The following is a 72,089-nucleotide window of genomic DNA, read 5'->3' as shown; positions in this document are numbered from 1 at the left end:
TAAGCTTATATAGAATGGTACTATCCAATCTCCTTATAATTAAAAACATTGTAGTCATCTAGTTGGAAAATTTGGCCCATCTGTATAGGAAAAATCTAAATTTGCCAACTAGTTGACTTATAGCTTCACCCTAGCAAAAACTATTTTTTTCAACTAGTTGACTAACAACTTTCCCCAGCAACACTTAAACTTTCCAACTAGTTGACAATAAATGTTGCCCCAGAAAAACTTTTGGTAAAGTTCTACCAAATCATATTATTGAGTTAGGAATAAAGTGAATACACCATTTGATGCCTTTTTTTATGCTGATTATGAGTATAATAATCATTTCTATCAGAAATGAATTTCAGCCCCCCCCCCCATATATATGCCAATTCAGGGTATATATTTCTACATTAGGGGTGGGGGGTGGGGGTAAAGTTTAAACTTACCTCTCATTTACATCAGAAACAAAATTTGCCCCCCCTAATGTAGAAATATATGAAGTGCTGCTTAAATGAAGTGCAGCAAAATTGATGGTAAATTTTTTACCAAATCATACTATTGACTTACAATTAAAGTAAATATACCACTTTTTATGCCTTTTTTTTATGCTCTTTCCAAATATAATAATCATTTTTGTTGGAAATGAATTTTACCCACACCCCTATATACAAATTCAGGGCATATATTTGCACATATGGGTGGTGAGGGTAAAGTTTAAACTTTCTTAAATTAAAAAAAAACTAAAAAAACATTGATATGGATTAAAAGGTAAAATTCTACTTTAGCTATTTTTAGCTATCTTGGAAAGGGGTTAAGTTAGGAAAATGAAACTTTCAGGGATGGGTCTTCAGGCTAAAGTATGTCCTTATGGTCTAAGCCTAGGGTTTAAGCTCTACATAATTAAACAAGTTAACAAAACAATTCTTACTTCATAATATTAAGAATAATAAGAGTTAAAATTTTTTTTGCAGGGGTAGGAGATTTATTTTTATTATTTCACTTGTATTTCCATTTTTAATATTAAGTTTAAAAATATTTGTGTCTATTCTCTAAGTCTTGATAATTGTTTATAAAAAAACAACAAATAACTAATGTAACTTAAAATAGTATGTCAGTATTTGTCTATTAATATGTTTTTGTGAGAAATTATCAGATGGCACTGATGGTGTTTAATTGCCTTAAATCGCACTTGCTAGCGATATGGACGAGTCCAGTGTACGCCAGTTAGTGATGATAGGGCCGCGGGACATCAGCTTCATCCCATTGCGTGAGCCATAGTTTGGTTTCCCATTCCTTATCGAGATTGGCTTTGAAACTGTCAACGGATGGTGAACTCACTGTCGTATCGCTCAGATCGTTCCAGAGGCTTAGGATGTGGTTGGAGAAGAAATGGTTCCTCTTCCTTGTATTAGCACACTTCCGAAAAAGCTTTGCTGAATGACCCCTGGTTCTTGACAGCTGGGCAGGCTAAAAGAGGTCCTTGTCATCAGACTTGAGCAGTTTGTAGGTCATTATCATATCACCTCTTCGCCGATAGTATGTCAGAGTTGGTAGCTTGAGGCTCTGCAGTCGGCATTCATACTCTTTGTCTCTGAGCCCCTTTATTCATTTTGACACCCGTCTTTGGACAGACTCGAGAGCCATCTGGTCTGTTTTATTAATTGGTGTGGCGACACACATTCCAAATTCTAATCTTGGTCTCACCAGGCTCTTGTAAAGTTTTGTGATTATTGCAAGGGATCTACTTGCCATTGTACATTTGATGAGACCAAGAGTTTGGTTTGCCTTTGCTACTGCAGCTCGGGTGTGGCAGTTGAAATTAAGGTCTTCGTCTACAACGACCCCCAGATCTCTTTCAGAGGGGCTCTCAGAGAGTGGCTGTCTCACAGCAGCATTTGCTGACATCGAGTATTGCCATTGTGGGTTATTTCTTCCAAAATGGAGAACCTTGCACTTTTCAACATTAAACTCGAGCCTCCATGTCTTGGCCCATTCGCCAAAGCTGTCAAGATCTGACTGTATTGAGGTCACACCTTGCTGAGTTCCGACAGGACCAATGAGCTTCGAGTCGTCGGGGTACAGGCTAAGCTTGCTTGTAACGGTTCTTGGAGCGTCATTAATATATACATTGAAGAGTGTAGGTCCCAAAACTGTTCCTTGAGGAACCCCGCTTAAGACCTCAGCTATTTTGGAGTAGTAAGCTCTGCCACCTTCACCAAAAACTCTGACCTGCTGCTTTCTTCCCTTTAGGAAAGACGTGATCCAGTCCACCACTCCCTCTTGAATTCCAATTGCCTTCAGTTTCAAATGAAGCCTTCAATGGCAGACTTTATCGAAGGCTTTAGCAAAGTCTAGCAAGATCATATCCACTGGGAGACCTTGGTCGAGGAGCTCAATTATGTAATTATACGAGTCAATCAGATTGGTTTCGACTGATCTGCCTGGTCGGAAACCATGTTGTTGTTTCGATAGAAGGTTATTTGTGATCAAATGTCTAAGAACGGCAGTGTTGACAATACCTTCTAGGATTTTCCCAACAGCAGATGTAATACTGATTGGCCGATAACTGCAAGCTTTGCTCTTGTCTCCTCCTTTATGTATTGGCGAGATATGGGCTACTTTCCAGTCCATTGGTATGACTTTAGTGTCAATAGATTGCTGGAAGAGTCTTGAGAGGGGTATTGCTAGTTGGGAATGAGCTTCCTTTAAGAGTCGTGGATGTATGCCATCAGGCCCAACAGACTTATTTGGATTAAGCTTTTTAAGCCGAGATTCGAGCTCAGCCTGATCCACTCTTATTGGTGACATTTGAGTGGTGATTTCGTAGCATGGTGGGGTTGGCAGGGGGCTTTGTCTGCGGGTGTGAAGACTGATGTAAACTGGTGGTTCAAGGCATCAGCAATTTCTTGGGGGTCGTTTGACTGGGCTCCATTACAAACCAACTCCGAAACCGTGTGTCTACCAGGCTTATGTGCTGAGGCATAATTACAGAACTTATTGGGATTGGTTTTTGAGGTTGCTGCAATGGCCTCCTCATATTTATCTATCAGTTCTCTGGACAGGGCTCGAACTTTGTTCCTTGCGGCTTTGAACTTTACCAGGTAGTCCGTTCTGTGGGGGTCCTGATTTATGAGCTTCGACAGTTTCTTCTTCTTGTTCCTTGCACTTTTCATTTCTCTGGTCATAAAGGGAAGAGTTTTCGGTTTTCGTCTCCACGTGGTAGTTGTATTTCTACTGACGGTGTCTAACAACATATTGTTCATTTTCTCCCACGTGTCCTCTACCTCCATCGTTTCGACAAATGACCAATCGTACTGACAGAGTTCACGCCTGATTTGACTGTAGTTTTTATACACATGTCTGGTTAGATTCGATGTCTGTGGGTACAATCGAAATCGGCATTTTATAGCTCTGTGATCACGATTTTCAAATCGGGGTTGCAATTCTATATCAATGATTGACTCAGGATCATTTACCAAAACGAGATCAAGGAGTGAAGGATTCTGTCCCTCTTGATATCTGGTCGGGAATGTCACCGCCTGGAACAGCGAGTGCGCTTCTAAGCAGTCAAGAAAAGACTGCGTAACTGCGTTACTCGTATGGCCGTACCCCTCAGTCCACTCAATCATAGGTAAGTTAAAGTCGCCGACTATGACTAGATTCTTACACTTTCGAGCAGCACCATCAATAGACCGGCATATAGCCGAGAGTGAGTTCTCCAGACTCGTTGAGGTGGGACTTCTGTAAAAACAACCAAGTATAATGGGACCCCCAGGTAGGTTAATAGATATCAAAATTTGTTCTACACATGGCTCATATTCTGACTTAATATCAATAGTGCCTACCTGAATCGTTTCTTGTACATATATGGCTATTCCTCTGCCACCATCCGTTAATAAGTTTGTCATCAGTCTGTATCCGGAAATCTGTATCTGGGATTCTATCAGGGGTAGGGAGGTTCGCTTTGGTTTAATCTCACAGAACGGATAAATATCAGCCTCATTTGCGGAGAGGACACATCTGACTTCCTGAAATTTCGAGGTTAGGCAATCAACATTGCTAAACACCACACTAAGTCCAGTAATTTTCTTGCAATGACTGTTGCTTGCATCTGTACTAAGTCCATAAGAAGTCATAGAAGTCTCTGGGTTTTCATCACTATAATTATCACTTGTATACACTGTACTTCGAAAATCACTACCATCTAACTGACTATTTACATAAGTTACTTCACTTGGTATATCTTCTAGAGTTCCTGTGCAGCCGGCGGGACTGCACGAGTCGGCACGTTTTTTGGCACTATAGCGTTGCCTCGGATAACCAAATTGGTTTTACCTTGTGCTCGTTTAGCCCACAACTCCTCGTATAATTTTGCTCTTTTCTCGCGGTCAGTCTTTGAGACATCATTACGGAACTGGATCGTATCTGACCCTTTTCTTTCATAAGACTTTTGAAGGATTTGTTTCTTAGTCTTAAAATCAGGGACCAAGAACATTATAGGAACAGGCTTGTTTCCGGTGCTGGTGGTTGCAGCTTGTCCTTGGGTTTGCAGATTACTCAGACAACGGACATTTGAGATGCTCACATTTGGCAGCCCATAATCACTCGTAAGGTATCTCTTGATGTACAGTTCATCACTTGTCTGAGGGGGGACACCAAAGACGACAATATTAAGCTTTCGGCGCTGCCGGTCCCTGTCGTCTGCAATCATGTGTCTAACTTTAGTTTCAAGCTGCACCTCAAGATCATTTTTCAATGTCCGAATCTCCGACTCGACCAATCTCTGAACTGCTGCCTGGTCGAATGAGGTGCACTGTTCGATAGTAGCCAACCAGCTTTCAACACCACTAAAGCGGTTATCGATATCAGTGGTTAGCTGGTCTCTTAGTTCGTCAAATACTTCTTTCACTGCATCCTTAACTTTAGTGTCCAGTTCCTTTACAGCACTAAGAGCAGACAGGAATGGTTCAAGATTCTTATCCATAATCTTCTGAATATCGTTCAAAGATGCCCCACTCGCCACTTGAGGGTTACATGCATAGATTATTTGACAATGGAAAAATGCAGTCAAATCCATGTTTTTTTTTCAGATTTTTGTTTAAAAAAAATTGTACAACTGTGAAAGAAGTGATGATAAATGTTCTCCCCCTACAAAATGTTTTAACTAGGATTATTTTGCATATTATGAAGTAAGAATTATTTTCTTAATATGTTTCATTATGTATGGCTGGAACCCTGGGCTTATAACTAAAGTTCTATTGAGGAACTTCTTGCTAGGCTATCTTGTAAAGAAGTAAAGTTAGGTGAATAAAACTTACTTAATTCTTCTTCTGACTTGGTGCCAGTGTTTAGAGAGCAGACACATCCTTCTCCAGTAAACCCAGTCTTGAGCTATCATGAGTGCATGTTCAGGTCTTACATTGGTTAAGAAATGATGCAGAATGTTGGATCTTGTTCTTGGGTCACCACATGGTCATTTCCATCCAGCAGCCACAGGGTTGAAATCATATACAATGTGACAAGGGGTTTCTTCTGACATTTGAAGGAGATAGCCTTCTCAGATGCATTAACTATCTGCATATTTGTAAGACAGCTGACAAAGAGGGTTGCAGCAAATGTTATAGAGTCTCCCTAGGATAGAAGTGGCCTTAGGAATTCTTGCATTGATTTTGCTCTTGACTGATTAATCACTTGACAAGAGAATCCAGGGCCAAATGTTAACCAGGAAAGATACTGCCAAGCTACAATGTCTACCCTTTTCTTGTTTCTAGGGCTTAAAAGATTACATGTATTACAGGTCTGTTCCTGTCTGAATTCTGATAGAAAATGCTTTACCTCATTTTTGAGTTTCTAATCCCTTTTTATTGGCTTCAGTTTTTAAAAATATAGTTCCTTTCATTTTCAGTAGAATGTTATGCCATATCAAGGGTTTTTCTAATTTTCAGAAAATAGATATATAGATCTTTTAAATCTTATACTTTGGGATTGAGCAAAGGCATAAGGCTCAAAACACTTTTCTTTTTCCTCAATTGAGTAAAAGACCTGTCCATATATGTAATCTTCTAAGCACTAGAATTTTGAAAAGGATTGACATTGTAGCTTGATAGTATCTTGCCTGAGTAAATTACTGGATTCATTCCTGAAGATTTTATTCACCTAATTTAACTACTTTCTATGATACCAAGAAGCCCCTAAACTAGGATTTTACCAGGATTATATTGTCAAAAACTAATGCCAATGAAAAAGTAGTAACTTTTAATTTCATTTCCTTATTAGAAGATTGCTTGTTGACAGGTCTGAATTTTGACATAACATCTGGTACCTTATTTTTTGGTTTTCTGTCTCTTCGTATTGTTTGATATTTTTCATGTTCCTAGGGACAGGTTGATAACACTACTTAATGCTTTTTTTATGCTCTTTTCAAATATATTAATTGCTTCACTCACAAATTCAATTCAAAAATCTTTAACATACTCTAAATCGAAACCTAATGCCATATTTGCACCATAATAGGCTATGGATGTGGTTGAAAATTTTATTATCATTAAATCTTATCCAAATCATATATTCAACATTCAGTGATTTTTTACCTTCAAATCTGATAATCTTAATTATAAATAAGTTACTAAAGACTATGAATATGATTTTTGAAAAAGGGGAAGTACCAAATGATTTTAGGAAAACATTAATTAAGCCACTTGATAAGAAAGGTGATAAAAGTGAGTGTGGTAATTATCAAGGCTTTAGTCTGGTCTTTGTAGGTAGCATACTTAGTAATATGATACTTTTTAGACTGAGAGATGCTGTAGACAAAGTTTTAAGAGAAGAACAGTGTGGTTTTAGAAAAGGTAGAGGATGTGTTGACTTTTCACTCTTATGTTAATAATTGAGAAGTGCCTGAGTTATCAAACACCTTTGGTCCTTAGTTTTATAAATTATGAGCAAGCGTTTGATTCTGTTGATAGAAGAGCTTTGGCGAAGGTCTTATCCTTATATGGTATACCAGACAAATACAATAAAGTGATTAGTGCTATATATGAGAATAACACTGCTGCAGTTAAGGTAGGAAATGAGGTTAGCAGCTGGTTTTGTATTAAATCAGGAGTTAAGTAGGGTTGTGTTCTATCCCCCTTGTTATGGATTATTTTGATGGACTTTGTATTATGAAGCACAGGAAAGGCAATGGGACACCACAGAATCAAATGGGGAGGAAAATGTCTCCTGGACTTAGATTATGCTGATGATTTAAGCATCTTAGAGGAAAGTGTGAGCAAAATGAATGAACTTTTAGAGGTTTTGCAAGTTAAGGGTGCTAGAATAGGTTTGAAAATTAATGTTAAGAAGGCCAAGTCACTAAGGCTAGGAATAAGTAAAGATGAAAAGATGACATTGAGTAAGGAAAGGATTGATCAAGTGAGCAGCTTCACTTACCTTGGTAGTATTATTAGTAAAGATGGTGGGGGCAGGGAAGATGTTAAAAGTAGAATAGCCAAGGCTCAGAGTGTTTTTTCACAATCCCTCATCAGCACATTGTGCAGATGAAGGATGACAGATTGCAGAAGATTGTTCTTTTTGACCAACCATCTAGGGCTAAATGGAAAGCAGGTTGTCCTTGTCTGGGGTGGGAGGAAGTCATAAAGAAAGATTCAAAGGAAATGGGAACTTTGTGGGAGAGTGTAAAAATGAAGGCTTTGAATAGATTAGGATGGAGGAGGAGCGTGCATAGCTGGGTTGGGCTCAGGCAGCATGGTGCTGTGGTGAGTTATTAGTAGTAGTATTGATCAATCTTTTTGAACTGCCTCTTAAATTATTTTCTTTATAATAAATAATGTGTTTTTTGAGAAGTAAACTTTGCTACTGGACTTGTCATTACAATCAAACTGAAGAAGTGAGCAAAAGTTGAAATAGCTAAGTGTCTGTGTATTTTTCTTGGAAGACTATTGTTTAAACTTGTGGAACAAGAATTTTTCCCTCCCATGTTCAGAGGTGTAAAATGGCTGATTATATATTTTCATGTACTATGTGTGTGGTTTTTCAAACCAACTGATTTTATTTTGTAAAGCAACAACTTTTTTTTAATGTCAAAAGAAAATAATTTTTTTGTGATGCATATATTTTTCATAAGAATTGTTTAAAGTTTTATTATTTAAATGTTTTACTTTTTTTCCTATCTCTTTCTACTTTGATGTTTTTTGTTTCTTATATACAACTTTTAATTTGATTTCAAGTTTCTAATTCATATTTTTTCAAGGAAAGATAGTTTTTTTATAATAATTTTGTATGTTCATTCATCTTTAAAAATATTTTATTGTTTTTGTCATGTCTTTTTTTTCCTAGTCATAGTTTTGTCTGTGAATGCCTTTGATTACTTTTTTAGTGCAATTTTACATTCAGAATTTGAATAATGCAGTCAGAATTTCACCATCGCTGATAGTGAATGAATGAATGGTTTTATTTCCCATCATAAATAACACAAGTTTTATGACAGAGTATGAAAAAAAAAAAAGAATTGTCAAAAAGAAAGAAACAAACACTTGACAATTCTATTTACAATGATACTTAACTTGTATTCAGGCTAACCTACAATAGCCCACTATAGGTCATGATGAGGATTGAGCAAAGGCTGGAACCAGACAATATGCTTAGTGACTGCATTAGTTGGGTCAACAATTTTATATTTTTGGGAAATTCTAGTGTTTCTCTCCCACAGCAGAATGCTTAGGAGATATTTTGCATGCTTGTAGTACACTGGGTGGACTGAATGCTTATCAGTTTCAGTGAAAAGAGTCCAAAACGGCAAAAGTGACATAACATGTGGTATAACAAACACAGAATAAAGGCATCTGAGTTTACAATGGTTATAAAGACATATAAGGTAAAAGTACTCTGCATGCTTTTTGTGCCTTTTCAGAAAAATGCTCATCCAGTGATTTGTGAGTAGATTTCAGATCAGAAGTAATTGACAGTCCAAGGTAAGTATGAAAAGGCTTTGAGCTGATCATAGTGTCACCTAGGAGCCACTAATTGGGGCTGAATTTTTCATGTTTTGACAAAAACAACTACCTCACTTTTTGCAGCATTAAAAGCTAACCCAATCTTAGCATATTCATCACTTAATACATGGTTGTTATCCTCAACCCTAGAAACAGTCCTACTTGCATTAAGTATATCATCAGTATCAGCAATTGATGGCCAACATATCTAGACCAAGATATATGCAACATGTTCTAGCAGACTCTTGTGGCACAATAATGCTGTTGTTGTATAGAGGAGGCAAAGTAATGGAGCCTTGCCAGATACCCTTATGGACAGGTATAACTACAGTGGAAACCACCATACTGTGATGAGTGGGGGCTTTAATCTTCACTCTCAGTCTGCTATACATACTCCTCCACACAACAACATTCAAATGGTCAACTCTGCATTTATAAGCAGAAGTAAGTATCTGTGCATGAATACCAGAGTCAAAAGCTCTACAAATATCATTTCCTGCTAGGACAAGCATATCATTATTATCATGAGCATTGAGCAGAAATCAATGAATTTGCAATCAATGAATGAACATGCTCATGACTAGTACCACCCTTAAACCCAAATTGCAAATCAGGATTATAACATGCTTTCAGTTTGAATGACCCGGTTTTGCCTATTTGGAAAGTTTCAACACATTTAGAGACTAGACTGTGTAAATCCTTGTCTGGAATGCTTGACAGGACATGGCAAATTATCCCAAAGAAAGAGGGGCTTTTCACTCCTGCAACAACAGAGTTATTGTTACAGTAATAGCCAGTGCTATGGAATTGGCAATTGCTTTGTCTTTCACTAGAACACTCCAGGCACTCTTACAAGGCCTCAGTTCAAAAATGTCACTGCTTGCCTGCAAATTCTGTTTGAATAGTCTTTCTGCAATTCGGGATCAGTCAGTCCTTGGGGCCAATTCATGAGAACTATGGCATAAGTCTGTTTAGGCTTTTCCTTATTCTTGGGTAACTGATTAGAGGTGCATAACTGGTACTTGGACTCAACAAAACTGTCAAACTTTTGGCATAGCTCTCCCACTTTTCTCATTAAAGTAGCACTTATTTCACTGAGAATAATTGGGACATCATCTGGTTGGTATATTAGCCTCCATTCAACCTGATCCCTGCAGTTTAAGGGAGACTCTCCCAGCAGGTACAATGGCACTTACCACAGGTTTACTGGCCCTCTTCTGCTTGTCAATTAGGGTTATGCAAAAAAATGGCTTGGGACACTATATACACCCTAATAGTTGCACCACCTTGCAGATTTGAATCATGCTGACCATAGAATAGCAAGATATTTCAAATGCAGTTGTCTGTGAATGCTATTCCTTAACATTTTTTAGTGCAGCTTTCTGTTCAGAATTTGAAATCTGTCAGAATTTTCCTAAAACTGATAGTTGCAGCATCTTGCAGATTTTAAAAAATACTGACTCTAGGATAACAATTACTTCAAATACAGTTGTCTCTTAATGCCTTTCATTTTTTTAGTACATATTTCTATTCAGAATTTGAAAACTGTCAGAATTTTCCCATAACTGATAGTTACAGCATATTGCAGATTTTGAAAAAAACTGACCCTAGAAAGACTTTATTTGACTTAATTACTTGACTTAACGCTCTTGCTATATACTACATACAGGGTTACCAGCATAGAATGAACTAGTTGATAGTGCCATCAGTCTTCTTCAGGTAGTCCTGTCCTGGGTTAGTGATGGGGCCTAATTTGGGTTGATATTGCAGCTGAGGAGTTATTATTCTATTATATCAGCCCACCTGGTGTGCAGTCTCCCTCTAGGACATTGCCAGCAATTTATGAAGGTTTGATATCCATGATGATCCTTTGTGGGGTACTTGGCAGGAGGTGGAGTAGGGGGCCATACCGCCTCAGGGAATATGCTTCTCCTTGAGTTGAGAGATTTGCCACCTGGAAGATTGTCAGAATCTCAGTGCTGCAGATCTTGTCATACCATTTGAAGGTGTCTATTCAATGCAGGTGTCTAGTTTGAAAAGCATTGATTTTTGTAGCTGTGTCTGAGTTAATGATCACATCTGAGAAGAGTATAGTATGATGCTTGAGACTGTGGCATTGTAAATTTGAGCTTTGGTTTGGCAACTAATTTGTGGTTGGAGGAAGACTGCTCTCTGGATTTGTCCAAGTACAGAGTTTGCCTTGGCTGATCTGGCAGAGATTTTGGTGTCAAGTATGCCATTTGAGGCTATAATTTATCTGAGATATGTGAACTGCCTTACCAAGTTGACAGCTTGCTGTTAATCTCAACAGTTAAGTGGGATTTTTAAGCTTTCTTATGTATGTGTATTATCTTTGTTTTTTTTTTCAATTAATTTGCAGCCCCACTATAGGTTGTGGCGGGCAGTGTCTAAATTACAGACTTAGGTTGGTCAAGAATATCACTAATGACAGTAACATAGTCTGAAAAGTCAAGATCAGAGAGGCCCCTCCCAGCATAATGATGCCAAAAGGGTGGACACAGTATGTCTTGTTCAGAATGTGGTTAGTGATGCAGTTAAACAGGCCGGGTTCAGCAGCGCATCCTTGCCATACTCTGTTGTTTATGGGGCAGGAAGAAGAAAGCTTCGCATTTACCAGAACAGCACTTTCTGTGTTGCTCTAAAGTTCTTTAAAGAGGCTATCATTCTTCGTTGTTAGGCCTGCAGCTTCCAGGATTAGCCAAAGATATTATCTGTTTACATTATCAAAGGCAGAACACAAGTTAATGAAAACTATAACTGCTTTTTTGTCAGTCTTCTCATTGATTTGTCTGATTGTATGTATGTGTTCTATTGGCGATCTACCTGTCATGACTCCAGCTTGTAGAGGGTATGGCAAAGTACGTAGCAAACTTGGTGCAGGTTTCAGCAGCAGCATTGCAAACAACTTTCCAGGAACAGACAGAAGGGTGATACCATGGTAGTTGCTGCAGTCTGTCTTGTTTGTGCTTGAACACTTGCACAAGAATTTCTTTCTTCCAATCTGATGGTATTACTTCAGTGTGCCAGTTAATGTTGAATATCAACTGTAGCCAAAGTATCATCCTAGGGTCCCCTGAAAAATGCCTGAATTTTACTATCAGTGATATTTGCAGCATCTTGCAGGTTTTAAAACATACTGATTCTAGATAAACACTTACTTCAATTTTAACTGTCTGTGAATGCCTTTCATAACTCTTTTAGTGCAACTTTCTGTTCAGAATTTGAATACTGCTGTCAGAATTTCCCTATCACTGATAGTTGCAATACCTTGCAGATTTGAATCATGCTGACCCTAGAATAGCAAGATGTTTCAAATTCAATTACCTGTGAATGCCTTTCATTATTTTTTTTTTGTTTTTTGGTCCAATTTTCTATTCAGAAAGTTCCTATCTCTGATATTTTTAGCACAAAATAAGTACTTACTGACTCTAGAATAACAATTACTTCAAATACAGTTGTCTCTTAATGCCTTTAATATCTTTTTTTAGGACAACTTTCTATTCAGAATCTGAAATCTGCCATAGTTTTCCCATCACTAATAGTTGCAGCACCTTGTGGATATTAAAACATACTGACCCCAAAACAACAATTACTTCAAATCCAATTCCATATATGAACATTATTTGAGTATCACATTGATCAATTTTCACAACTGTTTGCCAAACAGTGTTGGAAACTGATAATATAGGACACAAGTACTTCGCCTTGCATTACTACTGCTAGAACTAGGATAGAACTACTGCTACAACTAAAAATAAAGCTTTACCATAAAAGAGCTAGATTATAAACTGCAGTAATTTAAATTGAACATAATTTCACTTATTAAAATTGAGATTTGAATCTAAGGTCTATGTTTCTTTGAACTAGCTGGGATTTTCCTGAAAGTAGGTAGATTATTCTCAGCCATTTTTTTTATTGCAAAATAGTCAGAGAAAGATATAGGTTAGTATACAAAAATCAATATAGTTGAAAAAAAGTAGGTAATTGTTTGTTGTAGCAAAATTAGTTATTATTTTTTGGTAAAATTTAAAATAAATATTAAAAGGGTAAAAATAAATACAGTATAACAGTGACATCAATTGAGGGGGGGGGGGCAAAATTGCATTTTTAAAGTTCAAGGGGAGTTTTTTTTTTATTTCATTAAGTTTATAGTCCAAAAAAAAAGTATTTCCAATGAAAAAAGCTCAAAAAGTGTTTTTCAAAATATTGGGAAGATGAGAATTATCCCTAAATGTAGTATTTTTCATCAAGTTTTATATCAATTTTATAAGTTTGCTGGGTAATGGTGTTGGTTGTGTTTATCAGAATATAGTCAAACATACGATTTCGTATATGAATTTCAATATATATCCTGGGATTAAAAGTAATAAATTAGTAAAAAACAGAATTTCACAAGGATCTTGCACATCTACATAGAAGGGATGGGAGACCCCCTGCCCCCTGCCATGATGGGTCCCAGTGATCCCCTAGTAAAATAGAAAGATTGGTTGCTTAATAATGCATATCTTGTGTCTTAACCACTCTTCCTCTCCTCCTCAATAACAGCTGGGGTTTCATCCAGCCATGCTTACTTGACACTTCATCTATAGAGCCAAATCTCTATTCTTTTAAAATTTGATTTCTACCCAAACCTACATCTAAAAATTTAGCATATATTTGATGAAAAATATAGATATCATATAAAATGTGGGCCTAAAACGCGTATTTTGATCTAAATCATATAACAGATTTATGCAAACTAGAAACATAATTGGAATTGGTATAACTCATAACAGATGCAAAGTGAGTGATTTCCATCAAGGATATAAAATCAACAATAATTTAAAATTTTTCACCTAAGATTATTTAGATGTGTCAGTGTTGAAATTGCTTTCAAGCTGGCAATATTTGGAAAGCCAATAAAAGTTGAAACAGATATTGTTTACATTGTTTCAGGGGAAAAATAGTAGCCCAGTATCACTACCAACAATGAATGATAAGATTGCTGAAAATGTAAAAAGAAAGGAAAAATAAAATTATTTAATTTTTTTTAGGGAAAAAAATGAATATCTCAGCATTCATGACTGTTGAGTATTCAATGGCTGCTGAGTGGCAGTATCACTGCTACTGATGAATAATATCTGATGATTGTTGAACATATAAAAAAAAAAATATAAAAAGAACATTAATAACGGATGATTGTTGAACATATAGAAAAAAAATAATATAAAAAAAAACATTCTTTACATTGTTTTAGGCCAAAAAATGAATAGCCAAGTATTGATTACTGCTGAGTGGCAGTATTGCTGCCACTAATGAGTAATATGATTGTTGGACATGTAAAAACGAAGTAAAAGAAAATAATATTGTTTACACTGTTTTAGGCTAGAAAAAAGTGAATGGCTGAGTATTCTTGACTACAAAGTGGCAGTATCACTAACAAGATTATTGAATATGTAAAAAGAAAGTAAATTGAAATAGTATCTACATTCTTTTAGAAAAAAAATGAATAGCCAAGCACTAATGACTACCAAATATTCAATGACTGCCAAGTGGAAATATTACTTCTAAAAAGAATGTTAAGAAGTATTGTTTACATTGTTTTAGGGAAAAAAAATGAATAGCCAAGTATCACTGCCACTGATGAGTAATAAGATTGTTGAACACGTGGTGGGGTCAGTCTTGGAAGATGAAAGAGGTCATCAAAACTTGTCATTGCCCATTAATGCAACCAATGGCAGATGTCCATCATGGAGTAAATTCGAGAATGTTTCACGGGATAGCTGTTGGGGATATGAGGTACATTTCTCTTTTTTCCATTTAATGTGCTATTGAATGCAGTATAATTAAAGTAGTATAAGAAACAAGATGAAATGAAGAAATGAGAATGAAATTATCACTATTGGGATTGCAGCCTCTGAAATTTTTTATGTAGGTTCGATTTCATGTAACATTGAGTTGAAGTCCTTTAAGCACTTTGTATAAGTGTTTAAAGGCAATTTGATTAGTATGGATCCTAAATTACAATTCAACTATTGTGCATTATTGCGTATGACAAACAAGAAAAAATAATTAAATAACCAAGAAAATAAGGGTAATATCAGCCAGGGAACAGAAAAGAAGCAGAAAAAGACAAAAGCAGATATTTCAACTAGTAGTCCAGGAAGTGTGTGAAAAAAAAGGGCCTAACCCGGAACAAATTGCAATAGAAATGATTCTTTGACCACCCGACTCATTCCGAATATGCAAAGTTTGCTCATCTAGCTGTTTCACAAATACGTTTTTTTGGGGTTGAGGTAAATAACGAGGAGGAGAAATATGTCTTTTGCAGAAATGCGTAAAACCACGAAAAACACTATGCATCTAGGAGTAATAAAGTATGCTGAATCTAAAAATGATCTTCAACTGCAAGGATAAACAAAGGTTATCAACATTTAAAGAGAAAGTATGCGGGAGGAGGGTGAATTTTCTCATCTAGTGTTAAACCACGCTGAATCTGAAAGAAACCAGTCTTAAAATGTAGAATGACAACTATCACCCATTTTGATGGTTTAATTAACGATTAAAGCATTCTCGACTTTTTCAGTTATATAATATACAAATGTGACAAAAAAACGAAATATTAATATTCATAGATCTTTGTTATCTTTGAGATCATCAACTCCAAGAAACTCAGTTGTAACACAGTTCGCACAACTTGTTCCCTTGCAAGCTCCACAGGCCCTGGTGCATTTCATGTCATTTCTTTTGCAAGTGCATCGTATATTTGAGCAGTCGGTTTTGTAGTTACAGCGAAAAACTGCAAGGAGAGAGTTGGGGGCTGCGGGGAGTTCACCAAAAATAGGGCGATATAATCCATTCTGAATTACCCAACCGAACTGGCCAGGGTCGAGATTACATCCCAGGGTGTTCCATGATTCAAGTTGCAAATAAACTCGAAATGAGTGGAAGCTGCAAGCATCACTGGTGGAGGGAGAACTTTAGACTAAACATACGAAGCAGTTACTGTAACTTTCTCCATGAATTTGAGATGACGTAACTGATTGAGGGTTGAAATTGAGCCTGGGCACTTTAAAAAAAGCATCATTGCTTTCTCCCCAGCTGATGAAATGTCGTGCTTGGTGGATAGTGGGTCCATAAAAATTTTAGCGGATTCGTAAAACGTTGTTTTTTATCAGAAGCTTTAGTCCCGCTGACTTCTCAATGCCATAGACACGAGAAGCTGAATCACACCCTATGAAGGTGCTGACATACTCAATTGTGCTACATATATGAGGTCCAAGTTTGTGTTTTAATTCATTTGTATCCCTAGATCTATTCTTTGAGATTCCACCTCAAGGTTCAGAGTAAAAGTTATTTCGCTGGATTACCTTTCTGTGCGTGATAACAGAGGATTATAAGCAGATATGTGTTGTGTCCAACCAGGACAGTAGACATAAAAGAAGCAGATTGAACTACAGTTAAAACAATGAGAAGATCAACATCACCTTCTGCCTGATATACCTGAGACCCAGCTTTGGTCAGGAACTCCTTGGTCATGGCTATGATTGCCTGCTTATTCTTTAAATTGCTTAGGAATCATTCTTTCTTCGTAGAACAGATCATATTCCTGTTAAAATTGATCTGCGGGCACGATCGTTTCCCTTTCCGTCTCAAATGGTTTATGTCTTTAATTGAAGGTGTTTGGTTGTGTCCGTCGAAGACCACAGACTTTCTTTGCGACCCGTATTTCCGTGCAGCGTAGTGAAAGTATTTCTGACAGATATTATCATAAGTTGAGTTTTTTTCCCATGAGATTTACTGCAGCAGTGTTCCACCATCGAAAACTATATGCTTGTCACTGAAATCTTTGACGAAGTCTTCAGCTTTTGGCTGCTGCTCTGTAACTAGACGCCACATCGCATTGGCGAGGGCAGGCTTATCGGCTGTTCGTGGAAGTCCGTTTGCTTCAAAAAGTGACAGAGGTGGTGAATACAATTCATACTTAAAGTATGACTCCAAATCATCTTCGCTATTTCCAGCCACTGAAACATGAATGCTGAATCAACGGCAACTGACTGTCCGTCAATAACTGGTGCACCTTTATTAGCAAGCATTACGGTCACAGCCTTTTTCTTGAATGTGTACGGGTTCACGTTTTCCCCTGTCATGGTATCCATGATTTCTTGTCCGACGGATCTAGCTGTGTCGACGCTGACTTTTTCGTTATCCGTAACTCCAGAGGTAATGTTTCACAAGCTCGGATCTTCTGCGAAAAGGGTATTCTCAGCATGAAAGTAAAGGAGCTTGCTAGTATCATGGTTGTTGTTTTCAATCCTTGACTCTCTAACTTCTTTGTGCTGTTCGCTCGTCTCGTATTGGACCTTAGCAAAAGTTTGTATCGACGAAGAATACATCACAGCGGGCATCCAAAGGACTTTATCATATTTTTTTCTAGACCAAAATGTTTTATTACAAATCAGCAAAAACTCTTGTAGTTTTTACCCTGACCTTACTATGCTGTAATCTGCTATCATAAATAAAAAACTCGATTCCTTACCTTTTTTGGAAAAAATGAAACAGCAGAACTTCACCATCAGCTAAACAACTCTCACTGACTGAACGCAACTTTGACCTGTTATCTATTAATCGACTGGCCAGATAAGGCAAAACACGATGGAACAGGTTTTATCACTGTAATGATAGATTTAGAATCGCCCGAAGGATTTTTACATTCTGGGATTGTTAGGTCTCGTCAGTCACAAAAGGGTTATGAAACTGATGGAATATTTAGATGAAAGTTCTAATTTTACATTCAAATAAAGGGGATTTTAATAATCACGATGATCTAGTACCCTGTTTTAGACATTGATTTCGTTGCTGTACGCCTTTATATGAAAACATGAATTTTACATCCTCAAAATCAACATCAACCTCAAAAACATAATTTTTAGTAGTTTGCTATATATTCATCGTTCAACCTAAAAAGATAAATGAAAGTTTTAATTATACGTTCAAATAAAGTTGATAATGGAGTTGACTTTTCTACAGCAAAAAAAGGCCAATTTTGTTTAAGAAATAGGGTTAAACAAGTTCTATTTATAGGTTAAAAGTGACTTCAGATCTGGTTTTCTAAAGTTGATAATAAAGCAACTGGCAATGAAACAATTGGTACAGTTATCCTAGAATCGGTACATCACATACTGACATTAAAGTCTAATACAAACACATAGTAAAAGGACTCAAATCAGATTTTACTGACGGGTGAAAGGAATTTCACCCGATTCAGGATTTTAATTAAGAAAACGGTAAATATATTGATTCAAGACATAAATTGGAGCAAACCTGAAAAAAAACAGGTGAATTGGGTAAAAGTGCTAAAATGCTAAAATTCAGTGGAGAGGGATTGGCTAGAATAGCCAAAACTGTACCAACTTTAGAATGAACCAGTGGCGCCAATTAAAAAAAATGCAAGGAGAGATCAAAATGCATTTTTTAAAATCTAGGGCTGGTCATTGTGCTGTTTTTTCAATGCCTTTTCAATGAAATCACCAAAAAAGGTATTTTTTCAACGAAAATACCAAAACAGGTGTTTTTAAAATGCTTGTTGGGAGGCTGGGAAAAACTAGTCACGAGTTTGTTTCTTATTAGAATTTCCTTCTAACATTACACTTGTCCATAAAAAGAAAATAGGATGGTTTTGGTTAAAAATCTATAGATTACTTTAAAAAAAAAATTGTTGTACCATCTTTGTGAAAAAATTCAGCTTTTTTTAAATTATTTCTTCTGCAACAAAAATTCTGCAACATAATTTTATGCTGACAAGCTCCGTTGTTTCTCTGTGCTAGTGTCTGTGGTGTTTTGCAAAAAGGGCCTAAGTCCACTTTTTTTCGAAAATGAGTTAAGCATATGGTTTGAAAGAACTCAAAGAGATCTATCCATTGGTCTATTCAAAATGGGCTTATCTTTAATTCTGACTTAGTTAAAAATGTTCTAAAAGGACGTAAAACAGAGTTTAAGTCCCTTTTCATCTAAGTAATGAACAATTTAGCAATTTGTACATTTCCAGTGAATTCCAATTGAAAAGTTAACTAAGAATCAATCTTTAAAGCTTCAAGTTTCTTAAATTCTGATTTATGAGAAGAAAAAAAATTCTTGTGCCTTTTTATTTTCATGTTGATCTCCTGTAAAATTAGGAAAGGTGGACTTGACCCTTTTTGCAAAACGCCACAGAATATGTACTATCACTAAATCAACTGAATTGGAAGTTGCAGTGTTGGTGCTGAAATTCTTTTAGAGAGAAATATATGGTCTTATGATCTTCATCGCAAAGTTCTCATTATAGATGTAAGCTATAAAAATACTATTTTCAGTAATAATACCAGTCAGCAATGTTTTTACGATTTGCACATTTATGATTATTCCTTGTATAGATTCTCGTTATAGATGTAACGTTCTCATTATAGATGCAACGTTCTCATTATAGATGTAAGCTATAAAAATACTATTTTCAGTAATAATACCAGTCAGCAATGTTTTTACGATTTGCACATTTATGATTATTCTTTGTATAGATTCTCGTTATAGATGTAACGTTCTCATTATAGATGCAACGTTCTCATTATAGATGTAAGCTATAAAAATACTATTTTCAGTAATAATACCAGTCAGCAATGTTTTTACGATTTGCACATTTATGGTTATTCCTTGTATATATTTTTCCGCTGACTTCTCATGTGTTGTTAGATCTTACGCCTCCCCCTTTCATGTGTAAAAATAGCAAATTTGTGTGCTAAGTTAAAAAAAATTTATCGAGTTCCAAGAATTAGATTTTGTCTATAAATAAGTCTCTTGTATATTTCTCTGTTAGCTTTGTTAACATACCCGAACAAAAGGTTTGTATATTTTGTTTGTTTTTTTTCCGACAAAAAAGAAAAAAAGTTATTTAACAAATCTATCCTGTAAAAGAAAAAAAAGTTGTGATAACCCTAGCCAGTCCCTAAAAGAAGTACATATTCGATACCAAAAGGTGAGGGCTGCCAAAAGAATAGCTTTGCATGGGAATAAAATTTTTTGATCCCCCCCCCCCCTATGACTATTATTGATATTGTATAAAAGAAGCGGAAAAATTCAGTACCAAAATTTCACTGCTTGAAAGAGAAAAACAAGTATAAAGTTCTTCTTTTTTTCGTTAAGCCCTATTTAGACGTGTGCTTGGCTAGACTTCAATTTATAGCCATCATCACTTTGGACCAATCAAGGCTTAGTAGAAAAGAGGAAGCAAATTATGATTGGTCGAAAATTATTATGCCTAGGCATGTCTTGCTAAGCAAGCATGTGAATTAAACTTCAGCCAATCCAGTGCTGTCAGAGTAGACCCAGTGGATTAAAGAAATAATTAAACAAACCCAAGTGTAATACTGTGTCGCTTGCCTTTCCTTAGGCTTTAGTTCCTCCAGAGCCATTGCTGGTGCAAGGGGCGTCGACGAAGCCTGTCCATCCATCCTGAATCAGTGCAGTAGTGGTGATGACTTTTCGATCCAGTATCAACGAGGTCTAAACCATCCTTAGATTTCGGTCATAGGTTCACCGCAAGGTGATTTTGGACGCCCTAGTCTATGGCCATCTGATATCTAATCGTAGGCTGTCTGAAGGAGGCTGTTGCGTCTGAAGGAGGCTGTTTGAAGGAGGCTGTTGGAGAACGTGTCCCAAATAAGCCCTCCTCTTCTTCCTTAAAAGAGCAGTAATAATAGGCTGGCCCGTTACACTACGAATTTGAGAATTAATGAGCCTTTGTTGCCAGCTTATGTTTAGAATTCTCCTCGGAAACACATTTTAGAATGAGAAGATCCTCTTTTTGAGCTGGTTCCTTTCCCAGCCCTCATTAGCATGAGTATTCTTATTGGACTTAGAGGGGTTATGTTCCGTTAAGAGGTTTACTGTAGTCTCTGATGATTTCATACTTAAAATTACGAAATTAGTAGACATTTAGCTGTTAGCAACAACTGACAGGAATTAGTACAATCTTAGATCGGCTAAATAATCGCTTTTCGGACGAAACTGCATTTTAGGTACGAGTATTACGTCGTACTACGACTAACATTAGTTCTATAGAGGTGATGATAAATGACGACTGCCTTTATGACGACAATTGAATCGAATTTTAAACAAAGAATAATGAGAATTTGCCAAGTCTTAAGTTTAATAGAGGTAATGATAAATGACGCAAGTGCATGTCCCACAACAACTGAATCGAGTTTTAGGCAAAGAATCGTGAGATCTAGCCAAGGCCTGAATCAGTTCTATAGGGTAATGATTAATATCGCTGCTGATTGTCCCACAAAAGCTCAATCGAGTTTTATGCAAAGAACAGCGTGATCTGGTTAAGACCTGAATCAGTTCTATTGAGGTAAGGATAAATGACGCGATTTTATTTTGGAAACCAACTAAATCGAGTTTTAGACAAAGTAAAGTGAGATCTAGCAAAGACCTGAATCAGTTCTATAGGAATAATGATAAATGACGCTACTGAATTTCGTACAACAACTGAATCGAGTTTTAGACAAAGAATAATAAGATCTAGCCAAGACATGGAAAGAAACCTCTAAATATGCAAATATATTATTTACCGAACATAGAGGGTTAACGACGAAAAGTAATCTCAGCTTCTTGATTATAATTTCGTACCTCTTGAGAAGTGTCACTGAGGGACAATAGAACGTTAGTGAAAATTATAGCTTTCTTCTTCTTTAGAAGTTACACAGCAATTCTGTAAGGGGCAGGGTTTGTTCAGCGGGAAGAAAATACCCGTCAGGGATTTTAGTACCTGGGATTTTGCACGCAGAAAAATTAATATGTTGCAATAATAGCAGGGTTGTATCCAGGGGAGGGGGTCCCTGGTTTGAACCTCCCCCCCCCCCGAAAGGTTTGTCTGAATCGTAAAAACGTAATGAAAATGGATATAAACAAATTTCGTATGCGTTTTTTGAGGTTTTTTGTGTAACCCCCCCCCCCGATTTTTTATTTTTAGTAAAACCCCCTCCGAAAAAAATCCTGGGTACGGCCCTGGGTACGGCTCTGTTGTCCAGAGTAGTCGATAAATTATTTGTCAGGTATTGTTAAATTAATTCTTTAATTTACTGATGGTACTGGAGCCGAAAATTGTGTCATCATAGGCGATAGTACTATAGTACTAGCTTGCTTTAGAAGTTTGACTGAATATTACAGAAAGTATATCCAAGAAGCAATTATTTACCTTAATTTCTAATAAATATCCTGTTTCGACGTTTTAGAATTTTAAACAAAAAAAGAAACTAAACACCTGTTATCCTTTTTGTTGTTAGAAAATCACGTGCAATCGGAGTAGACCCAGTTCACGACAGTGTAATGAGAAGACTCTCTACAACTCACAAGACTATCCTTCGAGCTATTATCCCTATCCTACAAACTTTCCTACAACTGTTAAGAATGCAGATGACCCATGGAAACCAAAGAATGTAAAGAATGTGGTAAGATTTTACCGAGTGTTCTACATAATTATTTTCAGCATGTCAACCGTTGGTTTAAAATTGAATAAATTAACTTTTCATAAAATTTATCGATGATAAGTTTAATATACCATGGTTGTTCGCATAGCTTGGGCTCGAGTTTGAGACTTCAGTACATAGTCTTTATTTTCTATTTGGTGCTGGAGGGGGGGACTGGGGACTTAGTATGTTTGGGGACGGTGGGAAGAGATCTGGTCTCTAATCTTTAAAACACAGGATATGATCATGTGTCACCGGTATAGTGCCTCCCTCTCCCTCCCTCTCCCTCCCTCTCCCTCCCTCTCTTGCTTTCTCTCCCATCAGGTTCTTTTGCTAGTATTTCGCTCTTCGGTTAGTATTTGGCTCTTTAGCTTGTATAGGCTAATATTTGGCTCTTTGGCTAATATTTGCCTCTTTAGATTATTTTGGCTAATATTTAGCTCTTCGGTTTCTATTAAAACATTCTGTGGCTAACATCCTATTAACTGTATGCAATGCATGATGTTTAAAAACATATCTATTCTGGCATAAATAAGTAATTCGTGATTTAATTAAATTAAGTAGTGTATAACTAATTGTGCTCAGGATTGTCGTAAACATTATTGTGTTTTTAATAAACAAAATAATACAATAAGAGAAGGGAAATGCAATAATTCCCCGTACTAAAAAGAAAGTCAAAATAGTAAGCAAAATCAGTCAATAACGAGAAAAAAAATGTTTTGGTTTGTATACCCTATGAACGTAAACATAGTTAAGTGGAATATAAAGAAACACATACTTATTGATATGTTTAAAGTAGAAAACATATTATTGATAATCTATGTATAACCAATTGTTGCCAACGCATCTTGATAATAAAATCAAGTACAGCTTTTAATTATATATTCTGTTTAGTCTTTTTAAATAAAGTATAGGCAATGTATTTTGACTAATGAGCACAAAATTTTAGATCCAAGGAAAAGCGACTTCTCGCACAATTTCCTGAAACTGTTGTAGAATTTGTCTGTTTGTTTTTGTTTATTTTCTTTAGACTTTTTCTTTTAATGGGACAGATTCTATCTTTGTTTCTGCCGAATGTTTCCTTAAATTTTTATAAACTCGACACTATATTCCAGAATGTAAGGTAAGAGTATGACTAAATTGTGATTTGTAAATTCTATTCAAATTAAGATATACATCTATATGATTATTATACTTCTATCTAGCCGAATGGTTATTTGGTTTGAAACGAGGGTCAATGGCGTGACTCTATAAGCTCAGCCAGATTCTACCCACCTCTAAATGGGTACCAGGAGAAGTCTGGGGAAGGTAAACAGGGAGGGTATGCGAAAGCACAGGATGGCTTGCCCCTAGCCCCCATCGCACTTACTGGTTGAAGGGGCATTAAGCGGAGATCAGCACCACCTTTTGGGACTGTAAAGTCCTTTGTGCAGTTTGGGACTGTAAAGTCCAAAGTCCAATTAGCTATATGAACACACTCGTAAATCTTCTGTTGATAATGATGTGAAGTTATATCGTGGTTCCGAGTTTTTGACTCGGCTATTGCCACGTCATTTGCTCCTTTTTATTTACTCCCTCATAAGGTCTCCGATTTAATTTTTTATTATCGTAGTCAGTGAGCAAGTTAAAAGTCATTATTAAAACAAGTAAGTATACAGGTATATAGTTCAAATTATTTAGATAATGGTTTGAGAAAAAATCCTCATAGATAAGCTTAAAGGTTTTATGCAAGTATTCAGGGAGCTAGTTAAAACTAATAAACACATTCATAAGGAACTCCTCCTTGATGGGATGCGGGAGAAACCTTCATGACAATGTCGTTAATTAGGGAGAGGGAGATGCAGGGGAGTGAATATGCTACCTACAATATATTTTAGAAAATATTCTTTTTGTTTTGTTCTTTCATTGAAAAAATGTCTGTTTCAGTATTTTCATTTAAAGAAACGGAAAATTTTCTACTCCCATCTTTTGCCCCCTTCTAATTTGAAAATGAATTTTGACCCCTTCAAAATTTTCGTGAATTAACGCCACTCTTAATGATCTCCATTTGTAACACTCATTTACTCTGATCCACCGCATGTTTCTTCCACGTACCTCGGTTTTCTGCAACTTAATTTGTAACCTTTAAACACCTTGCAACCATCTTGTTTGATATAATCTTCCAACTTCAATAATTCATTGTTTTTTTTTTTTAGAAAACATTCATTATTTTTTTTATTAAGACCAATATTCACAAAAAAATCATATCAAACAGACCTACCACGTGAAAATCTATACAGATTTGTTTGTGGCAGGACTCACTATTTTACTCACTTACTACATATATATTGAAAAAAAAGAAAAAAGAAAAAAAACAAAAAAACAAAATGTAATCATATAAGTAAATAAGAAATAAACCTCATGGGAACCGTGAACCAATACTTACACAAGATAGAAGATAGAATACAGCCCCCTCCCCTCACCCATCCTTATTCATTAAGAAATTCTTGAACCTATTTCTAAAAGAGGACACACTCTCAGCCATCCTAGTGCTTTCCGGAAGACTGTTCCATACCGAAACACCCACATACCTAAATACAAAACTAGACCTAGCAGTGTGTCGTCTCTCATGTACCAACTAGGTCCGCGGAATTCCTAGTATCATAAGAATGGTACGTAGAATTCGATGACAATACATGACAAAAATAATTAGGTGCTAATTTATTTAAGCACTGATACACCAAAATACCGGTCTGATAATCCCTCAACTGCCCAACATTTAAAATATTAGAATGGCGATAACAATCCATTTTACGTTCACAATTTTCAAAATCACCGAGCAGGCAAAGCGCTTTATTCTGCACATTTTTTACCTGTTTGTAATTTAAAACCAAATTACTAGTACATGCAGAACAACCATAAACAATCTGAGGATGAATAAGACAAACATATAAAATTTTTAAAACTAAAACAGGAAAAACATGTTTAAATCTACGAATCAGCCCTAAGCCCCGCGCAACTTTCACCGATACAATTTCACTATATTTTTTCCAATTTAAATTACAATCAATCTGAAAACCAAGATACCTTGTATCAAATATTTGCTTAATCTCCGTACCAATAAAATTAACCAAACCGAAAATATTATCAATAACTCCAGTACGACTAAAAATCATGTAATTAGTTTTACTCGCATTCACTGCTAAGCAACTAAGATTAATAAAAATATGCAGGTTAAGTAGCACTATATTTGCTTTTGAAACAAGTTCACTCAAAGCTTTTCCAGCAATCGTTATAGCTGTGTCATCCGCAAAGGATGTTATGGCGGCATCAGGGATGTAGAACTGTAATGTGTCAACATAAATTAAATATAAAAGCGGACCTAACACAGAACCTTGCGGTTCTCCACATAGTACAGGACGAGGTGGACTGACAATGTCCCCCACTACTACATGTATTGATCTACCATACAAATATGAACGAAACCAAAGAATCCAATGTAATTTTATACTTAAATGGGAAATCTTTTATAACAACACCCCAAAATTAACAGTATCGAAAGCTCTTTTAAAATCAATAAAAATAATTAATAAAGTAGAGCCGCTCTCAAATACATTTTTTAAAACATCAAGATAATAATGCACGGCATGACTATTAGAATGAGATTTCCGGAATCCAAATTGCATGTCACATAAAAATCCAAGAGAATTAAGATAGGAATATAGTTTCTTATGAAGAACCTTTTCAAATATTTTTGAGAACAGTGGTAGAATCAATATAGGTCTCCAGTTTGACATTTCTCTTTTGTCACCACCTTTATGTAAAGGTATAATTTTTGCTTGTTTTAAAGCATCTGGGAACTGACCTCTTTCCATAGATAGGTTCACCAAGCATAGAAGACAAGGCAAAAGGTAAGCGGCGACAGCCTTAAATGCTTTAAGGCTAAGACCGTCAATTCCTGCTGAATTCGATTTTATTGTTTCCAGTGCGTCGTCGAGATCAGACTGAGTGCACTTTACGAATTTCATGGAACTACCTTCCCCATGGTCATCAATAAACAGCTCATTTTTATACCCATGGTCAGCAACATCATTTTTAACGTCAATTCCAACATTTGAAAAATATTTACAAAACTCATCACTAACGTCTTTCTTACCTTTAACTTGTTTTTCACCGACTACAAGTTCATCCACTGGGTCTATAGAGTTATTACCAAGTAGTGCCTCATTTATCACTTGCCAAGTTCCCTTAACATCACCGTTTTTATCACGAAACTTCTCTGAATAATAATGTTTCATTGATGACCTTCTGAGGGACTTCACATTGTTCCGAATTTTCCTAAATTCTTCAAGGTTTTGTTGCATTGGAGAATCAAGGTACAACCGATAAGGTCTGTTCCGTTCACTAATTTTTTCAAAAATTTTATTCGTCACCCACGGTTTCCTTGGGGCATTTTTCTTCTTAGGAACAACCTTCACAGGGCAACACTTATCATAAGTAGGTGACAATATTTTTTAAAAAGTGTCAAACGCCACCGATGCGTTTTCTTTTTCATTCATAACTTCCTCCCAAGAAACTATGCTTATCTCTTCTTGAAATTGTTTAAGATTTTCTGGCTTAAGATACCTAGCTGTTGTCTTCCCCATTTCAAAAACCTTTTTTCCAGTGTCCCGAATTACGCATGCCTAAGGAAGATGGTCAGAACCTGGACATATGATCACGTTGCAATAACTTTTCGGTATAAAATTCGCCGATAAATAAATAATATCAACAAGGGTAGCCGACTGACTAGCAATCCGTGTCCGTATTTATGCTACCGGAAAAAAATTGTGCGACAACATAAGATTTAAAAAAATCAAGGATAGAACTACTTAAATTAAGAAGATTAAAATTAAAATCACCAATAAAAACCCCATCATCCAATTTAGTCGCCGCTGTATCGGAAATAAACTTATCAAAATCGTAAAGAAGATCCTCCGGATTAGCACTAGGTGGCCGGTATACTAAACAAACTAACAACTTTTTCTTCTCCGAAACTTCAATCTCAATAGAAAAAGTTTCGATCTTACCTACAATCCAACAATTTAAATCCTTCATTACTGTGTATCTTATTTGATCCTTTAATTGTAAGTAATTCATTGTAAGTATTGTAAGTAATATATTGTAAGTAATTCAGTAGTAATTGTAATTCAATGTAAGTAATTACGTTCTGAGACCACAAGTAATTACATATAAGTAATTACGTTCTGAGATCGATAAATAATTATTCAGAAAATAACAAAACCAAACAAAAATAAATTTTAGACAGTGAATAAAACGGATAAAGCAAAACAATGGTCATTGCCGAAAGATCTACTTGATATCGTTTTATTTACCGACTGGTTTTGTTTAATTTTGTCCTTTTTTAGTATTTTTTTAGCTCTTCATTGATTGTCGTAATTGCGGGAAGATTTTCGACTTATGGTATAATTTAGCATAAATTATGTTTAATTTGTTGGTTGGTTATGACCTCACAGAATGGTAAGGACCGTTTTATTATTTTTAAACCCAAATTTATAATGTTTTGTATGTAGATCTTTATTTTCAAAAAATTACTATTCAACATACTTAGAGACTTGTTTTAACTTCTAACTTTACTTTTTTATTTAATTAAACATGACAGAACTGTAATTTTGTATCAGGCGCAATAGTTCACTGTTATTAAGTGGTTGCTATACTCCCTTTAGTAGTGGTTCAAACGATATATTTGTTTATTTAATTGAAATAATGGTGTTGTAAACCCAGGGCTTTTCGTAAATTATCTGATATGTATGTTACCGGGAATGTCTGTAATTGGTGAATGTCGACATTCACCGATGAATGTCCGAAAGACCTTTTTTCTCCTTGGATGTAGTCACCGTTGTCAGTCAACTTTATCAGTTTTATGCAAGGTTTGATGGTGACAGGTTAGGTTAGGTTGGGTTAGGTTTTCAACCCATTTCTGATATTTATAACCTAAGCCAACCTAACTTTTACCATCAAAGCTTGCCTAAGACCGAAAAAGCTGATTCGCAAAGCTAATTGAATCAAAGCAGAGAAAAAGGAATTTCGGATATTTCCGGGTAAATGTCGACATTATCCAGATTTTGGAGATTCACAGTAACATGCATTCAAAATAATAAGCAATTCAGATTCTTTAAATATTTTTTTTCTGCAATTAGTTTTCTTATTTAAGGATCGAGGTGACAACACATTCCGAATTGCTATGGCCCTCTTGAAACTCCAAGATTCCAGTTCTTTTCCGTCTACTCCTTCTCCAAGCTCTACGGACAGTGGACGATTTAGCTTTACTCCACCCCCACGTGATTTAGATTTTTACAGATGTGTACCTCCCCCACAAGCTGGATCAGGACGGGCTACACCATACCTTGCTAGTCCAGTTGATCCAAATTTTCCATATCCAGCTCGGACTGACGTACATCAAAGTGGAACGCAGTCTCAGGAATTTGAAAAGTCAAAAGAGTCTTTCATACGCAGTGAGTTTGCTTTTTCAAAACTGTCCAATATTTATGTTGTCTATTGTGGTAGATACCAAGGCCGTATTCAGGGGAGGGGTTAGAGGGGCTTGAACACCCCTCCAAATGCAAATGTTTGTCTGCCTCGTAAAAACTTTATAAAAATTCATAAAAACATGTTTTCGATGCGTTTATTAAGCCTTTTTTTATGTAAATCAACCCCTCCCCAAAACAAAAATATTGGGGACGACCTGGATACTAGGTACGGAAGCTGTTTCTAACCATTGCATCCACTATCCTGGAATTTTGGGCCTTTCTTCGAATTTCTCTTAAAGAAAATCGAGTTGTCGGGCACTTTTACGACATTTTGTGCTTATATTAACTTCGTGTATTTACAAACCATAATTTTGGGGGAGGTTTTGGAGAACCCAACTTTTCTTTTAGGTAAAGAGGAGAAACTCCTAAAAATTTGCGAATAGTGGAAGCACCTCGACATCAGTATGCCTGGACGATGGAAGTCTAATAGTGCTACTTTCACCTGGCAACAATGTCTGTGTGCATACACCACATAGTACCAATCCCAGGCCCTTTTAGGGTTAATCTTACCTTTGATGAGGATAAATATAAGGTCTCAAAATAAACAATATTATTACTTGCTCGTGGATCCCCGAGGCAATATTTACAGATTGCTTTCTACCATTCCTCCTTAAACAATCCGTACTTCACCTAAATTCAACGTGTTTTTTTCTTTTTTGCTCGCATAAATTACTTTGTGATTAGACTTTCGCTCGTACGCATACTCGTTTAACTAAGTTTATTTAAATAAACTAAAAAAATTATCTTTTGTTAAAAAAAAGACTTATGAAGCTTCCTTCCTTGTGAAACCTTACTTTCTCGTTTACTTTTGTCTCAGCGTACTTGCAAAAATGTATTTTCTTTTCACTTTTTGAATACCTCTGACTATGTCCACTAGGTAATGTTTTTAGGTTGGCAAAAAATCTGAACATTTGCTCTAAAATTTTGGAATGCTTTGCTAAAATATCAAGAGTGTAATTTTTTATTATTTTTAGCTATTACTTATGAATTGCTAGTCTTGCTTCGTTGGGTTTGGTTTGTTTTTGTTATCATATTTTTTTTCCTTTTTTTCTTTACAAAAATTGAAATTAAATTCTCAATGTGAAACGCAGTTTCATAATTTGGAAAAGTCAAATCCGTTCATCAGTAGGCAAATATGTTTTTTTTATATGCTTATTTAGTTTTATTTCTATTTAATTTTAGTTATTTATTATATTTTTGTTTTAATGCTTACCATATTTAATATTTTTTTTTTTTTGCGATCACCAATTATTTCAATGTATTATATGCTGGCGTAAAACAATCTGTTTAAATACCAAACACAAACTGTTGTTGATGAATTATTAAGTCGTATTTTTAATAGATCACAAATTCTACAAATTTATCCGATAAAAGCACAAAAAAGGGCGCGTCGAGAAAAAAATCTCATATTGTGCGCCAGTTTTGTTTTATTTACCAAACAAAGTTGGAACCCAGGGAGGTTGAAATTTCAAGTTGACAGGTCTCCCGAGGGGGCCCTGAAGATAGTTGCATGACTTCCTGCTTGGTCTTTTTGACCAAGAACGTTGATTTGATATGGAGGGGATAAAAATCCTCCAGAGCCATTGATGACATAATGGATGTCCACAATTGTCGGTGTTTCATAGATAATTTTGGAGACCACACTGCCTTTCCGTGACGATAAATAAAAGTTCAAATAGGGATAAAATCCTTTTAATAGACAGGATTTCACAAACAGTGATATGACTTGACAAGAAATGCCAGATATTTCTGTCACAAATGCCCTCAACGGTCCCAGTAGTAAACTAAACTGAAACAATTTAAAACAATAGTTTATATACGAAATAAAATAAAACTACATATCCTTTAATTCTCTAATTTTTTTCAAAATTAGGCGGAAACTAGTCGCGGTTGATTATTTTATTTCTATTTCTAGAAATAGAAATATTTTCTATTTCCGAAGTAGATTCTATTTCTTCGGCTTTAAAGCAAGATTCTAAGTCTGGGGATTATACTTCAGCCTTTTCAGAACATATTTTCAATTTTCCTAGGGAACTCTATTCCCTAGAAATCTAGATTTCTAGTGAACGGAGTTTAAAGCAGAATTTTCGTGAAACTCTTGAAATAAAGAAAATCTTATTCAAGAATATTGCTTTCAATCGTGACACAGGTAAATTTGGGCTGAACTCAATCTGCGATAATTGATTAAAATCTGACAGAGTAAAGTTCAATTCACACAATGTATTTGACCTCTGTCCAAGTGTTATATCATTGACTGCTAATAAACCAAATCCAAGAAGGTCAAAGAGGCTAGCTTCCGCCTTTGCTTTGAAAAGAATTAGAGAATTAAAGGATATGTAGTTCTATTTTATTTCGTATATAAACTATTGTTTTAAATTGTTTTAGTTTAGTTTTACTACTGATAACGGTCACTGCATATGTGACCGAAATATCTGGTATTTTTGTGAATTTCTATCACTGTTTGTGAAACACTGCATATTAAGAGGATTTTATCCCTATTTGAACTTTCATTTATTGTCGGTGTTTCAGTTGCTGGGTCTTTTTCGGGTTACAGCGGTAGCTTACAACCTAGTAAGAGACAATCCAGTCCCATACTAAGAAATATAATAACCCATAAACTCTAAAAATAGTGTCAGAGCGAAACACAAAGTACACTATTACAACCGCCTTGTCCAAAATTCATGTATAGGAACTTATAGTCTCTAGGAATTTTTACAAGGACATATAGCAAGCTTGTCACCAACCAGGGTGGAACGTTTCAGTTACCACCCGGTGCCGGCTTGCACAACCTCTAGACCGCTAAGTGACCCCCCCCCCCACACAGAGCGGTTCGACTAGAGGGTTATGGTTCTGGTATTGAATATTTCATATGTGTGACAGAATTATTTTGTTGTGATTTAGTCCTGTGGTGGCGACCAGTGCGTGATAATACAAGGACCGGACTTCTAACTCAGCTACATTAGCCCGTCGCAGGACCTGGAATTTAATTCTGTTGATGAAATTATGCAAACGTGTCTCCGTAAGAATCCAAAGAAGAAGAAGAATAGTATGATTGATGACTTCTTTGCATCAGTACAGATGATGATTCTAATAATGCTAATTCATTGACATTATGCGAAGTGCGAGTCGAAACAGTCTTACTGTTGTTGTAACATGTTTAGAAATGATCATGTTTATTCAATGTAATTTGCGAAAACCCCCTTCTCCTGAAAACCGCAATTAAGTGGGGTGCCACTATGTTATCCACCAAATGATACCACAATGATAGATTTTTTTCTCATCGGAGATCCACAAATTTTTACTTTTATTTTCCTTTCTTTCAGTTTACTTTTCACTAGATTTTAAAATACTTCTGCTTGAAGATCAAACTTCGTGTGGTAGCTACTTTTTCTTCCAGGGTTTTCAATTCTATTGTGTAGTATTTAGTAAGTTTTAGATTTTTTAAATTAATTTTTAAATTTTTTTGTCAATTATTCAAGTGTTTTCTTTTAAAGTAAATAAAATAGAAAAATAAATAAGAAAAGATTCCATTATAGTAACATATTTTTGTTCTTGGAACGAAAAAGTTTTATTTCAGTAGGGAAAATCTGAGCTATTGACTGATAGAGCCTCCCATGAAAACCCTAGCCTTTTCCTTGTTCTCTACCCAGGAAAAATCAGTTGATTTTATTTAAATATTTCTTGCAGAGTGCAAGTCTTTCATTAGGTAGCAAAATACTTTTTTCGTGTAAACTATTTAATTTTTTTTTTGAAAATTTGTTGAATTTATTTGCTTGCAGTAAAAATCTCTTTAAAAAACTTTCTTTAAATGTTTCAGTTATGTTTGCTGTTTTTTTCAGTGATTTTGATTTTGTTAGACTCCAGACAGAGAATTTGAGAGAAACTTTCCAGGAACAGTTGATACTAAACTCAAGAGTTTAAAATTTGACAACGTGGAAGATGGCTCGAATAATTTAAGAAAAACAATTTGTAAAAGTTGCTTATGGTGTCTTAGGGAAGAAAGTTAGGACTGCAGGTAGGAATATTAGTGAACGAGCTTTTTGTTTAATAGAGAGTCGAAGGGGCTTTTACAAGAATTATCTGAGTGTTAGATCATATGAAAACAAAAAGAATGTAAAGAAAGTGGAGAAAGCATCAAAATGTGAACTAAGGGGGTGTGAAGTGGAGGCCATGGATAAAATTGCCGAGGATCTGGAAAATGCAGCTAGACGGCATAATACGAAAATATTGTATTGACATGTTAATAAATTGAGAGGAAGCAGAAAATCCGGACTTGTCCCAGTTAAAGATAGTAACGGGGCACAATTAGTGATAAGGAACAAGTTCAAGAGATATGGGCAGAACATTTCGAGAATGTGCTAAACCAAGATAGAGTTGCAGGAAAAGATATAGAGGAAAATGAAAAAGTTTGTGATACCTTGGATGTGAAGGAAGATTTTTTTTGTGAGGAAGAATTAGTGACAGTACTAAAGAGATTAAAAAATAATAAGGCTGCAGGTGCTGATAAGGTGGTGAATGAGTTTCTTAAATATGATGGCTCTGAGGTTAGAAATAAGTTACTGAAGATAATGAATATGATTTTTGAAAATGGGGAAGTACCTAACGAATTTAGGAAAACCTTAATTAAACCGCTGTATAAGAAAGGTGATACGAGTGAGTATGGTAATTATCGAGGCAGTATTCTGGTCTCTGTAGGTTGCAAATTACTTAGTAACATGATACTTTTTAGACTTAGAGATGCTGTAAACAAAGTTTTAAGAGAAGAACAGTGCGATTTTGGGAAGGGTAGGGGATATGTCGACCAAATTTTCACCCTTAGTTTAATAACTGAGAAGTGCCTGAGTTGTCAAACACCTTTGGTCCTCAGTTTTATAGATTATGAGCAAGCGTTGGATACTGTTGATTGAAGGGCTTTAGCAAAGGTTTTATCCTTGTATGTAAATACCGACGAATACCACACTGCCTTTCCATTACAAACGTTAGAAACAAGAATAACAATAGGGAATTCTTCTCGTAAGACAGTGGAATATTTCGGCCCTGTGTCCAAGGGCCGTCCTCAGCAAAATATTAATATATAAAAGCAGAAAAACTTACAACAACATACGACCAATCAAAACTAAAGTGATTTTTTTTAAATAGCCCCAGCATCCTTACTTCAGCGAAGTTCAACCAGGACTGATAGATAAAGTGAGATGAAACAAGAATATTCATTGAAATGAAAGAAGAATAATTAAAAACACGTTCTTATTGTTAATCTTGCCTTTTTGATAGCTAACCTCAAAGGTCTATTTGTGACTGGTTCTGTGTTAATGTCTACTGTTTTTTTAATATTTATTCACTGCTTTATCAAAATTAAAACCCGTTTTTCTTGCTTAATTTTTCGTAAATGGAAAAGCAGTATGGTCTAAGAGATTATTTAATATTTTGTAAGATCGTTTTTAATTAAATTTGTGTATAGAGCATTTAGTGAATATTCTCCCAAGTCCCTATTTAAGTAAATAATATGATCAATCTTAAGTCTGATTTCAATTGCTTCTCGAACTATCTGCTTTATACCTAGGTCATTGCTAATAAGGGCTGATTCTTCAAAAGTTTTTTGTGGCTAGGATTTTCAAATACATGGCTGCTTAAAGCAGAATAAAAAGAAACAATAGCAGTATTAGAATTTAGAGCTTTGGTGATATCATCTTTATGCTGTTGTAGGCGTTTCTCTACGAGAATAACACTGCTGCGGTTAAGGTAGGAACTGAGTTTAGCAGCTGGTTTTGTATTAAATCAGGAGTTAAGCAGGGTTGTGTTCTATCCCCCTTTGTATGGATGATTTTGATGGACTTCGTCTTAAGGAGCACGGAAAGGCAATGGGAGATCACGGAATCAAATGGTAAGGAAAAACTCCCCTGGACTTAGGTTATGCTGATGATTTAAGCATCCTAGATGAAAGTTTGAGCAAAATGAATGAATTTTTAGAGGTTTTGCGAGTTCAGGGTGCTAGAATAGGTTTGAAAATGAATATTAAGAAGAGTAAGTCACTAAGGCTAGGAATAAGTGAAAATGAAAAGGTGACGTTGGGTAACGAAAAGATTGATCAGGTGGGAAGCTTCATCTACCTAGGTAGTATTATTAGGAACGATGATCGGTGAGTAAATATGTCAGTAGTAGAACAACCAAGGACCTTGGTGTTTTTTCATAGTTAAAAAACGTTTTGAAGATAGGTAAGACAAGTTTACGTACCAAGATTAGAATTTTAGAAACTGCGGTGATGATAGCGGTCATAAATGGTTCTCAGACATGTGCGCTTCGAAAAACGATGCATATTTGCTAGATATGTTCCAGAAAAATTGCCTATGGTTTGTTTTGGATACCTGGCTGACCGACCTTATCTCAAACACTAGGCTGTGCGAAAATGTGGCTCACTCCCGCTTTCTAGGCTATAATGAAAGAAAGATTGAGATGGCTAGGGCACGTTGTGCGAATGAAGGATGACAAATAGCCGAAGATTGTCCTTTTCGGCCAACCGTCTAGGGCTAAACGGAAAGCAGGTCGTCCTCGTCTGGGGTGGGAGGATATCACAAAGAAAGATTTAAAGGAAATGGGAACATCCTGGGAGGGTGTAAAGAGGTAGGGATTGAATAGATTGGGATGAAGGAAGAGTGTGCGTAGCTGTGTTGGCCTCAGGCGTCTTGTTGCTGCGGTGAGTTGTTTGTAGTATTAGAAGTAGTTAAAAAACACCCGAGGAATGGGCTATAACCTCGTATCGTCTGAATACTTCTTCAAATAATATCTGTACTCATATCTATGAAATTTGACAAAGATGCTCCAATAAAAGTGCGAAATGCAGATACTCCATATATATATATATATATGATTGACAATCATTATAGTGATAAAGCATTTGATTATTTAAATTTTTGTAGATAGAGGCGCAAGCCTGTTTTCGCAATATATTATTATTGTTATTATTATATATATATATATATATATATATATATATATATATATATATATATATTTTTATATATATATATATATATATATATATATATATATATATATATATATATATATATATATATATATATATATATATATATATATATATATATATATATATATATATATATATATATATATATATAATTAATGTGGTAATATGGATGGATCTCCATAAGACAAGGATGACTAGATGTTGGGGTACTTAATGAAATGCAAAGACAAAATACAGTAATGAAAAGATGGAATAATACAGTAATGTTCGAATATTTGAATAACATTGAACTGTTAAGGAAAAAGTAGAACATCCTTGAGAGTTCCAAATGGCTAACGACCATTTAAACTCTTGATGTTCATTATATTTCTGAGCCTATTCTCTGATCTTTATTTTTGACTCCCTGTAAAAGGGGTAAATTGAGTAGGTAAAGCAGATAAAAATGAAACGTTCCAACTCCCCCTTTCCCCCTACCCTTACTATGTTTTGAAGCATAAGGTTCTTGTAAATTTTCAGCCCCAGGAATGAAACTGTATCCCTACCCAACTCCACCTAGCGTAGAAGAGTTGATAGTTCAAGCCAGTGAAAGGTTCAAGCTGAGTAGCATCCCAGTTCATCCTCAGTTAAGCCAGAAATTCGAGAGCCTTGTTATTCTTTGTCATAGACGTATCAAAGAGGTAAATATTCTTATTTTAATAGTATTATAATAAAAAGAAAAATGTTTGGGTTGACATTTGACAACTTAGCAAGTACAATATTAAAACACGATCTCGCTTTCTGGGAATATAAATACAGAAAGGTTAAGATGGGTAGACCGGATAAAATATGACAGATTGCCAAAGATTGTGCTATCCACATTGTGCTTTTTGGCTATCCATATTGTGCTTTTTGGTCATCGATATTGTGCTTTATGGCTATCCATATTGTGCTTTTTGGCTATCCATATTGTGCTTTTTGGGGCATCGATTCGGCTATCCATCAGGGGCAAAATCTCCGACCGGTTGGGAAGGGGTCATAAGGAAGGATATCGAGGGAATTCGAACTTTACTGGAGGGGATACGTAGTAAAGCTTGGGGTGGAGGGAAACCGTTTGCAGCTGTGTTGGCCTAAGGCGGCTTGGTGCTGCAGTGAGTTATTATTATTAGAAGTAGTAAAAGAAGGTTTCTCTCTTTTTTGTTTACTTTCTAGTTAAGTTCCCTAATCAATTTTTGGATTCTACTTACAAATTCTTTATGAGGTGCAATGTTTGTAGGTACTTTTTGATCCATGGCCAATTTATAGGTGATACTAGTAAGAACGTTTGACACAGCAGCAATGTTGTCAAGTATTATCTGTTTCGACTTCGAAAATTTCAAGGTGTCAGCTGTGATATATTTGTTACTATAAAATCTAAAAGACAAGTAAGTTGCTATTGCTTCCGTTGGGAATCCAGGGATCTAAAAATGTTTGGTGCCTGGATACGTAGAATATGTTTAATTATTAAAATGTGTACAACTACATTTATGAACTTGATGTTTAAATCTTAGGAGAATAGTGCATTGTAGGCTTGATCCTTCTGTTCCGGAGAGAAATATCCTGTGGCGGTGCTTGCTTCCAGTTGAAGCATACTACTTCTGACTTTTCAGCATTGAATTCAAGACCGAGTTTTGCATACTTGGGTTCTAGTGATATAAAAACGTCGCTAATGTGCTGTGTAGTGTGACTCAAATCTAAGACACATTTAGACCAGTGAGGATGCAAGACGTGGGGGCAGTAGACTCCGCATCAAGAACTCAATTGTTGAACAGTGAAGGAGAAGAAGCTGTACCTTGACGGGCACCTTTCTTGACATCAACAATATTATCACGAATAACATAAGTGGGTGTATGGGCAGAATCAGGATGGTACGTTGGAGATCCGGTTGCTCTAGATGATAAATGAAGCGTTAGGCAAACTTTAAGACAAGAATACATGTCACGATGGGCTCTGATATATGAAGGGCATATCCTAGGTTTTGCTTCGTGGAGAAGCATAGCAGCGGGAATCAGAGAAGTAAACACGTTACGCACATCGTGACCTGCTAGCGCGAAACTTTTTCTTGATGCATCAGCGTCGGTCAGAGCTTTTGCGACAACAGAGAGAGTGTCGGCAATGCCGAGAGAAGGCTGGAAGTCAAATTATATGGTGGAACATATGACTTTGTTGATCGTCGATAAAGAGTAGCTCAAAAAGCTTGCAGAAAGCAGTAGCCACCGTTATTTGGCGAAACGACGAGCATAGGGTTGTGAGTTCTCCTTCCTTTGGTATTGGACTATGATCTCCAATTGAAAAAGAAAGTAAAACTCCTTGGATTAGAATCATTTGTATCAAAAGAGCAATATGGTTTACCCGCAGCTCACTACCATGCAGAATGTGAAGAGGATTCACTTTATTAATGCCGGAAGATGTATTGCGTTTTAGGTGCAGGATTGCTTGTACTAAAGAATCAGTGGAAGCTATGGTAATGATCCTGGTTAAGTTCGGCACTGAAACATTGAGGCTTGGGAAGGCAGCAGAAGATTTATTAAACGTTTTCCAGATGAATTGTTTACGCCTATTTTTTGGTACCCGTTTGATTGACAGTATGTGAAACAACAGGTTGTACAAAGAATTAGGTTCTATCCCACTTTTTAGGGGGGTGTCATAAATGATAGGTTGACATCGGTAGGATGCATTCACGGCTGAAGGATGAGAGGTGACCAAAGGTTGTTCTTTTTGGCCATCAATCTGGAGCCAAACGAAAAGCAGTTCATTCTTCAGTGGGATGAGGAGAAGTCACGAGGATGGATTTAAAGGATATTAGAACTTATTGAGAGGGGATAAAGAGTAAACCTTTAGATAGACTGGGGGTGGAGGAGGAGCGTGCGCAGCTGCGTTGGCCTCAGACAGCTTAGTACGTCCTTAATGGAAGAAAGAAGCTATCAATGTTGGAGCTGTTATCATTTAACAAGCTTGTTATATTCTTGCCAACATTTTTTGGCAAAGGCTTTCTAGGAAAAATAAAACATGTAAGTACCATCTTTTTCTCTTTTGTTAATCTAGTGGGTGTTATTAATTTCTAAACAGAAGAAGAGGCTGTCGAAGTTGCAACTATCATCAATGATACACTTGGTAACACCCAGTAGGTGGATGGGTCATAATAGGTAAACTTGTTAGAGGCTTGTCCATATTTTTCAAGGAATGCTTTCTAAAAAGGATAGAAAATTTAGTGTTTTTTTTTACCTAATCTTAGTTTATTGGCAGTTAATAATTTCATACAGAGGAAGAAGCAGTCAAAGTTGCTGCTTTCATCAATGAAATATCAAAAGTCAAATTTGTTATATTCTTGTTGCCAATTTTTGAAGAAATACTTTCTAAAAATAATATAAAAATGAGCGTATCGTCTTTCTATCTGTTGTTAATCCGCCGAATATTATTAATGTTATTAATTTTAAGACAGCGGAAAAGGTTGTCAAAGTTGCGCCTATCATCAATGAAATATAAATAGACGGAATAATTGCATTCTTGTTACCAGTTTTTTAAGAAACATTTTCTAAATAGAATAATAAAGTTGCAAGTGCTTTTTTTAATCTGCTGTTAATATACTGGGTATTATTAATTTTCAGACAGAGGAAGAAGCAGTCAAAGTTGCTGCTATCATCAATGAAATATCAAAAGTCAAACTTGTTATATTCTTGTTGCCAATTTTTAAAGAAATACTTTCTAAAAAGAATATAAAAATGAGAGTATCGTCTTTCTATCTGTTGTTAATTCGCCGAATATTATTGATTTTAAGACAGCGGAAAAGGTTGTCAAATTTGGGCCTATCATCAATGAAATATAAATAGACGAAATGATCGCATTCTTGTCACCAGTTTTTTTAAAAACGCTTTCTAAATAGAATAATAAAGTTGCAAGTGCTTTTTCATCTGCTGTTAATTTCCTGGGTTTTATTAATTTTCAGACAGAGGAAGAAGCTGTCAAAGTTGCTGCTATCATCAATGAAATATCAAAAGTCAAACTTGTTATATTCTTGTTGCCAATCTTTAAAGAAATACTTTCTAAAAAGAATAGAAAAATTAGAGTATCGTCTTTCTATCTGTTGTTAATCCGCCGAATATTATTAATAGTATTAATTTTAAGACAGCGGAAGAGGTTGTCAAAGTTGCACCTATCATCATTGAAATATAAATAGACGAAATGATTGCATTCTTGTCACCAGTTTTTTAAGAAACGCTTTCTAAATAGAATAATAAAGTTGCAAGTGCTTTTTTTATCTGCTGTTAATCTTGGGGCTATTATTAATTTTCAGACAGAGGAAGAAGTTGTCAAAGTTGCAGCTATCATCAATGAGGTATCAATGGGCAATATGGTTACATTCTTAAAAACATTTTCTGCAAGTTGTTTTGCTAGGAGTTCACAAACTGGAATTGAAGCTCTTCTTTCAAATTTGGAAACGTTTTATGTATCTGTAAGTTAATTTCATTCTCTTGAATGTGTAATTCAAATAAGGAAGAAATAGGGCATGTTGCAAAACTCAATTATTATTAATGATAATTAACCGTTTTCTATTACTCTTGTTCCAATATAACAGGTAAAACAAGATTTAAAAATGTCGTCACTAGTTGGGGAAAAATTATGTTTCCCCAACCACCCATTGCATTCCCGGCCGAAGGTAGTGAATCAGGAGATCAGTAACTACGTTACGTAGACCGTTGATCAACATGCGAAAAAGTTATATTTTATTAGAAGTCCAGAACGAACAACAATTTTAGCCCTAGCAATTTATGCATTTTAAGTATGTTGGGGGATGAATTTGTTATCTACCAGTTGAAACTGAAGCTATTAACAAAACAATTATCATTAATGAGGATAAATCCTTGTTTTTTGTTATTTTCCCTCCAGTTCAACAGCTAACACAAAATTAAACGTAACTTCTGTTTTTAGAAGTCCAAAACGGACGATAATGTTTAGACTGAAGCTAATAACAAATAAATTGTTATTAACGTATTTAATCATTATTATTATTTTTGTTCCAATAGGCTACTACTTGCAAAAAAAAAATTAAAAGATCATTTTGTTACTAGAAGTCCAGACCAGGTGGCGATGCTAACCCTGGCAGTTTATGCATTGTAAGCATTTTGAGGGGCTAAATTTGTTTTTATCTACAATTTGTAGCTGAAGCTATTAACAAAAAAATATAATTAATGAGTATTAATCCTTGTTTCTGTTATTTTCCTTCCAATACAAAAGCTTACACAAAATTAAACGTAACTTCTTGTTTTAAAAGTCCAAAACGGACGACAATGTTAGCCCTGGCAATTGATGCATTGTTAGCATTTTGGGGGCTGATTTTTTTAAACTATTTTAGACTGAAGCTAATAACAAATAAATTGTCATTAAGTAATTTAATCATTTTTATTATTTTTTCTCCAATACTACTGGCAAAACAAAATTAAAAGATCATTTTGTTACTAGAAGTCCAGACCAGTTGGCAATGCTAGCCCTGGTAGTTTATGCATTATAAGCATTTTGAGGGGCTAAATTTGTTCGTTTTCTACCATTTGAAGCTGAAGCTATTAACAAAAAATTATAATTAATGAGGAGTAATCCTTGTTTTTGTTATTTTCGTTCCAATACAACAGCTAACACAAAATTAAACGAATTTTGTTTTTAGAATTCCAAAACGGACGATAATGTTAGCCCCGTGAATTTATGCATTGTAAGCAGTCTGGGGCCTGGATTTGTTGTTATTTACCATTTTAGGCTGTAGCTATTAGCAAATAATTAATTAATATTAATGATAATTAATCACTTCTGTTATTTTCGTTAGAATTTAACAGGTAAAACAAAATTAAGAGAAATTTCTGTTACTAGAACGGAAAACAATGTTAACCCTAGCAATTTTTGTAATATAAGCCTTTGGAGGCTTATTCCTTACGGATAACAGTGGAATTCTATATTTAAATGAATATTTCGACCCTATGTCCAAGGGCTGTTATCAGCAAAACAAAAATATACAAAAGAAAAGAGACAATAACATACAACTGTTGGGGTTCCACCCCTGTTTCTTCTCTTTTCAGATAAATGACCCGTTTTTATTTTATCTACATTGTCTTAAATTTACCTATTGTATAATTCACGATGACAATTTAAAAGTCCCATTGCTAAGCTATAGTTGTGTTGCAGTAAGTAAGCTTCGAAGTAGATTGTAGTTTTGTACTTCCTGGTTTGAGACATTGAATAATAGGACTGGGAAGGTAGAATTGGTTACGAATGGGGATTGAGATTATTGGCTGGGCCAAGCGAAGGTCCACCCCTATGAACAGTTGTGTACAGAATTTTATTTTTGATTTAGTCTACTTTGAGACCCCGTATAGGGAGTCTGTAATGGGGATTTTTAGATGTGTTTATTGTGACCCTTTGGAAGAATACAAGTAAGATAGTTTCTACAAACTGTCTACTAATTTTCCCGGAACCCAGGCAGGGTAGGAATAGAGTTACGAGATACCGTCATTATTATATTGACAGGGGGGTTTGTTACCTCCAAGGAGAGAGTTAGAGATTTTCTAGTGGTAACCCAAGGCGGGTACATTTGGCTTTAGAAAGTGGCTATTTGACCACTTGATCGCGTTATCATACCCCGGGACAGAGTATACTGTAAATCGGGTAGTATCAGACCCGATATTTGCAGAACCGATGTGGTAGTCGCGGGCATCACATTATAATTTGGGGACGGGGCTTTCCCCTCCAATAAGTGGTGACACCCGTATATTACCAAGCCAGTGGCGTTGTAGCTTACCACTATAATACAGGTGGCGTTTTGGCCTACCGGTATAACTCAGGTGGCGATCACACAAACATTGGTGCCAGCTGTAATAAAATACACGAACATTGGTGGCAGCCAGAAAAGGTCCTATCAGTAAACCTGATAGTAAAAGAGTTCCGCGTTTTCGAAGCGACTAGTTGAGTTAGCCTACATAGTGATAGTAGCCTATTGTGGTTACATATAAAGAGAAAAAAAAATACGGAATCAATTAATAGAATTATGAAGATCTATAATGGTCTGTGCCTTGTTAGATCATAATTGGAAAATTTACGAATCAATATATCGTGCAACTAATTACTGTGCAAAAATATAAGGCTAATTGACACGCAGCAATTTTTCGCGAGAGACCGGAAGTTACATGGATAAAAGAATTTTCATTTAGACTGAAAAGGTAATTTAAGTTAACGGAATTTTGAAATTATGTCGGACAGAGATAAGATTAACTCAAGACCGAGAGGGGCGAGTGAAGCCCATAGAAAAAGTAGGAGAATAGAAAGAAAGGCTAATGTGGAGGCCTTTGAGAGAGAGCACCGAGAATATGAGAGACAAATACAGGCTGAGAAAGATGAAATTAGAAAGAATAGAAAAGAGGACGAAAAGGCTAGAGTAGCCTATAAAGAAAGAGACATGAAAGAAAAGAAACGTAGAAGTGGAGCAGAAAAGGCCCAGTTGGAGGCTTTTGAGAGAGATCAACCGAAAAATTTCTGGATTCCGAATATATGGAGACCAACTAACCTTAAAAACGCTAGCTCTAGATTAAATAGTAGTTCTAAGATATTTAGCAACCAATAGTTTCTAAAAAGAACCTTGTCTAAAGACATTAATCATAGCAATACGGTCTTTTTGATAAGAGTAGCAGAATTCAACGGAGCTAGCAAGGCAGAAGATATTGCTTTCAAAATCCTTACGGAGGCCGATAAAAAGCGCTTACAAATATATGAAGAAATTGTTAAGGAAAACGAAAAAGTACGGGCAATTGTTGAAATGATTCAGAGTCATATTGACATTTTAAGAGAAGGGATGGAGGATAAAAAGATTGTTCTTAAACGTCAACAGATTATTGAGGATCTATATAAGGAATTGGATAGGTTTTTTTACGTGGCGTACATCGCTTACGAGGCATAAAAAACAGCACTCAGAGAAAATTTTCAACCCTACGAAGAGTTAAATAAGAGGGTTGACAAATTTCAGATGGAAATTATTGGCTGGGTTCTTCTATTAATTAAGAAAAATTCTAGACCGCGAAAAGTATACACCTCTACTTTACATAAAATAGTAGATGAGAAAATAGAGGATGAAAGACAAGAACGTACAGAGGCTGAAAGAAAAACCACCAGCAACAGCAACATTTTAAGAAATTTAAAATACATTTTCTTGTGAAATTTATCTCAATTAATCAGAAGTTGTACCGAACCAATCCTGCTCAATTCATCCTCAGGGCTATACTGTGGTGTTTCTCCTCCCATAGTATAGTGCAGACGGTTTGATATCATTCTATTATCCCTTCTTGTTTTAGTTTTGTTTTTGTTTAAAGCTTTTTCCAATAGGCAATGATTAGAAGTCCTCAAAAAAAAAAGTCCCCCCAGATCCCACCTCAAATGACAGTGAAACTGATACACATCTTGGCTGGTCAAGCTCACTATCTCAAAGTTCAAATGATAGCTCAAATTCTGAGAATAGGACAATGATAAGTGTAGGGGCTAATGTCACCATAAATGATGATAATGGGTTTCAAGAGGTCCTTTCTAGAAGCTCTAAAAAACTGAAAAAATCTCCCCAATCAAAAGCATTTCCCCTCTCCCTGCCCAAGATCCTCCCTCCCAAAACTTAGGAATTTACCTTAAAATTTCTCCTATTACCCCCTTTGAAATAAAAAAGATTACTGCAGTAAGAGTTGCAATTTTCAAATTGCTAAAATCAATGTTCTTTCTTAATATTAACCGTGATGGATCTCTGCTTATAGCTGTCCAAGATCAGAAATCAACAGACACAATAATTAACCTAAAATCCCTTCTGAATACCCCAATTAATGCATCTAAATGGAACCCAAAACAATCACCAACAAAAATAGTAGTTTATAATGTTCCCCCAGAAATATCCATTCAGGAGTTAAAAGAAGGGCTCTCCGATAAGGCTGGCAACACAATCCCAGTTGAAGATGTTACCCAACTTGGCAAACCTAACTCCAATGGCCTAAAAACAAGTAGATCCTTCTTATTTGCACTGAAGAAAAAAATTAATAACCCGGAAAAATTACTCCTATTTGGGCAAATCAAGCCAAACAAAGAATATAAACCTAAGCCTATCCAGTGTCAGAAGTGTCTCAAACTGTGACAAACAACAAAAAAATGCAAAGAAATTCTTCTTCGGTGTTGTAATTGTATCCTAAAGCTTTCCATCCTAAAGAGTTGACATCCTGCAACAACACTCAGCCTATATGCAACAATTACAAAGGCCCACATGAATCCACAAATAAATCACTATGTCCTGCATATAAGAAAAGAGCTCTAACACTCCAAATAGCAACAGAGAAGGCCATCCCATACCCATTTGCAGCAATGGAAGCAAATGCTGCCCAACAATACCAAATAAAGCTTGTAATGAAACCAACCAAAACCCCCAAGTCAAACGCCCCCAAAGCATCAAGTACCCCGTATAAAACACCATCTTCTAAGCCCCCTAGCTCACATCCCTATCAGAAGGAATCACCAAGGCAACAAGCCTCCTTGTCCGGTGAGATGAGGTCAGTCTGCCCCCCCCCTCCCAAGAAGAAACAAGCCAGAAACACTACCAGGAATTAATCCCTTAACTGACAAACAGGATGCACAACCAAACATGCAATCCCCAAATATATGCTTATTCATTCTAAACTGTAATGCAGTTCAGGCCATGAACATACATCAACTACAGAAAAAAAAAATCATTGCAGAATGGGCAAAAATCTACATCCCTCATAACATGCTCATTCAAGCGATAAAAGATCTTGCTTTAGTTCTAACAAAGCTGATCAATTGATACTTGAACATTGAACATTGAGTCATATGAAAAATAAATCAATTATACAACACATAATAATACTCCAGTGGAATGTAAGATGACTCACAGAAAATAAGTTAAATGAACTAATATCTTTTATGAATAATAATTCCATTAATATTGCTTGTTTCCAGGAAACTCATTTAACCCAAAAGTCCCATAATAAATACTGACTTCTCAAAGTGGAATAAAGATTTAACCCCCATTGCTTTTGTCCAGAAAAAATTTGCAGAACTTAATACAATTACCTATAAAAATCACTTCCAAATATTTGTTGATGGGTCAAAAACGAATGAAAAGGTTGCAAGTGGTGCTTTTCTTCCTCATCTGAAAATTGTAATGGACGAGAGATTATATAATAATTTATCTATAATGTCAGCTGAGGTAAATGCCATAATCGTGGCATTATAACACCTTAAGGAAAACCAACTTTTTATTGAAAAATCAAATAATATTATCATATACTTCTACTCTCTATCAGGCCTTGAGTTGCTGGCCTCAGTTACTCAGCATAAGTTGGACATTGACGCTTACCATTGTCTCAGTATTATAGATAATCTTACTTCAAGTGGCATAAAAACTTATTTTCAGTATATTCCTAGCCACTCTGGCATAAGTGGTAATCATCAGGTTGATGAAATAGCAAAAAATGCTATAAATATTGACCTGCCAAGTGGGAGACCAATCCCAATTAGAGATATTTACCGATGGAGGCTATCAGATATTAATTTTAATAAGATTAACCCTATCCTTTCCCCCTTTCCCAATAAGTATCTTTCTAAAATTTATCATAGAATTCGTTCTGGAACAAATGGACTAAATTTCCTGGCAGTCTCATGTAAGTTTTCTAATTCAAGTGGTTCAATTCCCCTGTCCCGTCTTTGCAGGCATTGTAATATGAAGAATGAAACAATTGACCATTGCCTATTTGAATGTAATATGCTGACGTCTGCACAACATACCTTGCTTTGTAAACTGTTAAAATGCTTCAAACATCACAACATATCACTATCAGCAAAGAGCCTAGCCAACTATACCTGCACACAGAGCACAGAAATTGATATCTATCATCTTATATTTGAACTCCTTTGGTCGAAAGATATACTGAAAGATATCTGAGAATATCTAATAAATAAGAGACAACCAAGCCAGTAGCTCTGTGGCCAACAGAGTGAAGCAAAAAGAAAAGGGCTAAATAGTATCAACTGAATAGCCCGCCTGCTGTGAATTAGAAGAAGAAGAAGAAGCCAGAGAGCAAAAAGAGGAGGAAGATAGGAAACAAACAGAGAAAGATAAAAGAGAAAGAAAGGAAGAAAGACAGGCCCGTTGGGAGGCCGATACAAAATATTACCAGGATATTGTAAAAACAATTAACAGACTAATGAAAACTCGTTGGGGAAATTCGCAGTGACATTTTATCACAAGTTACTTATAGACCGTCGGATAGCCATAATAATTTGTCTAAGGATCAATTGCGAGAAAATGAAAATCACCAAACATTAAACACTTTTACGAGAAAATATACAACTTCGTTGACTAACGGGGGAGGTGGACCGGCCCAAAAACAAATGAGAGGCTCTGCCACCCTGTCGTAAAAATGAATTGCTTGATACTCGTGTTCGAAGTGTTCATAATCCGCAAAAATGGGAGGCAGAAGTAAAAAGACATCATAATATTGAAAATAATACGCGCAAAAATTCTTTTTCTGGAAAATTTGCAGATAATATAAAACTTGAGAACACTTTTAATGAATATGAGACACTAACAAGTACAGGCCAGAATGAAACACTGATTGTACCAAAGAAAATGAGACGAAATTTATTGTACGCGCTTTTCCTCGCAAAGTTCGGGAAATTTTAGTACAATATGAAAAACCAAATGTCGGAATTCAGTTCCCATATGATAACGAATTATTTGTTTCTGCAGTAAAAGTAAAGCAAACTAAAAGAGAGAAAAAAGATATTAAGCGAAACTACAGTAAAGAAAGTCAGTCAAAGATGGACACTGGTTTCCAATTCAGATATCATGACGATTTATTTAATGCTACTACAAAAGAAAAGAAAACTAAGAGGGAGAAAAGAGATATTAAACGGAGCTACAAAGAAGTACTGCAGTCAAAGATGGTGGACACTGGACTCCAAATTAGATTTAACGAAGATTTATTATTTTGCACGAATGACAGAATTGAGAAAAGTAGAGATGAAAAGAGGAATGCAAAAAAGAGACAAAATTTGGAGATTCAGCCTGCAGTGGCGAAAAATACATAATGTTGGATGGGTTGTGCCTTGATAACATAAACAATAGGGAGAAAAATAAAATGTTGGATGGGCTGTGCCTTGATAACATAAATAATAGGGGGGAAAAAGAGTCCAAAGACCAATGCGGAATAAAACAAGATAGTTACGAAGTAGAGATGAAGGACCTACAACGGGCTGGGGGAAAGTCAGGGGATATTGAATGTTGAGTTGGATTGGAAAAATTTGGAAAGGAATCTAAGATTGGTATTATAAACTCAAAAAGATATGTCGATCCTTTATGAGGAAGAGAAATCCCTTGGGGAAGTTCCCCTGCGGGAAGTTACGAAAGATAGCCCTTTTCCTCAATGCACAACTGGCGGACAAGTTGTGATCCCTTTACCGAGGTCTTGCCTCTCTGATCTGGAGTCCTTGGGGGATACTCTCTCCCAGTCACTTCATACTTCACCCAAACCTTTGTCCAGTAACCCTATTCATAGCTATCATTCTTAATGGGAATTGACAATTATTTCCAGAAAATCATATTCAGTATGGAAGTATTATCTACAAGTAGAATCAAAATATACACTGAATTTGATTATCCCAGGGGAGGGAACCAAGAAAAAAGGCGATTCATCATTTACTCAAATTTTTACTTCATTCCCTCTGCTTTTATTGTTTCCACAGGCCAGTACTTTTTCGGCCATGGATTGTTTAAAATTGTTTCAAAGGGTACTTTACTTTTTATTGAGATGTGGTTCTTCCTCCACCGATAGAAATCAGGAAGATAGTGCAGCCAATTTTTCATGATGGCTGGCATCATCACATGTGCCAGAAACTGATTCTCTGCTCTTCTCAAATGTAAATTCGTGAGAGCGAGAAAAATTTTTAGTATTTGATTGTGCTGCGCACAATCATTGTCTACGATTCTTGGGGACTTCAACTTTCAAAACCTAATGCGGATGCTATACGATATGGACCATGGTGGTCCGACAGTAGAGACGTGTCGTTGACGACCGATCTAGAGCCAAGCGGTGGAAGTAGTAGCACAGACACTGGTGGAAGAGAGAAGGCAAATTGATTTTGTAAAGTTGAAGTTATGGGTTTATGTTTGTAAGGGCGAGCGTGGACCAAGGTAGAGCGTGGGCGGTCATTTATCTTACAGGGGGAGGTGTTGGGGTTTCACCCCTGTTTCTTTTCTTTTCAAATAAATGACCTGTTTTCGTTCTAATTACATTTATTTAGATTTGCCTATAGTATAATTTGCAATGACAAGTTAAAAGTCTCGTTGCTAAGCTATAGTTGTGTTGCAATAAGTAAGCTTTGAAGAAAATTCTATTTTTGTACTTCCTGGTTTGAGTGATTAAATAATAGGGCTGGGAAGATAGAATTGGTTATGAATGGGGATTGAGATGATTGGCTGGGCCAAGCGAAGGTCAACCCTTATGAACAGTTGTGTACAGAATATTATTTTTGATTTAGTCTACTTTAAGACCCCGTATAGGGAGTCTGTAATGGGAATTTTTAGATGTGTTTATTGTGACCGTTTGGAAGAATACAAATAAGATAGTTTCTACAAACTGTCTACTAATTTTCCCGGAACCCAGGCAGGATAGGAATGGAGTTACGAGATACTATCATTATTATATTGACAGGGGGGTTTGTTACCTCCAACGAGAGGTAACACCTCCAAGGCGGGTACATTTGGCCTTAGAAGTGATCGCGTTATCATACCCTGGGACAGGGTATACTGTAAATAGGGTAGTACCAAACCCAATATTTGCAGAACCGGTGTGGTAGACGTGGGAATCACATTATAATTTCGGGCCGGGGCTTTCCCCTCTAGTAAGTGGTGGCACCCGCATATTACCACGCCAGTGGCGTTGTAGCTTACCACTATAATACAGGTGGCGTTTTGGCCTACCGGTATAACTCAGGTGGCGATCACACGAACATTGGTGCCAGCGGTAATAAAATACACGAACAACAACCATTAAAACTAAAATTAGAATTTTAAACAGTCCCAGCTTCAATCAGGACTGATAAATAAATTGAGGTGAAACAAAGCAGTTCATTGAAGTGGAAAAAAAAATAATTAAAAACACGCTTTCAGTGCTAATCTTGCCATTTTGGTAGCTAGACTTGAACGGCTTTTTGTAACTGGTTCTGTAAAATATCGTTTTTTCTTGAATTTGCTCTATGCAAAAATTTAATTAAAAATGTTTTTACAAAATATATTGTAAAACCAGTAGACACTAACACATAACCAATTACAAAAAGACCTCCGAGAGTAGCTGCCAAAAAGGCAAGATTAGCAGTGAGAGTGTGTTCTTTAATTATTTATCTTTCACTTCAATGAATTGCTTTGTTTCACCTCACTTTATTTATCAGTCCGGATTGAACTTCGCTGAATAGTACAGGCAAACTAGAGTTTGACCCCAAACAAATTGCAATAGAAATGAGTTTTACACCATGCTGTAGAGAAAACTAAAGCTGAACAAAATATCCAAAGTTGCACATTCTAGGTCGACGCAAAACTAGTTTTTTTGCTTTTCGTGTCAATTTCTTCAGTTTTTTTCTGTCGGTAAATGCTCGTTTTTCTGTATATGAAGTACCGTCCTGATGTAAAATGAAGGGATGAGCCCGAAAATGGAAGCAGATTTGATGTACAATGTACCAGCAAAGAGTTTCATTATCATCAATAAGTGATTTTACCCTTTTCATCGGTGTGACTTCTTTTTCACCATACTATCAGAAGGCAACTTCTGACATAAAATGAGGAACTGAGCCCAAAAATCAAATTAACCTGATGTAGTGTCTAATAGAAACCTCGTTTCATATTCATCAATATGCACCTTTTTATTTTCATTTGACATCTTTCTTTTAGCACTTTTTGTCAACCAATTCGTCGATTGTTGGTAAAAACAAATTGCAACAGAAATGATTTTTACACCATGTTGTAGAGAAAAAAAAGTTGAACAACATATCCAAAGTTGAACATTCTAGGTCGACGCAAAACTAGTTTTTTTTTGGGCGTATCGTGTCAGTTGTTTCGCCTTCCTAACAAAAATTAAGTTCCGGTAATTGTTCGTTTTTCTTGAACTGAATGAGTGCGAAAATGGTGTCATATTTGGTGTACGGTATATAAAAACAATTTCATAATAATCAATATGAGATTCTTATGCTTCTCTTCGTTGTGACCCCCCTCTTTTATTTACCAGACCATTTTTTGCTGGCTACATTGTCGGTTTTCAGATCTAATAATTACTTAGCCTGGTTCTGATCGTCGCTGGCTCCATCTCCTAATCGGTCGGCCTAAAAAAGTGATTGCAAGATGTTTATTAAAACATTAAAAATATTAGAAAAGGGAAATCATCTATGAAACTAGTTTTCAGCGGCCGACATTTAAAATCCCTCTTAAGAATTAACTATTATCAACACACTGACTAGTCTTTTGTCGAATCAACTTCATGAACATTTGAAAGACAGACTTGAACTTCGACCTCCATTCAAAACTAATTATTTTGAATGAGATGTCTAAGCGTTGACGTTCTCCTCTTCATTTTAACTTTTAATACGTGCAGAGGTATAACATACTGTACCTTTGCGGGTTTTACACGCTGAAGTGCACACTAAGCCGTTTTTAAAGCAGCTACTCGTTGATCTACATTCCAGTTGACAGGAGCATTTCACGATTTTCAGAAGCAGACGAGGAGCTGGTGGGACGTCAGTAGTCAATGCATACAAGAACTTATCTTTATTTTTCCAACCCCATTCCCCGGCTTTAAGTTCGGAATCAGGATCTCCACTCCATACCTGAACTTGGTAGAAAACCCTGTAACTGTGGAATTTAGCCACATCAGAAGTTGGTGGTAACTGTTCTGGGTGGACGAGCGGGCTAGCAGTAGTCACCTTCTTTTTATAAACTTCCTGCGGAGTTCATTCAGATTTTCCCCTTTTGATGAGACATATATCATGAGCAAAACGTCTTCTCCAGAAACCCTTACTTCCTCCTTCGAAGCTGACTTTAGTATGAAAACTGCAGCTTATGTACGAAAATCAGCATCTGCCATTAGCTTCTTCAGAGCAAGGCCTTTTGCCACACTGTGAATCCATTGACTAGAGTCATTGTCTTACATAGCGTGAGCAAAAAGAATCAGATAGCTTGTCTCTTGGCCCAGTGCAAACAATAGTTTCTTGCTTGATAGGTCACCATGAGAACACAATAGAACATAAGATCAGTATCATCTCCAATGACGACAGTGCCGTAAAACCGGGAATAATCAAAAGCAGCTTCCTTAACTGGGACATCTGCATCACTAGATGCCTGACTATGAGGAAACCTTTTGATCAAAGATAAAAAATTAAGTCGAAGACTACTTCGACCTTATCTTTCTTGTTGGACAAGAGATCGTTCTTTTTCACCTTCAGATGCATATACGCCGGAAAGAAGACCTCACGGAAAATTATACGACTTTCTTTTGTCTGGGCCATATCCTTTATGGTAGCTCCACCATCGTAGCCGTCGAACACAATAGTGGCAGATGGAACACAATAGTATGCTACGTAAGCAGCGTAATGGCCAAAGATTTCAGAGCATCGTTCGTTTTTGGCCCATAAAATTCTGTGCAGAAGAGCTCCACCGTCAATTGTACATCGAATACCTTTTGGAGGGTTATTCAAGCGCTCCCAAAGTTTGCAAGCCAGTGATATAGCTGTGGGCAACTTTTGCTTGTTTTGAAGCTAGAGCATGTAACAAGTAACAAAAAATGATGCTGAGTAGGAACACAATCTGTGTTGAAAGTACTCAGATTCCGTGAGATTGATCCTCTTTGCTAGTGATGAACCTCAGAAAAAGGAAAGTGGAGTCCAGTCTTTTGCAATCTCCACCTGGATTCTTCTTTGTAGAATCCTATATATCTATATGTTAATACATACAAGTTTGGACAGCCTAACGTTAATGTTAGCATAAGATGCTTTTCAAGGCGCGATTATCTTCTCAGTAGATGTCTCTGTGAAAAAAAAGATAAAACAGTTCTTTGATATAAATTTCCAAGAATTTCACTATGTACGGCTGGATACATAAACTTACCCTTTCGGACTGTAGATTTTCGGTTGAAATGATGACACAAACAAAAATAATCTCTTACCTTTAAATATCAAGTCAATGGGAAAAGAGAACATTCACAGTGAAACTTTTTTAGCTTGTTAGGTGGCGGATATATCGAATGATTTTTTTGTATCTATGGATGACAAGATATCAAACACGGGCATCAACATGACTTGATAAATGATTACTCGGGGTACTTTTCAATTGTGACTTTTTAGCTTACGGCTTTATCCGAGAAATCACTTGGACAAAACGTGGGACGAAACGTTGATATAATTTATTGCATATGAAGGTTATGAAAGTGGTGTAGCAGTCTTCTGTGCCTTAGCTGGTCTTCTAAACGAGCCAACCATAACTTTTTTTTTCCAACAATTGATCAATTAGGGGACAATAAGTGCTAAAAGAAACATGTCAAATGAAAATAAAAAAAATGCATATTGATGAATAAGAAACGGGTTTCCAAGTAGAAACTGCATCAGGTTAACTTGATTTTTGAGCTCAGCTCATCATTTTATGTCAGAATAGCTGCCTTCTGTTAGTATGGTGTAAAAGAAGTCACAACGATGAGAAGGGTAAAATCACATACTTATGATTATGAAACTTTTTTCTGGTACATTAATCATCAAATTTGCTTTCATTTTCGGGCTCAGCTCTTCATTTTACATTAGGACGGTACTTAATATACAGAAAAAATGAACATTTACCGACAGTTCATTTTTTTTAGAAAAAATTGACACAAAAACCAAAAATACTAGTTGTGCAACTTTGGATATGTTTTGAGCTCTCTTTTTTCTCTACAACATGGTATAAAAATCATTTCTATTGCAATTTGTTTGGGGTCGACCCATATTTTTGGCTAGTTTGCCTGTGCTAGAAGTAAGGATACTGGGACTGTGTTCTTTAGTAAAGTAAATTTTAGTAAAACTAAAATTCTGATTTTAGTTTTAATGGTTGTATGTTATTGTAAGTCTCTTTTCTTTTATATGTTTATGTTTTGCTGATGACGGCTGTTGGACATAGGGTCAAAATATTCATTTAAATATAGAATTTCACTGTCTTGCGAAAATAATTCCCTATGATTCTTCTTCTTGTTAATGTTACACAACGGGTATAAAAAAAAACACACACAAAAAAAAAAAAAAAAATATATATATATATATATATATACTAGAAGTTCCGAATGGACGACAACTTTAACCCTTGCAATTTGTTTATTTTAAGTATTCTGGGATCTAAGTGTTGTTATCTAGCATTTTAGGCTGAAGTTATATACAAATAAATCATCATTAATGATGATGATTAGTCATTTCAAGTTATTTTTGTTGCAATACAAAAGGTAACAGAAAAATAAAAGAAATTTATGTTGCTAAAAGTCCAGAACGAACGATAATGTTAGCCGCGAGAATTTTCTTATTATACTTTGGGGGCTAAATTTGTTGTTATCTACCTTTTTAGGCTATAAATATCGAAAAAAAATAATTGTCGCTAAAGATAATTGATTATTAGAACATCAGTACAAATGGAATCAAAATTGGCGTTCTTTTTTTTTGTCTTTTTTAATTTTTTTTTAACTTTTTTTTTTCATCTTTTTTTTTTCTTTTTTTTTGTGTTCAATTTTTTCAAGTCTCTGTCAGCAATAGCTAAAAGTTACGTTTTTTAACATAGTACTTTCAAAAAATATTTATGACATCAGCTCAGTTTGTTCTATAGAATAGAATATATTTGCGCTAAAAGTCCATAGGCTATGGCAAAAAAATATAAACAAAGAACAATTACAAAGAAATTGCACAAATTTTAACATAATCCTACAGAATTCTACTTTTATGATTCATCGCGAGACGAAGGAAACGTGCCATGCTTCTGATACCCATAAAACATTCATCCGCACGCACTCTCACCAACCGCTCAAAATTATAATTCCCCATACCAAACACTGCAAGTCTCCAATCACTCAGCTCCTCAAATTCACACATCAAGTGATAAACGCTCTCATCTAAACCTCCACACATAGGACAATAATAAGGACCAGCCTTTGAATTTTCCCTCCTGATAAACTTATTTCTTTGGCGCAGTGGCAAATTATCAGCCCTCGCGACGAACTATACTGGCAAACTATAGATTCTCGCGAAATAATGGTAGATTAGTTGACAAAATTTGTCAAAAAAACTAGACCTGCTAACAGAGTTAGTATTTTAAATGATCAAAGATTACCCTACGGCCGATAGAATGAAAAGACGTACTAAACGACGGATATTTTCTTCAGCGCTAAATATATAAGAAACTAGTTAAAGGATGCTGGCTTTGATTTTTTGTACCTAAATTGGTTTTTGTACCTACATGGTAAACGAAGCAAATACTTACACTATCTAAACTGTCATACGTAGGGTACTACCAAGGCTGTATCCAGGGGGGAGGGGTACGGGGTTTGACCCCCTCCCCCCGAAATGTTTTTCCGCCTCGTAAAAACGTAACGAAAATGAATATAAACTAATTTTGGATGCGTTTTAAAAGTTTTTTTTGTACCCCCCCCCCCCCCCCGAAAAAATACTTTTGTAAACCCCATCAAAATTTCATCAAAATGGAATTTTGATTTTTTAAGGCTATTCAGTGTGACTTGCATCTTAAGCTAAACGTTGTAGCTTAAATCAAACCTAGCCTGGATTATCTTAAGGAACATTTTTTAAACAAGTTAAATAGGTTTAGATTTATGATAAATAATAGGTTAAATATTAATTAATAATAGGAATATTGCTAATAAATAATAGGTTTAATATTAATAAATGATATTATTGAAATTATTATATAATTGATAAATAATAAATAATAGATCTAATAAAATTAAAAGGTTCAAATAACCTTTCAACTTTACTCATTTCATCTTGATGCCTCAATTTGCAATCAGAATAAAGCGGGGTCCAAAAGGCCTCGTGTAGTTACGTTGTTAGTACTCAATGGGTGAAATGATGATTCATTAGGGTTCAATAGGTGATAACCGAAATGGAATTTAATTGGGTCAAGGACCAATGACATACCAGGAATATACACATTGTAATTAAAACTTATAGGTAAGGTCCAATTATTAAAAAAGTTGGCTATTATTCCGCTGGTTTAGAGTTGTTTAACGTTAATTGTCAGAAAATTGTCAAAGATTGTCCTTTTCCGGCCAACCGTCTAGGGCTAAACGGAAAGCAAGTGGTCTGCGGTTGGGGTGGGAGAATGTCGTAAAGAAAGATTTAAGGGAAACAGGAACGTCCTGGGAGGGTGTGGAGAAAAATAGAGGAGGAGCGTGCCTAGCTGTGTTGACCTCAGGTGGCTTGGTGCTGAGGTGAGTTGTTAGTAGTAGGAGTAATTGTCAAAAGATTTGAGGAAATCCAATTTTATTTTCAGGGAGTTCAGAAAACTCGAGTTTCTTAAAGCGTTTATTAGCCAACTCCATATCAGCTCTTAACTTAAATGCTTCAGTAAAATTCTAAGCTGCTGGTTGCTTTGATCCTGATCTAAGCAGCCATATTTTTGAAAACTCTAGCAACGCACTACTTTTTGAAACAACTCCCTCATTAGCAATGATTTGGGTATTAGACAAGTGGTTCCCAAGGAAGTATAAATTTAACTTAAGTCGAGTAATAATGCTTCTTTAAATAGAGACGTTTATTAGCCAACTCCATATCAGCTCTTAACTTAAATGCTTCAGTAAAATTCTAAGCAGCTGGTTGCTTTGATCCTGATCTAAGCAGCCATATTTTTGAAAACTCTAGCAACGCACTACTTTTTGAAACAACTCCCTCATTAGCAATGATTTGGGTATTAGACAAGTGGTTCCCAAGGAAGTATAAATTTAACTTAAGTCGAGTAATAATGCTTCTTTAAATAGAGACTTGGGACAATATTCATTCAACATATTATACGCAAATTTAATTGAAAATGATTTAACAAATTACATTTAAAAACCAATAGTCAATACCAATGAGCTTGTGTTAAAATACCTTTTAGGTTAGCTACCAAAAAAAAAAAAAAAGAATCGCATTAAAAACATGCTCCTGATCTGCTTTTTATTTTGTTTCTCAGGGGTTTGAACCAGCAAAGCGCTTTGCTGGTGGCAGCTCCTAGATATGGAGCGAAAATATTCTTTTAGAACATTTTTTATTGTCTTATAATATTTAACTTACTTATTGTTGTACCTTTTGTTGTTTGTATAACCTCTCATTATAGTTATACATTTATAGTTATAATGATGAACGTGTGATAATTATTCTTCAAGCTAATAACCAAGAAGATGCAATTTTCCTCCTCGTCCTTTCAAGCAAAAATATTCTTTTGGCTTACATTTATGGTTAAAGGTACCAGTATATAGTACCAGTACCATGTATAAAAGATTTAAAGCCGAACTGGCCAGCCGTGACAAAATAAAGATAGAAAAATGTCAAAATGAAGAACAAAACAACTGGTCTACGGCCAGTAGACCGAAATATTCTTTTAGAAAATTTTTCACTGTCTTAGAATAGTTCACTTACTTATTGTTTTACCTTTTGTTGTTTGTATTACCTTTCACCACTCAAACAGGTCTAAGTTTAAATTCTAAAAATCAAAACCAAGTGGGAATGTCTTTAGACACCAGCTCTCGTATAAAAATCATTGAGTTGTTATGAAAACTAGAAACCATTACTGTTATTAGAATTCACCGGAAAATCTTCTGGGCTCCTTAAATTCTAGGGGCGGGGGACAAAAGTGTATTTTTCAAAATGTAGGAGGAAGGACAAATTGCCCCTCTCCCATCATTAAACGTCCCTGTTGCTGGATTGTTTGCATGATAATCTTTTTATGCTACTAAAATATATCCGACGCACATTGAGTAAAAAGTAGTGCATTGCCAGAGTTTTCAAAAATATTTAAGATTAGAGAGAATCGAAGCAATCAGCTGCTTAGACTTTACTCTCGTTTAAAAATAATTGAGCCGTTATGAAAACTAGAAACCATAACTGTTATTAGAGTTCGTTGGAATAAGCTTTGGGCTCCTTAAATTCCACATGTTTATGAACCCTGCTTTTAGGGGAAATCAAGTTTTTTTTTCCTTCATGTCCTTTTCAATTTTAGATGGTCCCCTTTTTGAAGGAGTTGGGAGATGTTGTCAAATCTGTGTGTGGTACGAACACCACTGATTCTACTTTGTCCGTCATCAAGAATTTCCAAGCTGCTTTTACCAACCTACAAAAATACCGAATACTTGAAAAGCACTCAACAAATCAAAAATCTAAGAAAAAGTATTTTGTTTCTGCTGAAGGTATGTAATTTTTGGCTATTTCTAATTAGTTTTTAGTTATGCATTTCCAGAATTGATAAAAAAAATCATGAAGAAAAAACATTGCAACACGCGATTAAGCAAACAGCCACGGGGTACCTAGCAAGAATAGTGGCAACAAATTGTGGCAATTAATAGTGGCAATTAATAGTGGCAATTAATGGTAATGGAGATGTATACCTTAACAGCTCGTTTGAATTGCCTAAGATACCTTAGGAAATCTTTGCTGGTACTGTGCAGCTTTTCAGCGTCCATCTGGCATCTGGTCCATCTGGCAGAAGGACTTTCGGTCTTGTACAATGGGTTGTACATTCGGTCTTACCTTAGAAGTCCAACGGGTTGGAAGATTGTAATTTTTTAGCTAAGTTTTTTTTTTGGTTAGGCCTAACATTTTTTTTCTTCAGTGAGGCTATTTAAATGGAGTTGTTATATGTCTAAAGTTTCCTACTGTGACGTCTAGGAAGATAACGACATGGAAGATAACGGAGACGAAACCGACCCTGAGTGGTATTTACCTGGCAACACATGTGCAACAGATGCAGACCAAGTGTCCTCTGATATTGAAGAAGAGTCTCAAGGCTTTCTAGATCGGGCTAATCTCAATGACTTCTCAGTCCTATTCGACAAAGAAAAGGACGACATTCCACTAGCGCAGTATATTCCAGCATTCACAACTGATTCCGTACCAACAAGTCGCTCAGGAAAAATTCGCCACCCCAACAAAATGTGGACCAGTTCAGATACCTTGAACGAGCATCATTCATAAATTCCCTTGTACTCAGATTCAAGTCAACGGGAATGCTGGAAGCCACATGAATACTTTTTGAAGTACTTCTTTGACTCATTTTTTTTAGACAATGGCTTTCGCAATGAATTGTCATTACCGGAAGGCCACAAAAAAGTTTTGTTTGCTAGGGCCTCCGAACTGAGAGTATTCTTTGGCATTTCCATCGTCATGAGTAACCTGAAGTTTCCTCGTCTTCGAATGTTTTGGAGCAAGAAATTTCGAGTCCTTATCATCTGCGAGAAAATGTCTCGAGATCGGTTTTTCAAGCTTAGACAGAATGTGAAGTTCCTTTTGTATGACGAGGTTGACGAGGATACCAAGAGAAATGATCGTCTTTAGAAAGTGCGCCCCTTGCTGAATAAGGTGCAAGATTAGTGTCTAAAGCTTGAGTGAGAACAATTCATTTGTATTGACAAGCAAATGATTCCCTTTGCTGGGCAATGCAGCCTGAAGCAGTACGTACTAGATAAGCCAAATCCTCTTGGCTTGAAGAACTTTGTTTTAGCAGGCTCATCAGGTCTGGTGTATGATTTCGTAATCTATCAAGGAAAGACAACATTTGTGCCAGAACTACAAGCTAGAGGTCTAAGTATTGCCGCTTTGCTACACATATGCCAAGATCTAAGTAAAGGTGCATATCTTTTCTTTGATAGGTACTTCACTAGCATATCTTTGCTTGAAAAATTATCAGAAAAGCGCAGAAATGCCACCAGCACGCTCATGAAAAATCGATTTGAAGATCTACCAGCGAAGACCGTTCGTGAAATAAAGAGAACTGGACGTGGGACGTCCTTTACGTTCACGCGAGAAGATCGAGTTGTAGCCGTTACGCAGTGGTACGACAACAAACCCATTTTTCTAGCTCTAACCTGATATGGCAAAGAACCTGAGCTACCTGTGTCAAGATACGACAAGTCTGAAAGAAAATATCTAGATATCACCCGTCCTCTTGTGGTAAGACAGTACAACAAGTACATGGGCAGAGTCGATCTCTGTGACCGCATGGTGAGTTATTACAGATTCAGCAGCAGGACAAATAAATGGCAAGTTCGAGTTCTTCACCATTTTATTGATTTGGCTCTTCAGAATGCCTGGCTACTCTACAGGCAGGATTCAATCGAAGGGAACAAACCCTACGATCAGCTGATTCACTTCAGATTTCAGGTGGTTGAATGTTTAGTTGAAGATCCTCGACGATCAACTGAGGGCATCTTTAGCAAATGTGAAGACGATAATGATGAAGATCAACTGGAGCAGTCGTCTAAAGGCAGAAAAAGATGCCCTTTGCCATACGGACCAGAAAGGAAATGGAATGCAAAGCATCTTCCTCGCTTTGACACGATGCTGAAGAATTCGGCTCGAAACCGGATGCCTGGATGCAAAATGCGAACGAAAGTATCCTGCGAAGCGCGTCAGGCCTATCTCTGCTTTCAGGTTGGCAAGCAAGTTCGAGAATATTTTTCGGGTTTCCATAAATGATAAAGTATGTTTTTATGTGTTATGTACGTTGATCGTATGTTTTCTCATGGCATTTTGTAACTTGTATTTGAAAATTATACGAAGTTGAGTCCCAATATCCAACGGGTTGTACATCCCCCTGGCCCCCCAGGACGTAAAAAAAAATAAAACTTTCAGTCCATCGTCTTGTGCTATTTTTTTCATCGGTAAATTCCAAATTTCATATTCGCCCCTCGTCAGAAACATACCCAGGACCCAGGAGGGTAGGTAAAAAGGTAAGATGAAAATAAAATCGAACAAAAACTATTGTTTCGCAGTTTATGAAACTTATATCTGCAATAGACTGAAATAAACTGACTCATAATTTTTCACTATGTTTGTAGAATTCCGAAAAACTAGTGCTTTACTGAAAACACGAAGTAGACACAACAAAACATGATTAGGAGCAGAAGAGTCCTTAAGTACTCTACAGAAAATAAAAGGCTAATTTATAAAGCTCTTGATAGTCTTACATCGGTCATGAAATAGGTAAATTTTAGAGTTCTTAGACCTTTTATGACCCTAGAACTCAGTCAAAGAGTCAGGGGGTAACTCTGGCTCTTGTCGCCCACTGCGACGAAGCCTACAGTGGGCTTTTGTCCAAAATATCTCTCGCTTCAGCCCCTATTGGCATACTAGGAAAGTACTTATGCTTTGACTACACCAAGTCTGTCAATACCGGTCAAGCTCAACCGAAGCAATGCACAAAGCCTATCTCCTTAGGTCTCCACTGGCACTCAGGCTTCTCGTTTGCCCGTGCAAGTCCAGGTGACTTGTTGATCATAAGTTTTCAACTCAAATCTTAATTGCCCACTGCTATTCGTCCAAAATATTTCCCTTGCTTCAGCCTCTATTAGCTTGCTAGGCAAGTATTCATGCTTTGGCAACACCAAGGCTGTCAATATCAGTCAATCCCAAGCGGAGTAAGGCACAAAGCTTGCCTCTTTAGGTCTCCGCTGGTGCCCAAGCTTCTCATTTGCCTATTGCAAGTCCAGGAGACTTGTTTGCCATAAGTTTTTTAACTCAAAATATCAATACCCACTGCGGTTACAATAGGCTTTTGTCCAAAATATCTCTCTCACTTTAGCCTCTATTGGCTTGCTAGGCAAGTACTTATGCTTCGGCTACATAAGGTTGTCAATCATAGGCAGCGCAATAGCACTGCCTTAGTAAAGAACGATGTGGGCGCCATTTTTTTTTTTTTTTTTTTTTTTTTTTTTTTTTTTTTTTTTTTGACCAGGGCACTTCCTATCGAAGGAGTTGTCGTAGAAACTTCGAAAAGGGCTCATTCTATTGGAAGAGCTTGTTCCTTTTTTAATATCCGAAAGTGATTGGAAGGTAACTAACACCCCTTACACGCCCACCATTTCCACAAACACATCCAATTAAAATTTTGAGATAAACATTTTGTTCGACGTAGCTGAAAGTTCTATAAATTACGTCTTTGAAGATGGCATTCTCCCCACAGCCCTCTCTGTAATGGTTGTAAGTTATGCCCTGGGGGCATATAAGGTTTTATAGAAAGCGATGTCGTAGAAACTTCAAAGAGGGCTCATTTGATTGGAAATTGGAGTGGCTAGTGCCCTTTTTAAATAGTCGAAAGTGGTTGGAGGGCAGCTAAACTCCCTCTCACGCCCACCATTTCCCCAAACACATCCAGTCATAATTTTGAGATAGCCATTTTGTTCAACGTAGTTGAAAGTCCTGGAAATTAGGTCTTTGAGGATGACAACCCCCCACAGCCCTCAGGGCAAGGGTTGTCGGTTATGCCCTGGGGGCATATAAGGTTTTCTTATAGAAAGCATTGTCGTAGAAACTTCAGAAAGGGCTTATTCGATTGGAAATTGAAAAGGCGAGTGCCCTTTTTAAAAGTCGAAAGTGATTGGAAGGCGAATGCCCCCCCCCCACACCCATCATTTCCCCAAACGCTTCCGATCCACATTATGATATAGCCATTTTGTTGGACGTAGTTGAAAGGTCCGGAAATTATATTTTTGAGTATGACACCCCTCCCCTCACAGCCCTCAGGGCTAAGGTTGTAAATTATGCCCTGGGGCCATGTAATGTTTTTAATGAAATCGTTGTCGTAAAAACTTCAAAAAGGGCTCATTCGGTTGGAAATTGAGAGGGCTATTGTCATTTTTAATTGTCGAAAGTAATCGGAGGGAGAATCACCCCCCCCCCACGCTCATCATTTCCGATCTACATTTTGATATGGTCATTTTGTTCAACGTAGTCGAAGGGTCTGGAAATTATGTCTTTGAGGATGACAACCCTCCCCCCGTGGCCCTCAGGATTAGGGTCGTATGTTATGCCCTTCTGGCATATAAGGTTTTTATAGAAAGTTTTGTCGTAGAAGTTCAGAAAGGGCTCATACGATTGGAAATTCAGAGGAGTAGTGCATTTTTTATTAATCGAAAGTAATCAGAGAGCAAATGCCACCACTCCCACTTAAATTCAGAGGACTAGTGCCTTTTTTATTAATCGAAAGTAATTAGAGGGCAAATGCCACCACTCCTTAGGTCACAAAGCCTGCCCTAGTGTAGTAAAGCACAAAGCTTGCCTTCTTAGGTCTCCACTGGCATTCAAGCTTTTCACCGGGATGAGAGAGTGAGAGACAGGATCATATCAAATTTCTTGTTTTATTTGATTTTGTTACTTTTTTAGTAAATTCACTAGGCGCTACACTTGATTGGTTGGAAAATTAATTCTCTCTTTTATAAGAGGAAATTCTCTCTTTAACAAGCCATCAAAAAAGCACATAATCTCAGACAAAAATTCATTTAGAACATACCGCATAGAATGATAATAAAATCTAAACCAAAAGTTTCGTTTCGCTTATGGATGTCCTTTCATTTTGGTGTTCTTGGTACTTTAAAGTCTCGCTGGGTTGAAGATGAAGAACCTGAAAAACAGTGGCGCAATTTTGTCAAAAACCTGTGGGGCGGGGACAAGGTTGAAACCAATTTTCCCAAATCAAGTGAAAATGACAGTGGAAACTGAAAAATGAGTCATATAGTACCATAAAGGGAAAGATATACTAAAGAAAACTGACCTAGTTTCGACAAGAGATTTAAAGAAACTAAATTTCAGCTGGGAGGGGGGGGGGCAAACCGAGGTCTGGGAGGGGCAGTTGCTCCCCCTGCTCCGTAGCAAATTACGCCCCCGTTAAAAAATGGTACTAGCCGAACCCTTTTGAAACACGATTCCAACCCGGTGCCTTAAGACGGGACTTGTAATACAGAATGGCTTTCAGACAAAACGTATCTCTTTTCAGCAATGCAAACGTCTGTATGTAATGTCTGTATGTAATGCAAACGTTCTCAAACAAAACGTATCTCTTTTCAGCAATGCAAACGTCTGTATGTCTGTATGTAATGCAAACGTTCTCAAACAAAACGTATCTCTTTTCAGCAATGCAAACGTCTGTATGTAATGTCTGCATGTAATGCAAACGTTCTCAAACAAAATGTATCTCTTTTCAGCAATGCAAACGTTCTCAAACAAAACGTATCTCTTTTCAGCAATGCAAACGTCTGTATGTAATGTCTGCATGTAATGCAAACGTTCTCAAACAAAACTTATCTCTTTTCAGCAATGCAAACGTCTGTATGTAATGCAAACGTTCTCAAACAAAACGTATCTCTTTTCAGCAATGCAAACGTCTGTATGTAATGTCTGCATGTAATGCAAACGTTCTCAAACAAAATGTATCTCTTTTCAGCAATGCAAACGTTCTCAAACAAAACGTATCTCTTTTCAGCAATGCAAACGTCTGTATGTAATGCAAACGTTCTCAAACAAAACGTATCTCTTTTCAGCAATGCAAACGTCTGTATGTAATGTCTGCATGTAATGCAAACGTTCTCAAACAAAACGTATCTCTTTTCAGCAATGCAAACGTCTGTATGTAATGTCTGCATGTAATGCAAACGTTCTCAAACAAAACGTATCTCTTTTCAGCAATGCAAAACTACTGTCTATATTTAGAACACATGTCAACTAGTCTATACATCCTCTTGTCTGCTATCCGAGGTTCCTATGAAGAGCTGCGTTTTAAACTGGATATCCTAAGAAATTCCGAAGCATTGTTGGTTGAAGATGGACTGTCAAGCAGTGACGAAAACAGTTTGTTCTATAACCCATTCAAAATGGTTTAAACTCTTCGTGTTTCTGTTTTTTAAGACCTGCTTTTGACAATTTTATTACTTTCCATATTTGATTTTTGTTGATATATATTGTTTTGGTTGTTTGATCACTAGTCGCAATAAGTGCAGTTTTAAAGCTTAGTTTGCCTGTTGCTTATTATTACTACTTATTATTACTTATTATCATTTATTATAATTACTTTACCTATTAGTATTATTACTTATTAACTATTAATTAGTTCTCTATTATTTACAATTAAGGATTACTTTGTATTTTATTAACTATGGTTCATCACGAGTCGATGTTGATGTTCAGTCATTCCAAACTAAAATTCTAATGATTAATTAATTTTACTTGTTAGCTTTAATTTGTTGACTTACTAATTAACCATTATTGATTCGTAAGTATTGAATAATGAGTAAGTAATGATAAGTAGAATAACTAGAATTAATTTTTTTTACATTTTTGGTGGAAAATCCAAATTGTTTTTTCTAGGTTTTAAATTGTTTGTTAATTCAAAATTGACTAATTTTTAAATCCATGAATGTGATAAATTTTAGGGTAGCTTTGATCTATTTTAAGCTGATTTCTCATGATTTTGTATATACTCTGCTTGTTTTAATTACCCGGTATTCTCTGATTACCACTGTGCAATGCCTAATTTTTTTTTAGTGTACGACCCCATTAGTGAAATTAACTAAATTTGATTTAACTGAATTTCAGAACTTAACTGACTGAACCTAACTGAACTTAATTTCTGAATTTAACTGAATTTCTTTAGTATAAGAGCCAATTTTTGAACTTACCTGAATTTTTGAACTTAACTGAACTTCTGAACTTAATTTCTTAACTTAACTGAGTTTTGACGCTTGGTTTATGGTAAGTTTTACCTTCTTTGTTCAGCGCCAGGTTTTGCCACAAATTTCTTCTATAGCCTTAACTAAATGATTTGGACACTAAACTATTTAGTAGTGCTAACTAATTCATAATAATTTAAAAATAATTATTTTAATAGGCTTTGAAAATTAGTAATTCCTGGCTAAAGAGCCATGAAATGTAGACACCGGCTAGCTTATTTTTGAACTTTCGTGAATTTTTGAAACTCTAACTTTATGGAAAGCTTTTTCTCCTTTTTATTCAGCGTCAGGTTTTGTCACAAATTTCTTGTATAACCTTAACTAGATTATCTGAAAACTAAACTATTTAGCAGTGCTAACTAATTCACAATTATTTAAACGGAATTATTTTTTAGGCTTTGTAAATTAGGACTTTCTGGCTGAAGAGCCATGAAATGGAGACGCCGGTTTAGATTATAGAGCCTAGTGCTGCATCCTTGAACTTGACTGAATTGGCTCGTTTTTTAACTTAACTGAATTAACCCATTTTTTAACTTGAGTGAATTTTGAAACTCTATATTCATGGAAGGTTTTTTCTCCTTTGTATTCAGCGCCAGGTTTTGTCACAAATTTCTTCAGTAACTTTTACTAGATTATCTGGAAACTAAACTATTTAGCAGTGCTAACTAATTCACAATAATTTAAACGGAATTATTTATTAGGCTTTGAAAATTAGGACTTTCTGGCTGAAGGGCCATGAAATGGAGACACATGTTTGGACTATAGAGTCTAGTGCCGTATCCTTCGCCCTTTACCTATAGTAAACCAAAGGAAATGAAAAGGATACAAACTTATATAAAGAGGACAACGAAAGAATAAATAGGAAAGAAAAAAAATATGAGCCTCCTTTAGTAGCAAAATGAATTTTATTTTCCTGTGTTTGTTGTTTTCCTGTTATGACTTTTCTTCAAGAAAATCACTTTACATATATAAATAAACCATCACTTTATACAAAGGAGGACATATTGTTATAAAATCAAACAAATAAAAAAAAAAACAAAAAAATTTAGAAAATAAAAATAAAAAAAATAAGGTCGCCTAAAAAAAAAACTAAAAAAAAAAAAAAAGCCCATTTTTGAACCAGACAATTTATGTAGACTTTTCTTCTTCTTGTCCAACACTAGCTGTCGGTGCTAATTTGTTTGGTAGCCCAAATTTATTTAAGAACTATGTCGTTTAACTATGCTTCATTCATTTATCAAAACTGACGAGGCAAAAGTGACTGAGCGTTTTAGAGCGTCTTAGAAACTTGGCTTTGTTGCTTTAATGAGAAGAAGAAGAATTCTGGAATTTGAAAGTGAAAAAAATCGGGAATAAATTAATAGAAAACTTAATTAGTGTTAAGGTAAGGTTTGGGTATTTTATTTTAGATGGATATTTATGGCCATCTTTTGTTAATGGGCAAGTTATAGTTATTTTAGTTTAAATGGGTATATTTTACTGATTAGTTAGCTGCGGATGTTTTAATCTAATCGTCCTATAACTTGGCTCTTACACTAATAATGTTTTGTCACTTCCATTGCGATTGAAATTGTATCGCGCATGCTCGTATTTTTCGTTTCCTTATGATATTTATTTGTTTCTTATGCTACTCCTCCTTTTTTTTCCTTCTTCCTTTCTTTTTTGTTAATTTTCTTCTTTTCTGTGTTTTTCTTCTATGACAGTGAATTGAATTTTTTAATCGAATCGTCGAACCTTCGAAAAAAAGTTTTGAAAATCATTTGAAGAAATTTTGAAATTTGAAGAAGAAAAAATGCATTTTCAGCAGCTTGGTGTGAAGAAGCTATTTTAATATACACAAATTCGGTTTAATTTGATGAATAGGGATCTTCTTTTACTAGAAAATTTTCAGCAAAAATCGAGTGATCAAACAGAATATTGGCAATTTTTTTTATCTGTTTTAAGTAAAGATATAAAAAAGAGAAAAAGATCAAATACTTTTTATATTCTCCTTTATCTACAGAACTTTATTCTTTAATATATTCTGTAAGTATTCTCTACGCCTACTAGGTTTAGTAGTGTTTCACATAAGTTAAATTTTTGAAATTTAAATTATTCAAAAAAATATTTTGAAGAATCAGAGACTGTAAAAATTGAGTGATAAAACAGAATATTGGCATTTTTCTTATCTGTTTTTAATAAACTCATCTAAAAAGTTGTAAAAAAAAAGATCAAATATTTATATTCTCCTTATAGGTTTAATAATATTTCACGAAAATTAAACTTTTGAAATTTAAATTATTCGAAAACTTTTTTGAAAATTTAAATTCTCTTTTTGAGATACTTATCATTTTTTTGTGATGCTTATCTTTTGTGCAATCTATCTTTGATGAGAAAATTGCATATTGTGTAAAAATGTAAAATGCATATTGTACAAAAATGCATTTTATAGCTTAAACTAAATAAGAACTGATATATTGAGTTTTTGGTCATTTATATATGTCTCTTCCAACTACGCAAATTTGACGAGCTTAATTCAAGACTCGTCAATTTCCTAAACAAATCAAAATGTGCAAATTGGCTATTAATTAATATGCGAAAGAACTATTTAAATATTATTGAATTAACATATTAAATGATTATTAGTTAATTTTAAAAAAAATCTATCAAAGTGGCTATGGGAAAAGTAGAACTGGATTGCTTTTTTTTTCCTTTTTTAAAAAACTATTGGAAAAAACAATTTTGATTCACTGCAATATATTTATTTTATTTATTTATTTTTCATTTTAGTTTATTTAATATTATTTATTATTATTTGTTTATAGTATTACCTCACCAAAATAGACAACAAATAAGTTAAATAAAGTTAAAAAATTTCTTTTATCTCATTTTGGTCTAGAAAGGAGCTAGAATCTTTTTCACTTTTTCACTTTTTCAGATTTTCTTTTAAGATCCTCTCATTTTTAACGATTTTTAACTTTCCTTTATCTTTAAACTTTCCTTTATCTTTAACTTTCCTTTATCTTTTGATCTTTAAAGTTAGGATGCAATTGTTGTCGCTAAAAAAGTTTGAAGTTTACGATGTCACTGATGCCAGTTTCAGTCACTTAAACTTGTCGAGCTTAGTTCAAGACTCATCAGTTTCTTAAACGAATGAAAATGTGCAAGTTGGCCATTGATTATTATCCAGAAATAACTTATTAATTAATTAAGAGAATTAGTTTGTAAAATTAATCAATAAAGGTTGATTAAGTAAAAGAATCTGGAAAATTGGCTATGTTAAAAGTAAAATTGGCCATGGGATGAATTATTTATTTAAATTAATTAAAAAAAAAAACAATTTCGACTCACTGAACTATATTTACTATCATGACCTCACCAAAATATACAACAAATAAGTTAAATAAAATAGTCAAAATGCTCTCATTTGATCCTCATATTCAATCTTGTATAGTCAGATTTTTTCAAAAGATCAGCTTTTTTTTAACGAACGTTAATGTTACATAGCAATTGTTGTCAGTAAAATAGAGGCTAGGATTGTTTTAGCTGATCTTGTATAGTCAGATTTTTTTTTCAAGGATAACTTTTTTAACGATCTTGAAAGTTAACTTACGAGAATGTAATATACTAAACATATAAATAATAAAAGACAATAATAGTAAAAATAATAAAAAAAGTTCGAATCTATTTTTCACGATAAAAATTTTTATTATATATTGTTTTTCTCTAGTTATAAGCCAAAAAATAGTTTGCCTTTTTCTCTTCGAAGTAAAGGTTCAGCTATTGTTGGAGCTATCCTTTACCCTTATATCTTTCCAAATTAATTATTCACAGTTTATTGGTTTTTTTGTTTGTTTTTTCTACTCTTAGTGATACCCGGGTGTTTATTCTACATCACATTGCCTCCAGTTTTTGTCTTTAATATTTTTCCTAAGATTTATATATTTCTATATTTTCATTCTTTCGGCTATCTTTGTTTTCAATTTCACAGAAAGGAGTTTTCATTTCTTTTCAATGATTACTATTTAAATATTTCTTTCTTTTCAAATTCTTACAATTAACAAAACCAGTTTTCTTGTTTCGTGAGAGAAAAAAATTGATTTGAGAGAGAGAGAGAGAGAGAGAGAAGTATTTATTGAAAAAAAAACAACAATAACATATACAAAAAATTATTGCTACTTCCCCTAAAAAGCAAAGCTTGTCCGTGGGGGAGGTAGAGAAAACAAGATTCTTAAAACAAAAAGAACACTTGGCCACCGACACCACTAATACCACCACACTAAACAATAAATACAAAATACTATCATATATTATACTTTTCTTCTGGGAACATCATATCAACAAAACATTATCATAGATTGCTATTATCATTACTACAATTGGTGGGTTTAAAGGAAATTAAGCCTGCATTTTTTTAATACTGTATACATATACTCCCAAATACCAGAAACTTAATGCACTTAACTAAGCTCTATTCTTTTCTTATACCCTGTTCTGATTTTGCCTTGCTTCAATTTTCTTTTTCACAATTTCTAGTTATTTTTTAAAGAATAACAGAAAAAAAATTATTTGCAGTTTCTTCACTTCTCTTTCCCTCGTTTTTGGGAAATTACCATCGATTTTTTCAGCTCTAATCGTTATTCTTATCCTCTGTTTCGTGTTTCTTTTTTCATTTGCCTTTTCACTTTTCTTTTTTTTACTCTTTTCTTACTTTTCTTTGCTTCACCTTTTTCTTGAAAATATTTTGATTGATTCTTTTTCAGATATCAAAAAAAGATTATTTGCAGTTTTCTCACTTCTTTTTTCTTCGTGTTCAACACTTTACCCTCGATTTCTCTAGATCCAATTTCTTTTCTCATCCTCTATTTTGCGCTTTTTTTTATTTCACTTATCCGTTTTTTTTTTACTCTACCTTTTTTCTACACTATTGCTACTGATATTTGTTATAGTGTATGATTAGTTGTTTTCTGCTCATTATTTCAGTTATGTTTTAAGTGCAATCAATGCTTAAATGTGAATCAAATCGATAACCTAATTACCTGATCTTTCTTGTGTTTTTGTGATTATTATATCACATATCTTTTGCGTTTTTGTGATTATAAGATTCAACTGTGAATCAAGTTTTATACTAGTTGGTAATTAGCTTTGAATTAGACATAGGCTAATTCAATATAAGACTTCAGTGTAAAAGTATCTATGTGCTAAAAGCTGTTTTTATTAATTCCCAGTAATTTTGGACCAGTTTGGATATATATTTATGTATTAGAAATATTAATGAATTTATTGATATCCTTTGTTCACTTTGTAATTCCTTGCCATTTGGTTGTAACTTTTGAATCAGAATATGCCATATTTAATAGTACTGTTTTCTTAACCATTGTTGTTGGCATAAATACATTAATTTATGTTATTTAGTATTATATATATTTTGTTTTTAGAAAAAGTAAGCATTTGCATTTCCTAGCTTGTTATAGTTATTCTTTAATGTAAATTTTCAGATAGCCTCTAGTCTAGACTTGCCAGTCTCCGACCCGAGAAAAATGCTTATAAACAATTCTTTCAAAAACACTGATTAATTTTGTTTATTTTAGAATTTAAATGTAAATAAAGTTAATAATAAATAACATAAAAATAAATAAGATTCATGAAATAAATAAATCAAATAATTTCTAAAATTAAATTGAAAAAAAAATTAAAACATAAAAAAACGTCATGAGCCCATCGTCGCAGTTACGCCTAAACGTTATATCTGACATTTCCGCACTTCTGAGGCACTTGTCAACAACCATTAGCTAAGCCATCCCCAAAAGGAAGATCAGCTGGACAATTTTTATTCAATCAAGCATGAACCCCTTTATTTACATGATCGTGCTGATTCTCCTTTATAGAACAGCTTAGCAAACGGTGTTTAACAATCGTGTCAGTCAAGGCCGTATTCAGGAGGGGGGAGGGGAGGGGGTTTGAACCCCGTTTTTTTGAGTTTTTTTTTGTAACCCCCCCCCCCCCATTTTTTTATTAAAACCCGCTCCGAAAAAAAATCCTGGATACGGCCCTGGTGTCAGTTTGGGTTGACTGTGACGATATTAAAAGTAAATTCTTTAGTTGATGCCTATTTTTACCCTTAATCCTTTAAAGTATTATTTTCTTATTAGAAATGACGATCAATAGATTCTTAAACCATTTTTAAGGTTTAAAAAAAATCTAAAAACCATGATTTTTTACACTTTTTTGTACCCATTATCCTTTAAAGTTTTCTATTGGAATTGACACCAGTTTTAAGG

General features: G+C 35.4%; 2 protein-coding genes across 3 annotated transcripts; one reads left to right on the top strand and one right to left on the bottom strand.

Moving 5' to 3' along the window:
• Positions 1-2,780: 2,780 nt before the first annotated feature.
• On the bottom strand, positions 2,781-4,121 carry LOC148951864 (uncharacterized). The gene has a single exon (XM_089089088.1). The coding sequence runs from the start codon at positions 4,119-4,121 to the stop codon at positions 2,781-2,783; it is 1,341 nt and encodes a 446-aa protein (XP_088945214.1).
• Positions 4,122-14,589: 10,468 nt separating this feature from the next.
• Positions 14,590-70,120, top strand: LOC148951863 (uncharacterized). Of its 2 annotated transcripts, XM_089089373.1 has the most exons (7): positions 14,590-14,777; positions 22,301-22,465; positions 28,677-28,977; positions 36,554-36,714; positions 40,347-40,505; positions 58,335-58,521; positions 64,787-70,120. In XM_089089373.1, the coding sequence occupies exons 1-7, from the start codon at positions 14,595-14,597 to the stop codon at positions 64,981-64,983; spliced, it is 1,353 nt and encodes a 450-aa protein (XP_088945499.1). In that variant the 5' UTR covers positions 14,590-14,594; the 3' UTR covers positions 64,984-70,120. The 2 variants fall into 2 exon arrangements, with proteins under 2 accessions (XP_088945499.1, XP_088945500.1); XM_089089374.1 differs by lacking the exon at positions 22,301-22,465.
• Positions 70,121-72,089: the final 1,969 nt, after the last annotated feature.

Source organism: Artemia sp. Qi Xiang Cuo, chromosome 5, assembly GCF_049724085.1.
Source record: "Artemia sp. Qi Xiang Cuo chromosome 5, ASM4972408v1, whole genome shotgun sequence".
In the NCBI taxonomy this organism is placed as follows: Eukaryota; Metazoa; Arthropoda; class Branchiopoda; order Anostraca; family Artemiidae; genus Artemia; species Artemia sp. Qi Xiang Cuo.
This window is presented reverse-complemented; position numbering and strand designations above follow the sequence as displayed.

Coding starts and splice junctions, on each gene's coding strand:
- LOC148951864 (XM_089089088.1), bottom strand. CDS start 4,121: ATGACTTCTTATGGACTTAGTACAGATGCAAGCAACAGTCATTGCAAG.
- LOC148951863 (XM_089089373.1), top strand. CDS start 14,595: ATGAATAGCCAAGTATCACTGCCACTGATGAGTAATAAGATTGTTGAA. Junction 22,466..28,676: donor CAAAGAATGTAAAGAATGTG/GTAAGATTTTAC, acceptor TTCTTATTTAAG/GATCGAGGTGACAACACATT. Junction 36,715..40,346: donor GTCATAGACGTATCAAAGAG/GTAAATATTCTT, acceptor ATTAATTTTCAG/ACAGAGGAAGAAGTTGTCAA.